Here is a 69146-nt window from a genome sequence, read left to right as displayed (position 1 = left end):
TAAGGAATATGTGAAGGAGATTAAGAGGTAAAAATTTCCAGTTATAAAATAAATAAGTCATGGGAATGCATACTATAGAGAATATGTTCAATAATATTGTAATTATTTCATATACTCACAGGTAGTGACTAGATTTATCATGGGGATCCTTTCATAATGTATAAAAATATCAAATCAGGGGTGCCTGACTGGCTTAGTCAGAAGAGCCTGTGACTCTTGATCTCAGGGTCAGGAGTTCCAGCCCCACACTGGGTGTAGAGATTACTTAAAATAAATAAAAAACTTTTTAAAATTTTTATTTATTTATTTATCTTAGAGACAGAGTGTGCAAGCAGGAGGGAGAGAGAATCTGAAGCAGCGCCCCAATAAATACAATTCAAATAAATAAATAAGCAAATCACTATGATGCACACCTGAAGTTTCATGTTAATTATACTTCTTTTTTTTAAAGATTTTATTTATTTATTTGATAGAGATCACAAGTAGTCAGAGAGACAGGCAGAGAGAGAGGAGGAAGCAGGCTCCCCGCTGAGCAGAGAGCCCTATGTGGGGCTCAATCCCAGGACTCTGAGACCATGACCTGAGCCGAAGGCAGAGGCTTTAACCCACTGAGCCACCAAGGCACCCCTGTTAATTATACTTCAGTAAAAAAGAAAAGAAAAATGCAGTGAAGAATTTAAATCCGCAGTAATCATCATTCCATATAGTACTGTGCTCTGCTTTTCTTTTTATTTCACTAGATTAAAAGAATTACTATTTAGGGGCACCTGGGCGGCTCAACCCATTAAGCATCTGCCTTTGGCTCAGGTCATGATCCCAGGGTCCTGGGATTGAGCCCCACATAGGACCTCCCACTAGGCGGAGTGTCTGCTTGTCCCTCTCCCTCTGCCCCTCCCCCTGCTTGTGCTCCCTCTGTCTGTCTCTCTCAAATAAATAAAATCTTAAAAGGGGAAAAAAAAGAATTAGTATTTATATTGCCCCCGACTTTATCATTAGGCTATCCTTAGATATTTTAGGGGAGACAGGAAGGCAGCTTCTCTTGTGCAGGAAATTCATGTTTGCACCATTTATTTACATGGGTGTGTGTTTTTTTTTTTTTTTTTTTTTTTTTATTTGTCATAGAGAGAGAAGCGAGAGCAAGCACAGGCAGACAGAGTGGCAGGCAGAGGCAGAGGGAGAAGCAGGCTCCCCGCCAAGCAAGGAGCCCGATATGGGACTCGATCCCAGGACGCCGGGATTATGACCTGAGCCGAAGGCAGCCGCCCAACCAACTGAGCCACCCAGGCGTCCCTACATGGGTGTTTTGCTGGTGTTCACAGAATATACCTGCTCATTCTGGTGATTCTTCAATTACTTGTTTTGTGCAGAAAGGAATGTGAGGATGTGCTCAGTCCAGGTCACAGGAGAGGGTCCCAAGACCTCTTTCTCCTGAAACCCTGAGAAACATTTGGGCTTCTGAGACTCTTTAAGCTCTGCCCACTGCTGGGGGTGGCGCTGTGAAATGTGACGGGAGTCTCCAGTCCGGACCCAGGAGAAGGAAAGCTTCAGTGCAGTCAATCAATGTTACGTTCTTCAATGCAGTTTTGTATTCTGCAATTTTAGCTTGTTTTTCCAAATTAATAGTCTACAACAAATACCATTTTATCCAAATTTCAAAAAGTAATTTTGAGGTCAGTATAATTATCCATCATATTTGGGGCATTTATACCCAAATTTATTTAAGAATTCCCCTAATTCTGTTTATTTCAACCCTGACGTCTAATCTGGCAGCCGCTAGTCCCATGTTGCTGCTGAGCACTGGAAATGTAGCCAATCCGAATTGAGATATGCTGGGCACTTGAAATACACACTAGACTTTGAAGGTTTAGTTTGAAAAAAAAAAAAAACTGTTAAATGTTCAATTTTATATTTACCTTAAATAAATATTTAATTGTTTAAATTTAATATTTTTACAGGGATTAGATGTTTAAATTATACTATGCTGGATATACAGGGTTAAATAAAATGTAAAAATTACTTTTACCTGTTTCTTTATAGCTCTTTTTTTTTTTTTTAAAGATTTATTTATTTATTTATTTGACAGAGAGAAATCACAAGTAGACAGAGAGGCAGCCAGAGAGAGAGAGAGAGGGGGAAGCAGGCTCCCTGCTGAGCAGAGAGCCTGATGCAGGACTCGATCCCAGGACCTTGAGATCATGACCTGAGCCGAAGGCAGCGGCTTAATCCACTGAGCCACCCAGGCGCCCCTATAGCTCTTTTTAAAAAAGATTTTATTTATTAATTTGAGAGAGAAAAGAGAGTGACGGAGAGAGCATGAGGGGGTTAGGGTAGGCAGTGGGAGAGGGAGAGGAAGAAGCCGGCTCCTCACTCAGGAGCCTGATGCAGGGCTCAATCCCAGGCCTGGGGTTTGATCCCAGGACCCAGGGATCATGACCTGAGCTGAAGGCAGAGGTTTAACCAACTGAGCCACCCATACACCCCTATAGCTCTTTTAATGTAGGTAAAATTATAGATGTGGCTCTCATTTGCGGCTCACATTCTATTTCTATTGGACAGCACTGATTTAAACCATTTCCAGCTTTAATAAACCATAACCAACCAAGATTCATCCTTGCTGTCATTTCTGATCTTTAAAATGTATTTTCCCCTCCATAATGAGCTTATGGGTTTTCTCCTTTGAGCTACTAATGTGGAATTAATTATAAATTCCTAACACTGAACTCCTTTTCAATTTGTGGAATGAAACTCACTTGTTGGTGATGGGTTGTTCTTTTCTTCTTTCTTTCTTTCCTTTTTTTTTTTAGATTTTATTTTTAAGTAATCTCTACACCTAACATGGGGCTCAAACTTACAACCCTGAGATCAAGAGTTGGATGCTCTACTAATAGAGCCAGCCGGTGCCCTTGGGTTGCTGCTGTCTTCTTTTCTCATTATGTTTAGGACTGATAATGAAAGGGTTCTTTTCCTTTTCTCCTCTTTTATTTATTTGTATGTTAGACTACAGTGAGGGCTTGGGGTGTCTGAGTGGTGCAGTCGGTTAACCACTGAACTCTTGATTTCAGTGGAGGTCATGATCTCAGGGTCATGAGATTGAGCCCCAAATTGGGCTCCGTGCTCAGCATGGAGTGTGCTTGTCCCTCTCACTCTGCTCCTTCCCTGCTCTTTCACTCTCTCTCTCTCATAAATAAACAATAAATAAATAATTAAAAGAACACAGTGAAGCCCTGTGAGCCCACCGTCTAACCCGAGAACTGGAATTGCTTACGTCTTCTTCTGTGTCCCCCCCTATTCCAGACCCCTACCCATCCCGCCACATTTCTGAATTTTATGTTTATCATTTTCTTCTTTATCACAAATAATATAACAGATATGTATCTTCATCTGTTCAGGCTGCTATAACAAAATGCCAGAGGCTGGGTAGCTTTTAACAACAGAAATGTATTGCTCACAGTTCTGGAGGCTGGGAAGTCCAAGATCAAGGCACCAGCAGGGTCATGTTTCACGATGTCTCTTCCTGGTTCATAGCTCACAGCTTCTTACTGTGTCCTCACGTGGTGGAAGGGGATAGGGATATATAAGACACTAATTCCCTTTGTGAGGACTCTACCCTTACAACCCAGACATCTCCCAAAGGCTCACCTCCTAATATCATCATCTCTGGAGTTTAGAATGTCAACATAGGGAATGAGCAGGGAGGAGGGGAGGCACAAACCTCCAGAGAACAGCAGTGTGTTTACCTAAACAGCATAATTTACTGTGTAGTTTTAATTGTATCTGAACTTATACAAAAAGGATATCAGGCTGTATTAATGTTCTTAGAGTGTGTGTGTGTGTGTGTGTGTGTGTGTGTGTGTGTGTGTGTGTGTTTAAAAGATTTTGCTTATTTATTAGAGAGAGAGAGAGAAATACACAAAGAAAGCATGAGCAGGGGGAGGAGCAGAGGGAGAAGCAGACTCCCCAGTGACCAGGGAGCCCGATGTGGGGCTCCATCCTAGGACCTGCAAGATCATGACCCAAGCCAAAAGCAGACACTTAGCCATCTGAGCCACCCAGAAGCCCCTGGAGTGTGCTTTTTCATTCAACATTGTATGACTAAAATTTATCTCTGTTCTTGCTTGTACATCATTCAGTTTCATTGCTATGTAACATTCATCATGGGAATCATTCATTCAGTCTCACCTATGTGCCTTTGAGTTGTTTCTAGGTTTTGGCTATTTCTTGCATCTGCTAAAGAAATAGAATCTCTTAACTTAAAATTTTCCCACAAAGAAAATCTATGTCTAGATGGCTTTGCTACTGAATTTTTCTAAGCATTTAAAGACCTAATACTAATCCCACCTATGAGGCCCCACAGCTGGAGATGAGTAGCCTCCAGTCTCTCCTATCACCCCAGTGAGACAGGGAGGTTCTCTTTGTGCAAATCAGCTCCCCTCCTCCGTGCTGTGCCTGCCCTCCCTGCATTCTGCCTGGGAGATGGTCCTGTGAAGGATGGCCTAGGGAGGGGCTGGAAGACAGCTCTGGACCCCTGGGAGCACAGAGCTTCCAAGGAGCCTGGAGTTGGTGTCTTGTTGCCAACGCCCTAAGCATCTATCAGGGATATACCCACAGCACCTCCTGCTGCTTTCAAGAAGAAATTACAGGTGCTGCTTCCTGTGTGGAGCCTGAATCCACACTAAACACACATGTAGACACACCCATACACACACACACACACACACACAGAGCACAGGGCAAATTCAACCCCTAGCAGCAGAGTATGAGGGCAGGTGCTAAGAGCGCCTTCTGGAGTGTTGGAAATTTTGTGTCCTCATCTGGAAGGTGGTAACACAGGTGTTTAAAGATTTTATTTATTTATTGACAGAGAGAGACCACAAGTAGGCAGAGGCAGGCAGAGAGAGAGGAAGGGAAGCAGGTTGCCCAGTGAGCAGAGCCCCATGTGGAGCTTGATCCCAGGAGCCTGGGATCATGACCCAAGCCGAAGGCAGAGGCTTTAACCCACTGAGCCATCCAGGCGGCCCAACATAGGTGTTTGTATGTGAATGGAGTCATCAGGGATGCCTGGGTAGCTCAGTTAAGCATCTGCCTTTGGCTCAGGTCATGATTCCAGGATTGTGGGATCAAGTCCTGCATCCAGCTTCTTGCTTGGCAGTGAGCCTGCTTCCCCCTCTGCCTTTCCCCCATGCTTATGTGTGCTCTCTCTCTCTCTCTCTGACAAATAAATAAATAAATATCTTTTATAAAAAAATGCATGGAGGGGCACCTGGGTGGCTCAGTGGGTTAAAGCCTCTGTCTTTGGCTCAGGTCATGATCTCAGGGTCCTGGGATAGAGCCCCGTATCTGGCTCTCTGCTCAGTGGGGAGCCTGCTTCCTCCCCCCACCTCTCTGCCTACTTATGATCTGTCAAATAAGTAAATAAAATCTTTTAAAAAATTAATGGAATCATCATGTGTACATTTATGATGACTGCCCTTTGCTGTCTATCCATTTTACATTAACTTTTTTTAGTCTCTGGGAGTTGAAGTTTGTTTCAAGCACCACTTATGGAAAAGAGTTTGCTTTCTCTTATTAATTGCTCTGGTGCTTTTGTGAAAAATGAATTGATATTATATATGTTTGTCCTTGACTGGAAGCTCTATTACATTTCTTTGATCTGTCTTTCTCCTTACACCAGCACCTTGATGTTTGATGACTGCCGTGTAGGAAGTGTTGAGAACAGGTCATGTAAGTCTCCCACCTGTATTCTTGTCTCTCAAGTATATAAAATAGACTAACAAAACACATTTGAGAAAAAAGTTACAAGTTTAGAAGATAGGCGCGCGCGCGCGCACACACACACACACACACACACACACATATTAAAAGGATCCAACACCTGTATAATAGGAGACCCTTAAAAGGAAAACCAAGACAACAGAATAGGACAAAGTCAAGTACAAAAAGTACAGATTCAAGAAAACTTGTCTTAAATTTGAAAAAAAAAATCTTTGAAACCATATATTCCAAGGGAAACAGTGAATGTGAGAAAACATCCCAGTTACAAACACGAAGATGTATTCTGATAAAATCAATAAACGTAAAAGAAAAAGAAATAGACTTGGGGCATCGAGGCAAAAAAAAAAAAAACACACAAGAGAAAGAAAAATCAGATGATTAGACTTATTGAGAGCAACATTTGATACCAGAAGAAACTAGAATGACATATTTAAGATATTCAAGGAAGGAAAACATGAGTGAAGGAGTTTAGGTCCAGCCAAACTGACTTGCAAGTATAAAGGCCACAGTTATCAATATGCCACCATCCCCCATGAAGACAGAGATGTACGTGGAGCGGGCATACATATGGTATAAATACTAAAAACACAAAAATGCCAGAATTGACTTACAAACCATCTCAGTGACAAGAAAGTAAAATTTACCCAGCAGATGTCATGATGTGCTATAAGAGCCAAAAGTTTTGTGTCCCACTTACTTTAGGGTCTGGAGCTCTGAGCCATGCAGGCTTAAATGTGATATTATAGGAGTGACGGTAATAACTAGCTTTGTCGGGGCACCTGGGTGGCTTAGTCAGTTAAGCGTCTCCCTTCACATCAGGTCATGATCCTGGGGTCCTGGGATCCAGTCCCGCATAGGGATCCTTGCTCCGTGGGAAGCCTGCTTCTCCCTCTGTCTCTGCTTGCTTGCTTGCTCCCCCTGCTTGTGCTCTCTCTGTGTCAAATAAAGAAATAAAATCTTTAAAAAACAAACAAACAAACAAACAAACAAAACTATGGTACGCCTGGGTGGCTCAGTGGGTTAAAGCCTCTGCCTTCAGCTCAGGTCATCATCCCAGAGTCCTGGGAACAAGCCCCTTATCGGACTCCCTGATCAGCAGGGAACCTGCTTCCTTCTCTCTCTCTGCCTGCTTCTCTGCCTACTTGTGATCTTTGTCTGTCAAATAAATAAATAAAATCTTTAAAAAACCAAAATTAAATTTAAAAAATTAAAAAAAAAAACTAGCTTTGTCCTCAGCTTGGAGTCCAGTGATAGGAGGGCCATGATGCCAAACTTGGAACCAGAGAACCAGTCCAGACTCCTAAGGGCTGATTGTTGTTCTTGTAGGTGAGGACTTTGGAGACCTGGAAGTTGCTGGTACAGTTTAAGGTACATCCCACAATGTTGCTGCTGTTTCCTGTGCAGGATATGGTTACCATGTCTCTCAGAGACCCCGACATTGAGGCAGCTGACTTAGCACAGACTGAGCCCTGAAGCCTGAAAAGATAAAGAGAATGAAAGCAGTGAGAAGCCCCGCAGCCAGTGGTTGAGAACTTGGCTTTTGGAATCTGGCCACCTCACCTTGAAGGCCTGGCTCTGCCATTTATAAGGATATTAATCATTGTTGTAATGAGATTTAAGTGCACTAATATTAGAAAATTGCCTAGAGCGAGTAAGTACTGGGTGGATGTTAACTGTTAACAGTATGATCAGGGGGTGCCTGGGTGGCTCAGTGGGTTAAAGCCTCTGCCTTCAGCTCAGGTCATGTTCCCAGGATCCTGGATCGAGCCCTGCATCGGGCTCTCTGCTCAGCGGGGAGCTTACTTCCCCCATCTCTCTCTGCCTGCCTCTCTGCCTACTTGTGATCTCTGTCAAATTAAAAACAAAAAAAAGCAAAACAAACAAACAAAAAAAAAACCAGTATGATCAGGACCATGGCCCAGCCTACACCCAACAAGAGGAGAGACCCAGAAACGCTCACGTTTCCCACCCACCACTACAGGTTACTACAGGTACCCGTGTAGTAACTAAGGAAGGTCGGTGGGTTCCTTTGAATCTGGGTCATTTGTCAACCTAAGGGTCTACAGGAAGTCCTGACCCACAGTTCCCTGGGAGGTCTGAGCAGAGGATTTTCCAGGCAGAGCTTGCAGAGCTTTCCAAGCAGAGAGCAGAGGGCAGGGGCAGTTTCTCAGCTCTGACCAAAACACACTTGAGAGCCCCCAGAGCTGACCACTCAGTGGCCCTGCTGGGTCCAGGCTGCAGGTGCTATCTCCCAGTGGGCAGAATGAACCCAAACTGGATTAGAAGAGCAGAGGGGCTCTGGTGTTGCCTCTCTGCCGACTGGTCGCACCCCTTAGATCCAACCTTAGACCTCAGTGCTAGCAGGGTGGGAAAACAAACTGTAGGGCGCAGGGTGGAGTCCAGGAGACCAGGAGGGAGACGGGGCTTGGATCAGGATGGTGGCAGTGGAAATAGGGAGGACTGATTGGATCTCAAACATATTTTGAAGACAGGGATGGTAGGATTTTCAGATGGGCCACAATCGAGAAAAAGAGAGGAATCCAGGGTGTTTTAAAGGCACTGGGCGTGGGCAACCAGAAACATGAACCTGCCATTTTGGAGCAGACCTTGCTGAGGAGTGGGTGTGGAACCAGGAGTTCTGTTTTTGTTTTTGTTTTTGTTTTTTATTTTTATTTATTTATTTGACACAGAGAGAGATCACAAGTAGGCAGAGAGAGAGAGAGGAGGAAGCAGGCTTCCTGCTGAGCAGAGAGCCCGATGCGGGACTCGATCCCAGGACCCTGAGATCATGACCTGAGCCGAAGGCAGAGGCTCAACCCACTGAGCCACCCAGGTGCCCCAGGAGTTCTGTTTTTAAAATGAATCTCACTGTGACTTTTGATTTTTGGCATTTTCCAATCTTAATTTGACCATAAAACATTTCTTTTTCCAGAGCATCTATAGGGGCTCCTATTCCAAAAAAGGCAGGTTGGGGAAAGTGTCTACAGGGAGCAAGGAAAATGTGCGTATACTATTATTTAAGAAATATTTAACTAGGGTCATGAAAATTATTTTAAGCTTTCCATAACCCTAATGCTTTAACACACACACACAAAATTGCTTTTATTGCCCAATTTGTTTTCCAGATATATTTTACACAGTTCATTCATTCATTCCACAAACGTTCGTAGCATTGAAAGAAGCCTGATATACACATTCATATACACATGCGCAGTTTCATGTTAATTATTGACAGCATATATATATTTTTTTTTCCTATCATTCAGTTTTTATAATCATTATAAAATGTCATTCTTACTTCCGCGGTGGCAGAGAAGAATAAGGCGGAGAATTGGGGGAGGCCGCGGAGAGGGGTCAGGATGGAGGTTTGGGACCCCCGCCTCCCCCACCCCAGGGCCGCTGCGAGGAGGGATCTGGGTGGAGGGTTGGGGATCCCAGACAACCGCGCGAGCAAGGGCCGTCTGGAGGCTGTGCCCCGGGTACGCACCAGCCACGGAACCCGCGGACGCGGACGAGCACGCGTCGGAGGGCAGATGGGGGGACACCAGCCGCGGCCGGACCCGGAAGTAGAGGTTGCCGAGTTCCTCGCCCCCACCCCCGCCACGCCCCGAGCGAAAGCTGAAGCGGGAGTCCAGGCGGGAGCCGCGGTGGGGCTGCGGGTGAGAGGCGAGTGGCGGGCGCCAGGCGACCCCGGGAAGTGGGAAGCGCCGGCCTTTTAGGGGCACGTTGTCCGAATGCTGGCCGGGCGCCGGGTGGGGGGTTTGGTAGCCCTGGGGCATGAGAAAAGATCTGGTCTTCTTGCATATTCTCGCCGCCTCTTTCCTGGCAGGGTGGACCCCCACCCCAGGGTTTGCAGTGGGGGTTCAGGAGGTGATGGGCCAGCGCTTTGTCCGGTGCCTGGAAGGAATAGGCACTAGAGTTAGTAACTCTCCTTCATGGAACCGCCCTGTAGTTCTTTGAGGTGCGGTCTGTTGTTTGAATCTGTTGTGACAGGTAGGGAAACTGAGGTTCGGGGAGGTGGTGCAGCTGTCGCGGCCACTGGACGCCTCCTGGGCCCTGCCTCAGTCTTGAGGGCACCCTGGTGTGTTTCTCTGACTTGTTCTTGACGGAGAGGAAGGAGGGTCCTTTGTGAACAAATTAGCTGGAATCCAGGGGTAGTAATTTCTCCGCAGGTGAAAAGAAAAGGAAGACGTGGGCGGGGGGGGGGGGCTTCTCTTGCCTTTCTATTACTCAGCCTTTGGGAACAGGACGTGGGGAAGTCAGCCCAACGTGGGCTTGATGGCCTTTAGCCCTGGGGTCCCTAGAGCTTTGGCAAAGGTCACTTGACACCAGTCGGAATTGTTCTGAACCTCGGTTACTCGGTTACTCGTAGTTCAAAAACAAAAATTACAAATCCAGCCTTGTAGAGTGGTTGGCAGGATCAAACAAAGTAGCAGTTTATAGAGATTGCTTGCCTGCAGAGGAGGAGCTTTTGTTCCCTCTTTTCCTGACTCCATGGGGTTTGGGTTAAGTTCCTAAGGTAGGAAATCCTAGGGCTCTAAATGCTCTTTGAACCACTGCTAGGCCTCCACTCCCACTTTAAGTTCCGTCGTTCCTAAGACTGACAGGAAAGGACCTTATCGACTATGTCTCCCAAAGGCCACATACTATTGGTGGTACTGCTGGTGAGAGTTGACTAGGTAGTTAGTAACAGGCCAAACTGCTACTCTCTTTCACTTTGGGCCCTCCTAACTACAGTTCCAGTTTGCGGTGCTAACTCCATAGCACTTGCCAATCTTCCCTTTTGAAGTAAGAAGACAAACTTCAGACCCAGCCATAAGATCAAATGTGATTAACCATGCAGGTTACAGAAAGAAGCTGGTTCTGCCATTGACTACAGGATTTCAGGTCCTACAAAGCTATAAAATTTCTTTTTTAAAAGAATATACATTGAAGCATTTGTTAAGAAGCAAAAACTTAAGTGAATAATAACGTTGGTAGAGCAAAAGGGTTTTGAGATGGTATGTGGTATGATCAGAGTTTGCAAACCATTGCTTTCAGCTTTTATTCTCCTCATTGACTTCCCTTTTGAAATTGGAGTGTGCCTTCATGGAAAAATGGAGAGGCCCAAGATAATCACAGAAAATTAGCCACAGTAAAGACTGCAGAATTCTTTTAAGAGGTAGAACCTGATGCAGTTTAAAAAATATATATACCTGGTAAGCAAGCAGGAGTTTCAAAAGCAACTTAGCTAACTTCCCAGGTAACTTTTGGAATATCTCTTTCTGAGTCTTAGTTTTTCCTTGAGATGGCTGTATCAGACCATCACCAGCGTTCCCTTCCTGGGATTCCGTGATTCTGAATCCTTAAAGGAAGTCCTATCTCGTTCCTAGTAAATCAGTGATACTGAGATCATTACAAAGTACTCATGCAGAACTGAAATATAAACTGTTGGACCAAGCCAGAGCTGCGAAAGACCTACACGTATTGGGGTGGAAATGGCAACTAGTCTGATGTGTGGACAGGTGATGTGAACTCAGGAGGGATGCTGGTGTGCTTTTGTCCAGTTGTATCCCTAGCCCAGGATAAATTAGGTACTCCCTTTGAAGATGAGTTAGGGGAAAACATTTTTCTCTAAAGGGATCTTTAGAAAAGACTGTTAATTTTTACTGAAAAGGTGTTTAGAATCCTTAGGTATAAAGAAGAGTACTAGAAATATAAAACTTCTAGAAACTTTGACACCATAGGAAAAAAGGACATTGAGAAATGTTGGCAGTACTCAGATGTAAAGTCCATTTTTAAAATTTAGATATCTAGGGTGCCTGGGTGGCTCAGTGGGTTAAGCCGCTGCCTTCGGCTCAGGTCATGATCTCAGGGTCCTGGGATCGAGTCCCGCATCGGGCTCTCTGCTCAGCAGGGAGCCTGTTTCCTCCTCTCTCTCTCTCTGCCTGCCTCTCTGCCTACTTGTGATCTCTCTCTGTCAAATAAATAAATAAAATCTTAAAAAAAAATTTAGATATCTAAAAGTATTATTTTCAGGTAAAATTATTATTATTTGAGAGAGAGAGAAAGAGAGAACGCACACACTTGGAAGCAGGGGGAGGAACAGAGGAAGGGGGAGAGAATCTCAAGTGGACTCCCTGCTGAGCACAGAGCCCAATGTAGGCCTCCCTCTCACTGTCCTGAGATCACGACCTGAGCCAAAGTCAGACACTTAACTAACCAGGCGCCCCTTGTCTGTACTTTTAAATCTTAGTTCTCTTTGACCAGTCATTGACCACTAAATGTAACAGGTACATAAGGGAGTTTGGTTACCAGAAGCTGCCCCCAGCCCCAGCTTCCAGATCCTAACCCCAGGCCTGTCCCCCGGTAGTTCATTGCCATTTCTTGAGCGTGTGTATGTGTACACATGCACCCACAGAGGGCAGTGCTTTGTACAGTCATACACCAGACTTTCTTCATGTAATTTCTCTGAAACCTGATGCATGTTAGTATTTGCCGAGCAGATGCACTCCTTTCTAATTGCTGCTTGGTGTTCCATGGTACACCATACTTGGATTTAATGATTCCCTGTTGACATCTGCTACATTGTTTCTAATCTTTGATTATGAATGGTAATACTGCAGGGAATTTCCCAGGGGTGTGTCTCATCACAGGTGCCCCTGTATCCTCCCTCTTGAGAACCCAGTGTCCACGTCCACTGCTTGCTTCGCAGCCTCCTCTCCCTCTGTGGCCTCATCCCCCACCCCGTTCAGGCCCCACACCACTGCCCCTTGCCCTCTGACCTCTATTTTCTTTGACTACTGCTCCCTACTCTAGCACTTAGAGTTTTTAGGGCCTCCCATGGCCTCCCTTCCTCCTTACCCATCTTAAAGAATCATTCCCCTCAACCCCGGCCCCTCTCTCTCCCTCATACTGACCGGGCAGATCCCCTCCTTGCTAAATTTAGCTCTCCTGCAGCTGTCTGCCTGCCCCAAGCACCGCCTCCTGTCCTTACTGGTGACACTTGCCCTAAGAGAAGAGTGGCCCTCCTTCTGGCCAGGGACAGCCACGGCTTCCCACCCCTCACCCACCTGGAGACATCACTCCAGCAGGTCCCTCCTTGCCTCCTGCATCTTCTCTTTTCCCTCCTTACTCGAGCTTTTCTATCAAAAACCTGGTCGATATTGATTTTTCTATTGAAAAAACTGGTTGGGAACTCGATGAGTTCTAGTCTCAGACAAACATGCCAGCATGTTTGCCAGCATTTTTTCCATCTTAAAATGAAAAAGCCCACTGTGCCCTCTCCCCTCCTTCCAGGCCTTCTTGAGCTCCCCCACTCGGGCTTTTACCTCTGGCACTCACTGCAAGAAACAGCACCCAGCAGGGTCACCTGGCACCCACAAGTTTCCAGACTCCAAGGTCAGGTCTCTGCTGTCCCTTCACCTGCAGGTATCTATAGCCTTCTACATGGTGGGGGCTCCCCCTCTGAAGGGCCTTTTCTCTGGGCTTCCAGGATCCCACCTTTCCTGAGTCAGCTCATCTCCCTGGCTCACAGCCTGGGCTCCTTTGCCCGCTCCACACCTGCCACGTGCCACTGCCTCCTCCATAGTCCAGCTGGCTGGCCGGCAGGCAGCTTGCATTGAAGACACCTGCACCTTCGTCCCGAGAGCTGCTGCTTCTTCCTAGTTCCCATCTCAACAAATGGGGAATCCCATCCTGTAGCTGCTGAAGCCAAAGGCCCTGGAGTCTCTTCTCCATTCGCCTCACTTCCCATTCCCAGTCTTGCTGGCTCTGCCTTTGGAATCTGCCCAGACCCCAAGTTTCACTCAGCACCCCCACCCCGCTGCTTCCCAGGGACCTAGATGCTCCCTTCTTGGAGCAGCCAGAGAGGTCCTTTGAATGCTTGAAGTCAGGTTATCCTGCCCCTGCACTACCTCCCAGTTCCCTCAGAGCAAACCCAGAGTCTGAAGGCACCCTCCCTGCTGTCCCCCAACCCTCCCTGGACCTCCCTCCCCAGATGCTACAGGACTCCCCCCTGCCAATCCCTCCCCTCCCTGGCTCTGCTTTGCCCCATGTGGCCATGGCGACACGTATCAGGCACGTAGTAATAAATTGCTCAGTAAATAATTGTGGGACGATTGAATTCATTCCCAGCGGTGGGATTGCTGGGGATATGCACCTGGAGTTTTGAGAGACCTCTTCAGTTGCTCTAGGTAGAGGTCGTTCCAGCTGAACTTCCACCACCTACTAACGAGTTTGTCACCAGCCCCTCACCTACGTATGTGCTTACCCTGTGATCATTGCTGGTGAGACAAGCACAAGCTCTTTTTATTTCTGATATTCTGTGCTAGGTGTTATTGGCTATTCTATCACAAAGGGCTGGTTTCCTCATTACATAAACAACTGCTAAAAATAAGAAAACAGCAGTCCAGCTGGGGAGAAAAAGCTTTAATAAAATTTTTTTATTCACATAAAAAATGTGAATAGACCATTTACAGAAAAGGAAGGCAAATGCTTTTAAACACAAAGAAGTGTATTTCTGCACTTCTGAAATCCTTAGGTGTCTTCTTTTCATACCAAAGTTTATGTTTTCTTCTAGTATTTTCCTAGTTTGGGCTTTTGGCTTAAACTTCTGCTAGATCTGGAATCTGTTTTGGTGGAAATTATAAAGTAGGAGTCTAGCTTTACCCCCCACCCCACCCCGCCCCACCGCCGAAGTTTGCCCAGTTGTCCCAGTAGAAGTTGTGTGGTTGTTGTTGTTTGGTAATACAGTGTCATATTTGTCAACATCCAGGCCATATGTATAATGATCAAAAAGACAGACAGGGCTCGTGTTTCTTTTATTTAGCCAGCAGGAACTCATTGTCCGAAAGCAGTCTTGGAACCAGCTGTCACCATCACCAGCAGTGATGTAGACCTCAGGCTGCTCCTGCGCTGCTGGGAATATGAAACAGTAACTAACCACGGGGTTGGGGGGGCGGTCTGTTGTAAAGGGCTGGGGGCCAGCAGGAGGCATGGAGAGCTTTTTAAACAACAGTTAGCACTTGAACTGGACCTTTGAACAGTTGAGCTGCATTCTCTGGGCTTGGCAGTATGTTCCAAGCAAGGGAACGCAGGCCTGAGAATATGTTTTTCTTTAGACAGTTGTGTCCAGTTTCACTGGCCAAAACATGGTCTGCAATGTGAGAGGTTGCTTGGGGCAGGCAGGAAGGTAGATCAGAGTCCATTGGAAAAGGGTTGTCAAGTTCTGCTGGGATCCGGATTCCCTGGCCAGTGGGTCTCAGGTCTAGTTTTGGATCAGAAGGATCTGGAGAACATGGCCTGGCATCTGCATTTTATAAAACATCCCAGGGCCAGGTGCTTGAGTGGCCCATTCAGTTGAGCATCTGACGACTCTTCATTTTGGCTCTGGTCCTGATCTCAGGGTCCTGAGATTATGAGCCCCAAGTTGGGATCTCTCAGCAGGGAGTCTGCTTCTCCTTCTTCCTCTGCCCCTCCCCTGCTTGTGTGTGCATGCTCTATCTCTCTCTCTCTCTCTCTCTCTCAAATAAAACTAAATCTTAAAAACAAAAAAAGTCCCAGGGCATCCCGATTCTCACCTGAGGTGGAGGTGAGCCTCCACCCTGGGGAGCAAACGGAACTCTGCCCTGGGAGGAGGGCCAGCCATCTGCCTACCCCAGCCTATCAGTCCAGATCCAAAGGCCCCAAAGTCTTCCCGGCATGGATTTGATGACAAGACTGACCTGAGGTCATGGAGCCACATCTGCTTCTCCCAAAGGAACCCAGTCCCCCAGGTGTCCATCTCTAAGCGAGTTCCGTTGCTCTGGTTTGTCCAATGTCTTCAAGTTTCCCTAACTTCTTTTTCTCACCTCAGGTTTGGTGTTTGCTTGTTTGTTTTTTAAGTAAAGTCTACATCCAGTCTGGTGGGGCTTGAACTCACAACCCTCAGATCAAGAGTTGCATGCTTTACAGACTGAGCCAGCCAGGCACCCCTATTTTGGGGGTTTGGTTTTGTTTGTTTTACTTTGTTTTGTTTTGTTTTGTTTTAAAAATTTTATTTATTTATTTGAGAGAGATAGAAAGAGCACAAGCAGGGGTGGGGCAAAGGGAGAGGGAGAAGCAGACTCCCCACTGAGCAGGGAGCCGGACATGGGGCTTGACCCTGTGACCTCCAGATCATGACCTGAGCCAAAGGCAGCTGCTCAACTGACTGAGCCACCCAGGTGCCCCCTTTTTTTGTTTTGTTTTGTTTTGTTTTGTTTCGAAGTAAGCTCCATGCCCACCCTAGAGCCCAACACAGGACTTGAACTCAGGACCCTGAGATCAAGACCTCAGCTAAGATCAAGAGCTGGACACTTAACTGACTGGGCCACCCAGACACCCTAAAGAAATTGTGTTTGCTTGTTTTCTTTTTGTTTTTTTTTCTTAAATATTTGTTTATTTATTCTATAGAGAGAGAGCACGTGCACATGTGAGGCAGGGCGGAGAGAGGAAGAAACCCAAGCTGACTCCTCAAGCGTGGAGACCAACGAGGGGCTTGATCTCACGGCCCTCAGATCAGACCCAAGCTGAAACCAAAAGTCTGACGCTAAAGAACTGCATTACACCCAGGTGCCCCCTTTTTTCCTTTTTTTAAAGTGAGTTTCCTTCTTAGTAGTAGAGGTTCCATTAGAAGCATTTCTGTTTTCAGGGTCTTGTCTTCTCATCAGGAGTCAGCATTGACAGTAGCGTTGAGTCACAGAAGAGCGGTTTCTGAACCTCATTGCCATCACTCTGAAACCGGCGTGTGAAGGGCCGAAGCCCCCAGCTGCCTTAATACAAGATGAGGACCGTGCTCATGGTTGCAGAAAAGCCATCCTTGGCCCAGTCCATTGCTAAAATCCTCTCTCGAGGTAGGGAGGACAGCCCTTCGGGTGGGGGTGGGGCATGGTCCTTTCCTTCTTTTCCCCAAGTGTACCCAGCTCCCTGGAGCTGATGTGCTGCAGGACAGCAGGCGTCAATGCAGCATCTCAGTATTATCACTGTAGGATGCGTTTATGGCCACAGCCAGTGTGGGCCAGGACTGGGACTCCCAAAACCTACGTGCCCAGGTCACAGCCTGGTCACAGCTTGGCACCAGGTAAGCCACTGTAAGAGGAGTGCGCTTGTCCAGTTGTTGGTCATAAGCAGCAAGCAGCCCTGGTGACTTACACAGAGAGAGAATTCACTAGAAGGAAGAAAACAGAGCCAGGCGCCCACCCTGGTCTAAGTCTGACACCGATCTTAGACCCTAGTCTAATTCTGTGGCCATGCCACACACACTGCCCTTACCCCAGGACCCTTGTCCCTTCCCTCAAGTGCTGCAGCTGCAACCTCTGTGCCTCATGTCACTCAAGAGGAGCCACCAGACTGACCCTCGTCTAGGCCCTCCTGGGACACCAGGGCACTAGCCCTGCTCTGGCCACTGGGGCAGTGGGTGGGGTGCTGCTTCCCTTCCTATCTCTGGATTCTGTCCAGGTAGGAAGGGTGCCCGGGTGCTGGGTACCTAGAAGTGGTACCCACATACCATGACCATGGTAGGACAGTGCGTTGGCATCTCTCTGAAGGGAAGGGGAGAGCTGAGAAGTGCCAGGTCCCCAGATGCCGAGGGGCTTTCAATAGGGAGCATGAAAAGACACCGTGGGACTTGATAATGAGGAGGCCCCCCAGAGGCCCTCAAGTTGGAAAGAAGTGAGGCAGAAATGCAGGGAAGGTCCCAAGAGTGTCAATCTCGAGAGCATTCAGAGAGGGTGCTCCTTGCCTTCAGCCTGCCCAGAGCTCGGCAGGGGAGCACACTGTGTTGGTTGGTTAGCTGCAAACTGCGTTTCCCTTGAGAAGCCATGACCTCACCCAGCACTCAGTTACGTGCAGTGGCTGGGGACCATAATCACTAACTGCCCTGGGGAAGGGCATGGGGCCGCCTCAGTGGCTGTGGCTTGTCGGAGTGGCCGTCACCGTGCTCCTCCCCTGCAGGAAACATGTCCTCACACAAAGGCCTGAACGGAACGTGCTCGGTGCATGAGTACAGCGGGACCTTCGCTGGCCAGCCCGTCCGCTTCAAGATGACGTCTGTCTGTGGTCACGTGATGACTTTGGACTTCCTAGGTGAGCCCCCAAGGCCGTGCTCATCTCCTGTCCTGCGGAGGGAGGCCCTGCAGAGTGCCTAGTTGGAGCCAGGGGAGGGCTCCAGGCAGAGGGGTTTGTGCAGAACCCATGAGTCCTGAGGCCAGAAGATCATGGAGAGATGACCCAGGGTCCCTGGGTGAGGTGCCCAGAACCCACATTTTGGAGCTCAGCACCCCCTGGATCCCCATCCCAGAGAGAGTCCTTAGTCACTGCATGCCCTGTGCTCCTTCCTGTGCTTCCTGGAGACAGTGAGTGCCCACCTCGGGGGCGCCTGGCGCACACAGGCTTTTGGAACATGGTTCCTGCTGAGTGTGACTGTTGTCCAGTGGCCAGTCGGTGGCCGTCACTGTCATCCTTCTATCTTTGCTATCTGTCACCTTGGAAGAGCCCGCTTCAGTGACCCAACAGGCAGGTGCAGTGTCCTATGCTTGACAAGAGTCCAGCCAGGCTCTGACCCTTGCTCCAGAGGCTCATGGGCTGGGACCAGGGCCCCTAGGAGTTTCTGTCCCACACGGGTAAAGTGAGTCTTCTGAAGGTGCCATCTACTTCCTGGGATTGTTTGAGGACTCAGTGTTACAGTGAAGATAGAGAGCCTAGCACACAGCAAAGTCTCAACACTTCTTGCTGCTCAGTAACAACAATGACATTGATTCAGCTGTGTGGCCAAGCATTTGGATTCCTGAGTTTTATCACCAACCAGGAGGCGGGGAGCTGGGATTTGAACTTGATTCTGTCTGACCCGGTTCTCCCAGGCTGTACGAAATGGGGATGCTCAGCATGCAGGCATGAGTCCTGCATGGAGAAGTGGTTGGAGGTCCCAGTCATGAGGCTCCAAAGATTGATCCCTGACAGGGATCCCCTGAGCACCTGTCCTGTGTGCCGTCACGTGCTGGGTGGGGGGAGACTTGCAGAAATCCAGGCTGGGAGAGAAGGCCGAAGTATGAGTGGTATGGTTCAGTGCTCTGGCAAAGTGAGCCAGCCCAGGAATGGTGCTGCCAGCCACAGGGCATGTCCTGAAGTGAGGCTGGGGCAGCAGTGGCCCTGCCCAGGGGTGGCTCCTGTGGGTGGCGACAGTGTGGTTTCCCCTCTGCGGCCTGGGGGAACAAAGGCCCAGGTCTGCCCCTAGTTGTTTTCCAAACCTCGCTCTCCTGGGGTTATGACCATTGCAGAGGTCAAGCTCTGTGAGCCAGGAAGTGTGATTCAGATGTCACCATGGCTATGTTTGTAGGAAAGTACAACAAGTGGGACAAGGTGGACCCTGCAGAGCTGTTCAGCCAAGCCCCGACAGAGAAGAAGGAAGCTAACCCCAAGCTGAACATGGTGAAGTTCCTGCAGGTGTGTGCGGCGCACTGGGGCAGTGGGGCCTGGGAAGTCTCCGTCCTGGCCTCCCAGCAGTGCAGGCAGGCACCTGAGTCCTTCCCCCTTTCAGGAACCGGGAGGCCTTTGCTGGATACCGGCCTCCCAGCGATTTCTATCAGCGCCCCCTGCTGGCCCACGAGGCACCTTTCAGGCCTGTTCCTGGCCTTAGAACCACCCACAGGCCCACCTGGGCAGGCCTCTCACTGGGCCCTGGAAAGCAGAAATTCTGTTTTTTAAATTGTTTGGTGGTGCTGGTGATTTTCCTAGTTTTAAAACAAATGCATACATATTGTGGAAAATATTAGAAAGTAGAGGAAAGAAAAATTTATCTAGAATCACACTGCCTAAGACAACCCCCATTAACCTTTAGGCTTATTTCATTTCACCCCTCTCCCCGAGTACTTTTTGGGGTTAAGATCATATTGCATTTATAACCTTTTTGTGTCTAAAACACTAAGTTCTGAGCGAAGTTCTCTGAGTGGCAAAGGCAGCCTAACCATGGCTAGTACATCTGCTCAGCCCAGGCCTTGTTCTGGGCACCTGTCCTGCTCCACAGGGCTCACGTGCCAGGAAGGAGCACATGGACAGTGTGGGCCAGGCCATGGAGGTGCCAGTGGCTGTGTGCTCTGTGGCAGGTGGAGGGCAAAGGCTGCGACTACATCGTGCTGTGGCTGGACTGTGACAAGGAAGGGGAGAACATCTGCTTTGAGGTGAGAGGGGGACCCACTGTGGTCCTCACTTCTGTCTTCCCACTGACTGTATTTGCAGTCACCCCATTCCGGGGGCTGTGGCCAGGAATCCATGATGTTGCCTTCAAAATGCCTTTTTCCCCTCTCCTTTATTTTGGAAATTGCACAGACACTTCCAAATTTACAGACTCTACCAAGGGCAAAGGTGTGTTACTTCCCCTGCTGGGACCACTGTGTGAACAGACAGAAAGGGCAGAATTTTCTAGGTGGATGGGAGGAGGGTCGCTTTCAGAATCGCAGCCTACTGGGCACCTCTCAGGGACCTTCGGCCGAGGCTGGTTGCCACTTGGCTACGTTCCTCACTCCTTTTCTCACCTCTTGCCTTCACCGTCCACTCCCCACCCAAGATGCCCTCCAGCCTTCTGTCTCCAACCTCCCTGTATGCCTTGGCTGCATGTGTGGCGCCCTCACACGGGTCCTAACTTGACTGCAGGTGTCCTCTGATGCCACTCACCCTCCTGCCTCTGCACCCCAGCTCTCACCTGGGGCCTGGCACACCTTGGGGCTCAGGAAACGCTTCCTGTGTGACAGAGGGAGCTCAGGGCACCCCGTGTTCCAGCACAGCATCCTCAATAAACATGATCATGCTTTGTCCCTTCCCAGACACTCCACTCCCAGCGCCTCCCCTACAGGGCTGCTCCTCCCTGGGGGGGGCCTTTGCTTCTGGAGATGGAAACTCATGGGGCTTTCTCCACCTCAGAAACGAAGGCACCTCTTTCTTGTAATGAAGCAGCGTGGCCAGGCTCCCTCACTGCACAGCTTTCTTGGTGAATCAGGCTCCAGGTCTTATGCTATACTTCAGCCCTGAGGCCCCCCCAACAAGCTCCCACCTTGGGAGTCCCCTGTGCCCTCCCCAATCCTGCCCTCTGCCTTTTCCTCCTCATTCTATTTTCCTTCCCTGGCTTTTCTTCAGTCTCTTAAAAGTTCCATCTACCCCTCCTAGCCCTCTGCCCTCTAAAAGGAAGGGAAATGGGTCAAGCGGGAGGATTTTGTGACTGAGCTCCCTTGCATTTCCTGGTTTGGCGGGGATGAAAGAAGGTGAGAGAGAGGATGGTAGTAAGGGGCGGGTGTTTGAACAGGTTTGTCAGTGGAAGAAGAAGAAGCCATGTAGCAGGAATGCTGGGGAGAGACTGAAACTTCTGGATGGGGAAGGGGATGGTGGAGGGGCTGGCAGGAGGGAGAGGAAGTCCCACGCGGTGAGGTTCGGCTGGGAGAAGAATCGTGCCTCGCAGGTGGGATGCAGAGCCGAAGGCAGAGACCTCCGAGGTAGGTGACCACTGGGCCGCCTCCCCCAGGTCCTAGACGCCGTGCTCCCCGTCATGAATCCAGCCCACGGTGGCGAAAAGACGGTGTTCCGGGCCAGGTTCAGCTCCATCACGGACACGGACATCTGCGCCGCCATGGCCCGCCTGGGGGAGCCTGACCACAATGAGGCGCTGTCGGTGGACGCCAGGCAAGAGCTGGACCTGCGTATCGGCTGTGCATTCACCAGGTGCCGGCTGCCCATCCCATGGCCAGAGCCCCTGCCTCACCGTTCCCCCTGGTCACCCTGCACTTGGTTAGCACTAGGCCAGTGCCAGTATTCTACAAACCCTGAAGGAAGCCATTTGTCTGGCTGATTTAGACCACACAGGGCACCATGTGACAAGCAGGGTGTAGGTCTTGAGAAGAGGGTGGAGGGAATGGAATAGACTAGAAGGGTTTCCCAGCCCCAGGATCGGTGCAGCGTCTGCTCTTCTCTCTTGCCTTCCACGCCATGTGTGACACACACACGTGATTCCTCTCAGCCCACACACAGCCTCCTCAGGTCCGCTGCTGAGTATGTCCTCACCTTGTCCCCTGTCTTCTGAGCAGGGCGCCGCGACCAGCTGGCCCCAGGCTGGACTCACATGGCTGGTTAATGATGGTGTCTTGAGCGAATCCATGACCAGAATATCTTTCTCTGTCCCATGCCTCCCTGTAGGTTTCAAACTAAGTACTTCCAGGGAAAATATGGCAATCTGGACAGCTCCCTCATCTCTTTTGGGCCATGTCAGACCCCTACCCTGGGCTTCTGTGTGGAGAGACATGATAAAATCCAGTCGTTCAAACCGGAGACCTACTGGGTGCTGCAGGCCAAGGTTTGCTTTCCCTTTCTTCTGCATGCTGGGTCTTTCCAGGTTCAGGCTGTGGACTCTGAGGGTTTTCCATCATCATCCTAGCCCTGCAAGCCCTGAAGGCCAAGGGCACAGAGGAAGGAGGCCAGAGTGTTCTTCAGGGTACTCAGAGAAGGGACCCTAGCCTTCATTGGCTTGGATGCATTGAACTTACAGAAGCAGGAATGAAGTCAGCTTTGGCAGCGTGGAGGGGAGAGGTCATACCTCGGGGCCATCAGCTGTGATGGTCAGATCCAAGATCTGAACTGAGGGCCATAGGCCCCTGACTTCAAATGTTTTGAAGTCTTAGAATCCTCTTTTCAAATAAAATCTTCCATGTAAGCTGCCTGTAACATTTAAAACATAATACAGAGCTGGTCTGGTTGACATAGGGCAGGGGGGCACCCCAAAGGGCCACACCTAGTGTTGGCCAGGCATTAGATGGTAGGCGGGGATGGCCTTAATGTGTAGGTTCCCATGTTCCTTAAAGACACAGCAGCCTCAGCTTTGGGCTCGCATCATTAGACCACCAGCCTAATCTCAAGGGAGAGGCCTGAATCAGAGCAGCCCTCCCTCGGTACCGGGCTGGGTCTCAGCCTGCCTGTCTATGCACCTAGGCACACTTGTACAGGTATGGCCGTGAGACTCAGAGATGGGACCGCTGCCCTCCCAGACAAGGAGCAGCTTCATCTGCCTCAATTCCCTTCCCTGGCAGTGCGCTCAGCTGGATATTTCTTTCCCGTCTTCTTTTTTTATCCTTTTTCCTACAGGTTAATGTGGATAAAGACAGATCTCTTCTTTTGGACTGGGACCGAGTGCGAGTATTCGACCGGGAGATCGCTCAGATGTTCTTAAACATGACAAAGTTGGAGAAGGAAGCCCAGGTGGGCCTTCCCTGCCCACATCTGTCATGTTTGCTCTGGGTGGGAGGAGGTCTTTAGACGCCTCTGGCTGGAAAAGCAGCTTGTGACCTAGGGTGCCATCTTGGTCTCCTTTTCAGAAACAGACATGTTTTGGAAAGAAAAATGGTTCCTGATGCTCGCAGTCACTGTGGTGTGCCCCTGCTCTGTACTGGGCACTGCCCCACGTCCACCGACTGCCAGCCCCTTTCCACAGGAGCCCAGGGGCATTCTCTCCTTTTGGCAGGACTCCCATTTCACACAAATGTCCCTTTTCTGTGATGCTGAACGCTAACAACTCCACCGAGACCTGTGTGACCTGCCCAGGGTCACACAGCTAGCGTGGGGTAGCCCAACCTCGGTCAGCTTTCATGGCCTCTGTGGTGCTGTGGTTCTTTCTCAGGGTTTTATTGAATTTGAGGGTCACGTGCTTGGCTGTTAGGAAGAGGATGATGCCACCTGGCAAGGGGCTGGCTGCCTGGGGTGGAGACAGGTCCACCATCATCACGGCAGCCCGCAGCCTTACCAGCTACTGGAGTCGTGAAGGTGCGGCCTGGCCTCCTTCAGCAGCCTTCTCTTGTCCTTTTCAAGCTTTCCTTGGGTGCGCTCTACTCAGCCTATCGCGGTTGACTCAGGTTTTCAGAGCTTTCTCCAAAGCTGCTTCATTCTTTATCCACAATCACGTTCCTCAGGAGACCCTTGCCACCTTCTCCAGATCTCACCCATAGTGGTCCCAGCCTCCCCTGATGCATATACCCATTTTGGCCTAAATTTGCCTCCACTTTTGTTGGTCTAGAATTCAGAAGGCACAGTCCTGACCTGTGGCTGGGTCTCCATGGGATTGGGAGGGGCAGGGCACTGGACTTGAGTTGTTTGGATTGTTTTTGCCTCAGGCAAGACAGAGCCCTCTCTTCTGACAGCAGCTCAGCCCAGACTTTGAAGCTGACCAGTATTTTCTTTAAACTGCTTGGTGTTTACAAGTATTTCAAAATAGTTACCAAAATTGGAAAATTACAAGATTTCACATAAAAGTCCTGATTTGCAGCTTTTGTTGACGAACTGGAAGATGAGGCAATGCCAGTAGGCCCTTGTGGGATGTTCAGGGGCAGCGAGGGGTGAGCGGCTGCCCCTGGGGTGGGCCGGAGCTCCGTGGCCTGGCCCAGGCCTCACCTGCCATCCCCATGGCCGGGCCGCCTGGCTGCCACTAGCTCCTGGAGGATTTTGATTTTGCAACCCCTTCTCTTGGCTCTTTGCCATTCTTCTAAGTTTTCTCTTTCCCTAGAAATTCTCTAGAAAAGAGTTTTTTTTTCTTTTTCCCTTTCTGGGCCTAAATAAATATTCAAGTCTTGAGACCACTGTAAAGAGTGAAATTGAGAGGCAGAAAGACCAAGTGAATGAAACCAGACCTTCGGCCACACAGCCGGATTCTCTATTACGGCATCCTTCCCCCGCCACCAGAATCCCTGACTGTGCTGTCTTCTAGGTGGAGGCCACAAGCAGGAAAGAGAAGGCCAAGCAGCGGCCCCTCGCCCTAAACACTGTGGAGATGCTGCGAGTAGCAAGCTCTTCTCTGGGTATGTAGGGGTGTTCCTCAAAGTGCACAAAAGACTTCTTGGGACGGGTCCGTGGCTCACCGTTCAGCCCTGGTGCAGTGCCTGGGGATGGGGGCCAGTGCTGATGCTCTCGCCACTACTAGCGGCACTCTCCCTCCACGCTCACCTGTGCTGCATGCCCCCCCAGTCCCCCACTGTCCTTACCCCTGCAGAGGCCCCTCACTCTGCTCACCTGTGCTGAGTAGCCCCCTCCATGCTCACCTGTGCCAAGTGCCCCCCCGAACCCCTCTCTGTGTGCTCACCTATACTGAGGCCCCTCGCTCTGTGCTGTCCTGTGCCAAGTAGCCCCCTCCATGCTCACCTATGCCAACTGCCTTCCAGTCCCCGCTCTGTATGCTCACCCATGCTGAGGCCCCTTGCTCTGTGCTCACCCATGCCAAGTGCCTCCCCCACCCCCCGCTCTGCTCCCCCATGCTGAGGCCCCTCACTCTGTGCTCACCTGTGCTGAGGCCCCTCGCTCCGTGTTCACCTGTGCTGAATGCCCCCCCGCTCCATGCTCACTTGGTGTCAAGGAGCAGCCCACCTGCAGTATCCTGTGAGGCTTAGTGGGAATCTGAGCTTCGTGCAGAATTCATTTTTCTTAAATTGCAGAGTGAAAATAACTAATAACAAACTAACATGCAAGAGGATCCCTTCTCAGAGGATTGTTGGTTAATATTCAACAGCTTCTTTGAATTTATGTGAGGAAAATGCGACCATTTTGTATGACTAAACATCTCCTCAGCTGCTGCCTGGGTTGAATGCATGGAAGCCCATGGTTAGGGATCCCCTGCAGGGCAAGCCCTCATGTGTCAGTAGCTCAGTGGAGTCCTCTCAGAGGCGTTAGACGATGGAGTTCCAGCTCTGGACCCAAACTCTGGTACCATCTCAGCTTGGCTACTTTGTTTCTTGTCCCAGAGCCTCGATTTCCTCACAGGAACCCAGGGCGGCCGTCATGGCCATCACAGGGTCTTGCTTGTTCTGAGGATGACATGACTGAGATGGTGCACCCTCACAAGAGTGGAGGCAGTGAGTGCCACCACCCAACAGGGGGCATCCTGGCATTAGCAACCCAGAGCAGCTTCTCTGGTATAGGGGGAGAGGCCACGAGTGGGAGGCTAGCGCTCTGGACCCACCTCCTGCATGGACAAATGCGACCAGTGTTGACGTAATCTCTCTGGGCCTCGTTTCCATGGCAGTGAGAAGGGGTTGGGACTGGAGAGTCAGCCTTCTCTGACAGCTTTTGGCCTCAAGGCATTGGTAGCCGCTGCAGCCTGGGGAACTTGGACAGTGTCCTTGGAGAGTGGCACCTTCAGGGATCCTCAGGGCAGTGATGACACCAAGTGACCAACAGCTGAGGGCCAGCATCTGCTGGTCAGGGAGAAGCAGGAGGATAAGCCATCCCTCGGTGGTCCTGGAGTGCCATGAGGACAGAAATACCCAGGTGGCTCAGAATGGGGGGCGACTGCTAATTCTGCTGTCATAGTGGGACATCAGCCAACCCCGAAGCAGACCCCAGGTGCTCCATGGAGTGTGCGAGATCAACATGCTGGAGCCCACATTGAATCGGCATAACCCATGTCATGAGGGTGGGACTGTGGAGCGTTCCTATCCTAGGTCCACTTCACAAGTTCAGGACTTGGCCTTGGAGAATGCTGCCCAGGCACAGATGCCTGGCCAGTAGCTCCATGTGCTTGCGGTGCCCATTCGGAGCTATCCTGATCTACCAGGAGGCCCTGGCCACCTTCGGTGGGGAGCCCGAGTGCCCAGACCCATAGGCAGGGACCTGGCCATCCCCGGCACTTTGGTCCAGCTGAGCCTACCCTCTCTTGCAGGCATGGGGCCTCAACATGCCATGCAGACCGCCGAGCGGCTCTACACACAAGGCTACATCAGCTACCCGCGGACCGAGACCACCCACTATCCCGAGAACTTCGACCTGAAGGGCCCTCTGCGACAGCAGGCCAACCACCCCTACTGGGCTGACACAGTGAGCAGAGCCACTGGACACGCTTGTTGCCAGGGTCTGGGGACCCAGCCCAGGCGCTTTGGCCAAACCTGGGACTGGTGCTGGCTCCCTCCCTGTGGGAATATGGCTATGTCCAGACTCACACACCACCTTGTCTTCTCTACCTCAGGTAAAGCGCTTGTTAGCAGAAGGTATCAACCGGCCACGGAAGGGCCACGACGCTGGTGACCATCCCCCCATTACCCCCATGAGGTCTGCCACTGAGGCCGAATTAGGTATTGGACACTCCCCCAACACACACGCACACATACCCACTCCAGGCTTCTGGGTGGGAAGTACTGTCACATGGCACCTTTGGACAGTGTCAGGCCCCATTGGCAATGTAGGGACTCCCTCCCTTCCCCACCTGCTCCTGGCTATGGCAGAGGAGGTCCCCTGAGAGTTGTGTTCTGTGGCTGTGAGACAGGACAGAACTGCAGTGGCCACTGGCAAGAGGCAGGAGCAGGAGGAGCATACAGATGGGCCAGGACAGAACAGGCCAGGACCAAGACGGAGTGCTAGGGCCCCACCTACCAAGGCGGTGCTGGTGGCCTGTGTCCTGGGAGGAGGCAGGGAAGGGGAGAACTGTACCTGTAGAGACTGGCCACTGTGCACAGCCCGAGTTTGAAGTGATGGTTGCAAGTCCCTTGCTGCGGACCGGCCAGGCCCTGAAGAGCAGTCCCACGTCAGTGCGGGGGTAGAATGTGGGAGCCCGAGCTGTGAAGAAACCGCCTCAGCAAGGGAGAGTCACTTTCTCTTCCTGTGTTTCCTCCTCCTCTCTTGAGCGTCAGTGCAGGCCAGCCCTGCCATCCTGTGCCAACAGCCAAGGCTCTGCAGCCTAAGGGAGAGCTGTGGGGGGGAGGGGTCCTAGAACCAGTCCCTGGCCAGTGACAAGCTTCTGTGCATGTTGCAGGGGGCGAGGCATGGCGGCTGTATGAGTACATCACCAGACACTTCATCGCCACGGTGAGCTACGACTGCAAGTACCTCCAGAGCACCATCGCCTTCAGAATTGGGTCTGAGCACTTCACCTGCACGGGCAAAACCGTCATCTCTCCAGGTACAGCTGGGCATCCCACTGTGGCTCCTCCCACACCTCCACAGACTAACAGAATGTTCTCCATCGTTCCGGGAGAGGGAGGCCCAGTGTCTCAGGCCTGAACTGCCCTGAGTGGTCGCATCTTGTGTCCCCAGGCTTCACGGAGATCATGCCCTGGCAGAGCGTGCCTCTGGAGGAGAGCCTGCCCACCTGCCAGAGGGGCGACACCTTTCCTGTGAGCGAGATAAAGATGCTGGAGAAGCAGACGAGCCCGCCCGACTACCTGACTGAGGCTGAGCTCATCACACTCATGGAGAAGCATGGCATTGGTGGGTGCACCTGTCTGCCCAGGCCCTGGGCCCGAGGGTCCCCATCCTGGGACCATGGGCCAGGAGATGGTGCTTCCAGAGCTGCTCCGTGACCCCTCCGTGCCCAGCACCTGGTAATTGGGGCCCAGGGTGTGGCCAGCTCCTCAGGCAGTGTTCACTCCAATGGGAGCTGCCTGGTCCCTGATGTGCCCTGATGTGCCCCACAGCTGACCAGGCTCTGGAGGGCCTCGAGCATCCCAGTTGTTGTACCTGGCTTCTGCTCTGTCACCAACAATTATGACAGGTGATGTCCCACCTGAGGCTGGGGCTCTGGGGACAATGGAGGCCTCAGCTGGAGAGCTGCACCTGCTTCTTCCCAGGGGCCTGGTGCCTGCCATGGGTCCTGCCCTGGGTCCTCAGGTACAGAGGCTGTGGGGTGTGGGTGCTGCTCCCCCAGCATCCTCTGTGCTTCTCCATGGACAAATCCATGGATCCTTAGACCCCATGACCAAAAGTGAGTTTGTGTCCACAGAGAGGGCTCTTGTGACCTTCTGAAGGGCTCTTGTGACCTTCTGGCCAAAAGCAGCCCTGTTGACGTGGGGCCCCCAGGGCTGTTTGAAGAGGCTCTCCCCTCTAGCAGTGGCAACAATGCAAGGGATTCAGACTCCAGTCCCAGCATTATCCTTTAAGTGTGATCCCGTTAGCCTCTGAGCACCATCGAAGGAGATTCCTCAGCAAGGTGGAGCCATAAGGGCAGCATCTGACAGTGCCAGGTGACTTTGAAGTCTCCAGGGGAGGTCCCACCCTGGAAACTGATCACGAGGCACCTGGGAGCCAGAAAGTGGGTGATCCTGAGCAGGTTTCAGAGGGTACAATCTGGCAGCAAGCCTGGGAGTTCCTCTGTGTTCAGGGGTCTTGAGCCCTGGTTCCAGAAGGCTCAGGTATCTTAGAATCAAGGCAGGAGAGCCCGAGGTGGTCACCTTTTCCAGATGTGAGGGGCAGGTGGAATGAGCTCCCGTGACATTGGCAGAGTTCCTTAACCTCTGTGAGCCTCTGTTGTCTGTAGACAGGGATTAAGCCCCCAGCACTGGCACTGGGAGAACCATCTTTGGATTCACGAGACCATTCTTGAAACACACGCTTGGTGTCCCACACAGTGCTGGCCGGAAATAGGGGAAGGGGCTGAGAACCGGGGGCCCCGTGGGAGGTGGGTGCAGATGTGGAGCCTACAGCGTGATGGGGGCAAGCTGAGGAACCCCAGAGCCTTGCTGTGTATTTCAGGGACAGACGCCAGCATCCCTGTGCACATCAACAACATCTGTCAACGCAACTATGTCACTGTGGAGAGTGGGCGCCGGCTCAAGCCCACCAACCTGGGCATCGTCCTGGTGCATGGCTACTACAAGATTGGTGAGTCTGGCCGGCTGTGGCTTCCTGGCTGCCGCCTGGGCTGTGGCACTGCATTTTTTGGCCCGTGGTCTCTGATGGGCAATGGCCCTGTGGGAGGGCCCTACCTCCCACTGCAAGGGTACTATACCAGCACCCCCCAGAGGATGTTTCCCAGCAGGGTGCTCCATGTTGTTGATGGATGGATGGACAAGTGCAAAGGTTCCAAAAGAGGAGGTGCAAGGGGTGCTTCCCCACAGATCAGCTAGGCCCTGGGTCCTCCTTGCAGAGCTGTCGGCTCTGTCCGCAAGAGATTCCAAGGAGATCAGGGGAGATGGTGGGGCATAGGCCTGGTCCCAGGACTCCCAGAAACTGTGACACTGTCCCAGGGACAGGATGCCCCCGGCCACTCCACACGGGATTTTCTGGGTAGGAAATGAGGAAGGGCCTGGGGTCATGGGACTCCAGGCTGAACTGTTGGGGGCTGGCCACAACCCCTTGATGTGAGTGCTCCCAGTGGCACCTGACCCCTCCCCACCGCCACACCTTGCAGACGCAGAGCTGGTGCTCCCCACCATCCGCAGTGCAGTCGAGAAGCAGCTAAACCTGATCGCCCAGGGCAAGGCTGACTACCGCCAGGTCCTGGGCCACACACTGGATGTCTTCAAGAGGAAGTTCCACTACTTCGTGGACTCTATTGCTGGTGAGGCCCCCCTCTTCCCTACCCCTGGGTCAGGGCCACCATGGCTGTGTGCGACTGGTATCCAGATCTGGAGTCCAGACTCTGGGGCTCCGTTGGGAGGACAAGGCAGTGGCACCTCACTGCCAGGCCGTCGTCGTCATCGGGGTTAAAGCACGGGCGTCTCACCACCGCACACAAGCCACCGGCTCAGGTGACCAGTGAGGTGGCAGCTCTGCCCTTCTGTGACCCCACACCCTCGGGGATTGAGAGGCACGCACTCAGGTCCTGGTCCACTCATGGGGACCTCCCCTCTGCCTGTCCATCTGAGGTGAAGGTGGGCTGCCGGGCCCAGAGGATGTGACTCTTCTCTGCACTGCTTGCCCCCAGGAATGGATGAGCTGATGGAGGTGTCTTTTTCGCCCCTGGCGGCCACGGGCAAGCCCCTGTCCCGCTGTGGGAAGTGCCACCGGTTTATGAAGTACATCCAGGTAAGCAGGGTGAAGGGCTATAGCCTCCCCTCTAACCTCCGGTCCTGGCGGGCATAGACTCAGTCAAGTCTTGCCACCTGTGGAAGCCTCTGCTTTATCTTCAGTCCTGCAGGAATAACGGTCTTGGTCCTGGTTGTCACACAAGCATGAGAGGCCTACCCGGCCTTGCCCACAGACACCCATAGTGTCCCCTGACTCCAGGGACATGTACACTGTGAGGCCACTTAAACACATTTTGTCTGGTTTTTCCTAACAAAACATTATTTGCTGTGCTGGGTACTTGTGTACACACAGGGGATTTAGAACTGCCTTTCTTCATGCGTGCAGCAAGTGTGCTGAGACTCGTGGCCAGGGGTCCTTGCCTGAGAGGTTGTTGCCTGGCAACACATTCCACGTTTTGTGTTATGTGTGACCTATTACCTATTACATATGACACGTATTGTGTGTCTGCATTCTGTTACGTACAGAGGTATACTATCGTGTTACACGTTACATGTTGGTGCTATGTACTACACAGTACCTACATATTCTCTACACAACGTATGTATGATATATATATGACATATATATGACACAGCGTATGCATGATACATATCATATATATGACATATCATGTATTATGTATTGCATGTTATATTTTCTGTATCACATATTACATTGTGCATGACTTGTTACATATTGCATATTCTGTGTTGTGTGTCCTATGTTATAGATTACATGTTACATGCATTGTGGATTACATGTTACCAGCTACTTCAGTACCATGAGAATGAGGGTAGGCAGGAAAGTTGGGTGGCCTCAGTGACCCTGAACCCCCTCACTGGTGTTACCTCAGGCCAAGCCGAGCCGCCTGCATTGCTCACACTGTGATGAGACCTACACGCTCCCGCAGAACGGCACCATCAAGCTCTACAAGGAGCTCCGGTGCCCGCTGGATGACTTCGAGCTGGTCCTGTGGTCATCGGGCTCTCGGGGCAAGAGCTATCCACTGTGCCCCTATTGCTCAAACCACCCGCCCTTCCGAGACATGAAGAAAGGTGAGTGCCATGTCTCTGGGCCTAGGCCGCTCCCTCCGGAGACAGGCTGGCCTGTCCCCCTGGGTGTCCATAGTGCCTCTTTGGGCCCCGCCCCGGCCCCACACCATGCTGGTCTCTGAGGGGCTCTGCCCCAGACCCAGCCCCGACACCAGTGTGGGAGTGGGAGTCCTGGGGTGGATTTGGGCCGTGCTGAGGTGGCCCAGCTGTCTGCCTTTCTCCATGCCGATCAGAGTTGACTGGGCAACTATAGTCAGCTCATTCAGGATCTGGGCAGCAGGCGTGCTGTGCCCTCTCCCAAGTGAGAGGATGCAGCCGGCTGGGGGACCCCTCCTGGCAAGGGGGTCTGCTCTCAGTCAGTGTCTACCACTGTTCTGTCTCCTCATGGTGATTACTGGAGAAAGGAAAGCATGTGACCAGGTGGGACCGAGAGTCTAGAGGGGGCCCAGGGCCTAGCATGCTCGCCCTTGGCTATGCTGTCCTTTACACCACACCCAGCCCCTTGTGTCATCACCCCATGCCATGGACAGGAATGAGGCACAGTGAGAGGCATCTACCCGCCTTCACCTGGAGGCCTGGGGAGTCCTCAGGAGTCTCAATTCACCCCTCCTGACTTGGGCCTCACCTGTGTGACAGGGACAGTCTGCATTTAAGCTGCTGGCATCCCTGAGGCCCTGCCTGCCCTCCAGCAGCTTCCAGGGAGGCCAATGGCCCTGTGTAATCTGATGGCATAAGAGCCACTTGGCTGGAGCTTGGAATGAGCTATGGAAGCAAAACAAAGGGGGGCGATGAACCTGGCTGGAGGCCACCAGGAAGACCTAGAAATGATGGGGGGTTGGCTCTCGAAGGTTGAGGAGGTTTTAGAGAAGCAGGGGCAGTGGCAGCAGGGGTACCGAGACCCAGCATAAACAAGGCCAAGAGGAACGCTTCTTGCTGGGATGAGGGTTCCAGACCTTGAGACCCTGGGAGGAGGCCCCTGGGAGGGAAGGGGGAGGAGCTGGGGGTGTGCATCATGGGCTGCCCTCCCCCCACCAGGCATGGGCTGCAACGAGTGCACACACCCCACGTGTCAGCACTCGCTGAGCATGCTTGGCATCGGCCAGTGCGTGGGCTGTGAGGGTGGCGTGCTGGTGCTGGACCCTACCTCGGGCCCCAAGTGGAAGGTGGCATGCAACAAGTGCAACGTGGTGGCACACTGCTTCGAGAACGCCTACCGCGTGCGTGTGTCCGCCGATACCTGCAGTACCTGCGAGGCCGCCCTGCTCGCCGTGGACTTCAACAAGGCCAAGTCCCCACTCCCAGGCGACGAGACACAGCACACAGGCTGTGTCTTCTGCGACCCCATCTTCCAGGAGCTCGTGGAACTGAAGCATGCGGCCTCCTGCCACCCCATGCACCGCGGCGGCCCAGGGAGGAGGCAGGGCCGAGGGCGGGCTCGGGGCCGGCGGCCGCCTGGCAAGCCCAATGCCAGGCGGCCCAAGGACAAGATGTCAGCCCTGGCCGCCTACTTTGTGTGATGGTCTTGCCATTCCTCACCAGGCCCCACATGGGTGTCCTGTGGGCTGCAGAAATCATTAAAATGCATTTTGTTCTTCTCCAGAGCAAGCAGCTCAGGACCTTTCACTAGCGCCCAAGGATTATGGGGTCCTCCCTGCCCATCTTCTCCTTGCCCTTCCCAGCATCCTTGCCCCAGCTCTCCCTCCATTCTGCACACACCTCCTGAGTACCCTTGCTCTGCCCACAGCCCGGTGCTGCCCATAGGGAGGCCATCGAGTGTGGAAAGGGGGATCGAGCCCAGTTCAAGGCTCACATCTTACTTCAGTACCTGTGGGAATGCATGGTAGCTTTGTGCACAAGTAGGAGGTGTCCCCTCCTTGCAGGAGGCATTCCCTGCAAGGCAAGGAAGAAAGAAGGGCCTCAACTGCCTGTCTTCCCAGGCGGATGTCATAGGAGGGCCACCTGTGGAAGGAGGCAAGGCTGAAAGAAGTCCTCACCAGACCTTCGCCGTCTCCACAGCCTACTGTTTGGGGTCAGAGGGTGGCTCTGAGCAGGCTTGTGTGTGATGCATGCAACCCTTGTGGCCTCCCAGGGCCTGTCCTAATTCCTGCTCTCCCATGAGCCCTTATTGTCCCAGACAGAGGCAGGCCAGCCACTTCTTAGGAGGAGCTGGGTGTTGGTGCTGTGCTGAACCAGAGGGACCCTGCAGAAGCTATCTACGATTTGTCGGACAGAAGCCATCTGTCCGATTTAGGAAAGAACCCATCAGCCAAACCACCCTGTGAGCTGTGCTCCACCTGCCATCCTTCCCACGCCCCTTTACTGCTCCAGCCCCGAGGTGGTAGATAGAACAGCTTTCCAAGCAGTACAGTACTACACCTCTGTGAGGGACAGGTCAGGGACATTTTGCATGTGGACTCCCTATCTGGGCAGCAAGCTCACAGTCCACACTGGAACGTACAAGGCTCTGGGAAGAGCTTCCATTCCAAGCCAGTGCTGCACCCTCCAGGCTCCCTCTTTTGGGAGGCCCCAGCAAATAACCCAGGTGTCCCAGGAACACCGTGAAAGAACTCCAGAAGCTCAAAGAAAATATGCAGTGAGCCGGGGAGATGACGACATGACCTGAGGGCAGACTCCCCAGAAGCTGCTGAGTGGGATGGTATCCCAGAGGAAGCGGGGGCACTCGGAATGCTTGTGTTCCTCCCCACCTCCCCTCTTGCTAGGAGCAGACTCGGGGGGCACTGGCAAGGTGCTCAGTCGAGTGCGGCACACCTTCCAGGGCTGCTAGACGGAGAAGCCACCACAGATCTGCCGTTAGAGCGGCCAAGATGCTCCGCGGGCCCCTTTGGAGAAAGCGGCACTGCTGGCAATGGGAAGCTGAGCGGGAGTCCCGAAAGTCAGGGGTGAGAGTTTGTCCCTTCTTTCCAAGGTCACAGCATGGCTGATGGTTCGAAAACCCAAGAGCAATGTCACCACCCCATGTAGACCTGTGTAGACCCATGTCTACAATGGGTCTGGCAAAGTGAGAAGGGGCGGGGCAGGAAGATTGGAGGAGGTAGGTGTGACCACCCACAGACGCCTGAGGTCGTGTCAGGGAGAGTAGAGGGTTTGGGATGGGGTTTCAGAATAACGGACATGTGGGGACAAGGAAGGGGTTGTCAAAGGGGGCAGAGACAGTAGCAAAACCCAGGCTGAACACTTTGGGAGCTCCGTGTGGTCTGCTCACCTCCGCCAGGGGCGCAGCCCAGTAAGAGAGGCAGAGCTCAGAGCTCAAAGGCAGTAGCTGGGTGGGGTGGGAGACATGGAAAGATTCCTTTCACAAAGGTGAAAGCCAAGAACCAGAAGCTGAGGTGTGATGGAATTCATAAGGGGAGGGATTGCCAGAAGCCACAGGGTACAAGTCATTTCACAGGCAACGCCTTGGCCTAGTTCCCCTAAAGGGCCAGCTCCAGGCCAAGTGGCAGTGCCTCACTTTGCTGTTATCTCTAAGCCACCAACATTGAATGCAATCAGTGCTTCAAAGAATCTAATGTAGGCCCTCGGAAAGGAGGCCCGCAGGGACCCCAGCTTTCACAGGCACCCCATTTCACCGTGCAGGAGGGCCTGTGCCAAGCACGACTTCCCCTGTGCCCTGGTTCTCAAACTTCACCCCATGGTAGGACAAGTCATAAGAAGTAACCTCAAGGGGCACCTGGGTGGCTCAGTGGGTTAAAGCCTCTGCCTTTGACTCAGGTCATGGTCCCAGGGTCCTGGGATCGAGCCCCGCATCGGGCTCTCTGCTTGGTGGGGAGCCTGCTTCCCCCTCTCTCTCTGCCTGCCTCTCTGCCTACTTGTGATCTCTGTCTGTGAAATAAATAAATAAATCTTAAAAAAAAAAAAAAAAAGGTAACCTCAAGCCTTGCTTGGGGTCATCACACTGACAGGGGTTATGGGATCTAAGAAGGTGTAAGTAGGAGAATGACATGAGCCAGCGCCTCTCTCCCACCCTGCTTTCTCTGCCTAAATACTCCCTGCCTTCCAGCTTGCCTCTACCCGAAATGGTTTCCTTTCACATCAGCCAACTGCTAGTTCTCTAAGGTTCCTTGCTTCCCTAAACCCCTCCTGTTAGTGAAGCATCCCAGAGACTGAGATTCCTGGGAAGGACAGAGCCCCATATGTGGGCCTGAAAGTCAAGGAGGTGGGGCTGCAGTACGGTTTTAGAGGGCCCTCCTTCCATAAAAATGTTTTTAATTTTTTTAATTATACCATACAACTGCATTAATATAAAAATAACTATATTAATACTGTATGTTAAAACATGTCCTTTGATCTCAAAATTCATTTATTTCTTCTAGCTCGAAGACAAAATGTTTTCATGAGCATCTATGATGGCAGAAATATGCCCCCTCCAAAGATGTCCAGGTCTTCATACCTGGAATGTGTGTTAGATGGCAAAGGAGAACCAGGGTTGCAGACAGAATGTAGGTGTCACATCTACACATCTAACTTTTTTTTAAAGATTGATTTATCTATCTTATTTATCTATCTTATTTTATTTATCTATCTATGGGGCACCTGGGTGGCTCATTCGTTAAGCGGCTGCCTTCAGCTCAGATCATGATCCCAGGGTCCTGGGACAGAGCTCCACATCGGGCTCCCTGCTCAGCAGGAAGCCTGGTTCTCCCTCTCCCACTCTCCCTGCTTGTGCTCCCTCTCTCGCTGTGTCTCTCTCTGTCAAATAATAAATAAAATCTTAAAAAAAAAAAAAAGATTTATCCATCAGAGAGAGAGTGCCCATGGGCAGAAGGAGAGGCAAGAATCTCCAACAGACTCCCAGCAGGGCTAGATCCCAGGACCCCTGGATCACGACCTGAGCCAAAACCAAGGATTCTCCGGCTCAACCCACTCCAGCACCCCATCATCTAACTTTACAATACTGAGATTATCCTATCTCATCTGGGCAGCCCAGTGGCATCATAAGGGTCTTTAAAAATGGAACAGGGAATCCAAAGAGAAGACTAGAGAGGCGGCAGCAGGGGGATTTGTCCAGATGTTCCTGGCTTTGAACATGGAAGAGGCTGCAAGCCAAGGAATGGGCAGTCTATAGGAACCAGTAAAGCAAGGGAACAATTCCTGGCTAGAGGCTCCAGAAAGGAACGTATCCTACCAACACTTCAAACTTAACAGCCCATCATCTCTTGCAGGCTTCTGACCTTCAGAATTGTAAATAATTTGTGTAAGTTTGTGGTAATTGTCATAGCAGCAATAAGAAACGAACACAACGCCAACGAACACAATGCTGGGCCCCCAGGGACTGTGCCTCCTCGCCTGGTGGCCCACCTGCCCTGGGGCAGTCTGGGTGTGTATGTGCCTGCTCTGCCGTTCACCAGCTGCCCACAGCACATGTTGCTTAATATCTGGGCGCTGGGGTCACCTGGGTGGTTCAGTGGGTTAAAGCCTCTGCCTTCAGCTCCGGTCCTGATCCCTGGGATCGAGCCCCGCATCGGGCTCTCTGCTCAGCGGGGAGTCGGCTTCCTCCTCTCTCTTTCTCTGCCTACTTGTGATCTCTGCCTGTCAAATAAATAAATAAAATCTTAAAAAAAAAAAAAAAAACCTGGGCGCTGTGAGATAGGGATTGCTTTCCCCATCTACCCAACCACCCGAGGCTTGAGAAGGGAAGCAGTTCGCCAGTGATCACACATTTTGCTCCAGAACCCAGGATGGGGACCGTGTCGCCGCGCGACCCTTTTTGGGTGGAGCGCAGCTCTTCTCCACCGGTAACGAAAGGGCTGCGAGGCCGCCAGGGGGCAGCAGAGGCCCGACCCCGCCCGTCCTCGGCCAGACTGCGCCTGCGCGGAGCCCGAGGCGGCGGGGGACGGGAAGTGGGCGGGGCCGGCCAGGAGAGGCTCGCGGGGCAGGGAGCGGCGGAGTAGCAGGTGAGGCCATGGGGGTCCCCAGAGTGAGGAGGCCCGGGGCTTGGGACGGGGGGCTGACCTCGCAGGAGTGAGGCTCAGGTGGGGAAACGGGGCGCTGAGAAACCGGAGGGTGCGGAATAGGGGGACTGGAGAGGCAGGGAGGCCGAGACGGGGAGACCCAAGGGGTTCAGGGGCAGAGTGGGGGACTGAAGAACGGAGGGAGTAACCAAAGACCTGAGGAACCCGAGTCAGAGGATTGGAGGTCCAGGGAGGCAAGGGTGCAGACCTGGGGGGCCAGGGGCCGGCGGGGGTGTGGCCAAGCCGAAGACCAGGTGGGAACCGAAGGCGGTGTTGCAGAATGGATGTTGAGGGGTGACGTGTCCCCCTTTGCCCGTGTCCGATCCCCTGTTCTTAGGAGCATCTGGGTTGGGCCCACTGCCCTGACCCCTACCCCACCAGCCCCTGCACCTTTGCGGGTCCACATCTCTGCCCACGTGCCCTCACCCCGCGGCCTGCCCCCGCCTGTGGCCCCCGTCCAAGTGATTTAAAGCGAGTGTTTTAGTGAAAGCGAATGCTTGAGCTGCTGCCCTTTCAGCCCTAGGTGTGTGAGATAGGAATATCAGGCAGGGAGGTGATAGACTTCACCACTGGTTGCTCTGTGACCTCATGCAATCCTCTTAACGTCTATACAGTAGGGAGAAATGACACCCCGTTTTAGAGATTTTAATGCAGGGCTTAACACATAGCCAGGGCTAGTTGATAGTGATGGACTCCTCCCGCACAGCCTTCCACCCAGCAGGACACATGGCCTGACTGACACATGTCCTCATGGTATTTCCTGGGGCAAGGCCTGTGGGCAGGGCTATCCTCCCACCATGGGAGATGGACTGTAAGGCCAGCTCTGTGAGGTCATCTTTAGCACACTTCTGGCCTTTTTTCTTCTTCTTCTTCTTCTTCTTCTTCTTTTTTAAGATTTATTTATTTCAGAGAGAGAGAGAAAGCCGGAGTGAGAAGCAGGGGAGAGGGAGAGAGAAACCCCAGCAGACTCCTGGGTGAGCACGGAGCCCAGTGCCTGGCTCCACACGAGGCTCGATCTCACAACCCTGAGATCACAACCCCAGCTGAAGCCAAGAGCCGGTCGTTCAACCGACTGCACCACCGAGGTGCCCCTTACTTCTGGCTTTCATGGCCATACATGTCCTATTATCAGATCTCACTCTTTCCCTCCTGTAACCAAGCCCAAAGCGACAAAAGGTATCAGGAGACCTTCTGTGAGTCCGGCTTTGCCATTTCCTACCTGTGTGACCTTAGGCAGACAGCTTACCCTTCCGGAGACTATTTCTTCATCTGCAGTGTGGCCTAACAGCTTATTCTCAGGAGAATTGTGCAAGAGGTAACAAAACAAATACCACTCCAAATACCACTTTGAAAGCTGTAAACCTCCTTACCAGTCAGTCCATTTGTAGAATTCCTTTGAGATACTGCCGGAGGCCATCCCTGCCTTTAAAACCTTTCTCCTCTGATCACGGTCATGGTCGGGGTTCTCCCCAGAATATCCTAACTTCCTCTTTGAAGGTGTTAGGCCTCAGGGTGCTTATCTCAGCCCACACCACCCACTAGCAGTGGCAGAAGGCAGCCTGCGTCTTCCCTCTGCCGTCACACTTGCCAGCTGCCATGCACAGAGGGCCGGGCTCATGCCTCGGAGGGCAGGGGTGGGCTTCCTGACTCAGGAAGCAGAGCATCTAGTTGAGAAAGTCAAGCCTCTAAGAAAGTGGTGGGTCCCCAAAAATGTGAGTGGACTGGAGAGGGGAAAACGGGCAGAACAATGAATTATATGTCACGTGTATTTTACTGTACATTTTTTAAGAAAAAAAAAGATACATGTGTAGGAAAAGATCTAGAAAATTGACAAAATATTCTTCGCAGTGGTTACTTAGGAATAAACAAGATTCTCCATTTACAGAAAAGCTTTTAATAAAGAAGGCAATACTGTTATAACGATGACACAGTTTCCTTTCTTAAGGATTGCTGTTTTTTGCTTTACTCCTGGGTTCTGAAGTTGTGCAGGACTCTCAACAAGTATTTTGTCTGTACCATCTAGAAAAAAGTAGTTGAGGCGACTGGGTGCCTCGGTTAAGCGGCCAACTCTGGATTTCAGCTCAGGTCATGAGCTCAGACCTGGGATCGAGCCCTGGGTTGGACTCTGCCCTTAGCTGGGAGGCTGCTTGAGGATTCTCTCCCTCTGCCCTTCTACCTGCTTATGCTCCCTCTCTCTCTTAAATAAATAAATTTTTTTTTAATCAAGAAAAAGCCAGGGCGTCTGGGTGGCTCAGTGGGTTAAGCCGCTGCCTTCGGCTGGGGTCATGATCTCAGGGTCCTGGGATCGAGGCCCGCATCGGGCTCTCTGCTTGGCGGGGAGCCTGCTTCCCTCTCTCTCTCTCTGCCTGCCTCTCTGTCTACTTGTGATCTCTCTCTGTCAAATAAATAAATAAAATCTTAAAAAAAAAAAAAAAGAAAAAGCCAGTTGTACAAATATGCGTTAGTTGAGTTTATGAGTCAAAACCGATAAACTAGAGGAAAATAAATATTTTTTTCTTTGGGATTGAGCACATGGAACGCACTTTGGACCCCAAAGGTGTTGCAGTTCAGCAGAGCTTGGCTCAAAGAGGTCTGGGGTAGGGGTGGGGCTAAAGTGGGATTGGACAAGGCAAATCACAGAAGCAGGGAGATGAGGGGCTGGAACAGAGTGATGGGCACAGAGATGGAAGAAGAGGCCATGAGTGACTGAATTCCCAGGCTGGTGACCCAGTGGGGGGAGGGGGCGGGTGAGCCCCCAGGGTGAACCCCATCGAGGGACTTTGAACAAGTCACTTGATTCTTTTGCTCTCTCCCCCCACTGGCAGCCCCCACCTGTCATGACCCCTACCTGGGGAGAATGACAGCAGGTTGCTGGGAGTGGGGAAGAGGAGCAGCAGGGAGAGTGCCATGGGCGCAGGCAGCTGGGGGCTGCTGGTGGGTGTTAGCTGGGATGGCCGTTATTCCCGCTGCTGTGGCTGCCAACTGATGGGCTGTGCAGGGCAGCAGCATTCCGGGAGCCAGAAGGCCATGGGCCATGTTTGGCCAGTCTGGTGGAGGCAAGTGACAAGGGGTTGGCAGCCCAGTGTACCTCCCTTGGCCCCTTCTTGTCTTGATGACTAACCCGGACTCACAGGCAAGTCCCCCTCCCCAGCCCTATTCAGCACTGCATCCAGCTGGACAGCCTGGAGCCCCAGCTATTGCTTGGGACCAGGCCTGCATTATTCACATTTCTCCCTTAAGCAATAGGCCAGAGCTGTTCGCAAGCAGAGGAGGTAGGTGGCTTGGCCTCTCTCTCTGCTGGAGGGTATGGGAGCCTGCTGGGAAATTCTCACCATCTTCTTGTTTTTCCCTGGCTTGGTTCTCCCTCAGCAGCTCGGCCCGCTCGCTCCCCAGGCGACCCTCACCACCACCCCATGAGGCTCCCTGCCTTTTCTGATCTCCCCATTTTACAAAGTCTTCCCCTCATTGTCTAACCTGCTCTTGTCCTGACTCCTGTTTGCCTTTTGTGACCCAGGTCTGCATTGTGTTTAATTCTACTGATAAGTAAAGTGGGGGTGAGAGCGATGATTTTAAATCCGTCCCCATAACCTTCCATCATAAGTGCCCTAATTTCTGTATTATTTCTGTGTCTGCTTTTAAAAGTCAACTTTGACAAGTCTCTGAAGGAGAGAGGTTTCGTGGGTTTGGGTTAGTTTTGTTTTGTTTTGTTTTGTTTTGTTTCACTTACTCCCCCCTCCCTTGTCCTTGCAAGTCCTTTCCAGATTAGGCACTTAACTAACTACCTTTCCCGTTCACCCCATGCTCTTCTTGTGGGTTTTTTTTTTTTCCTCTTTATTCTGCCACAGACTTGTGCTGAGTTAGTGGCTCTAAACAAGGGCAGCTGTGCCCACGGGTGTGGGTCCTGAGCGGGCTCTCACCGCTCCTCTCGGTGGCAGGCCCCTCCAGCCTCCAATTTCCAACCCCTGTCACCACTGCCCTCTGGTAACGTTTGTAAGCATGAGGAATTCCAGAAGAGTCTGCCATGCCTTCTCCCTGCTTGTACTCGTCAGAACCCGGAAGGCCTCAGGGAGGGGATGGGCCGTGAAATTGCTCCCCGAATTCTCTGCCTGCAACTTGGGATTGGACCCTCGAGTTCAATCTGGTTCTGCTCCCAAAGCAAGCTTCCCACCTGGGTGTTGTGGAGGCGCTGGGGGTGCCCCAGCCCTGGGAAGGCTCAGAGGGAACAGGCTGGAGGGGAATGGGCTAGGCAAGGGCCTGTGCTTGGCGTTGGTGGCCCGGGCGTTGCACACGTGGGTGTGGGGTAGGAAGTAGGGCCTACAGAGCAAATGGGGGAGGGTGTATGCCAGAAGAGGGATGCTCTGGGACCATTTGGGTCTGGAGGGTTGAACATAAGAGGCGGTAGTGCAGGTGGGCCATGTAGGAGTCTGACACACAGGCCTTCACTGGCCCCTGAACCCTGGGAGGCAGGGTGAAGGAGGAGGGTACATGGAGGCCCTGAGCTGGGGAGAGGAGCTGGAGGCCCACCTTGGGGAGGTGGATGTGGCGAGAGCCCGCCGTGAGTAAGGCCCTTGTGGGAGAAGAGCTGGGTGGGATGGTGATGAGTATGGGCTCCAGAATCCCTCCTGGACCCCATCATCTCCCAGCCTCAGTGTTTCTGTCTGTGAAATGGGGACTCACCCTGGCTCCCAGGGATGTCAATGGGCAGTGCACAGGTCCTAGCAGCTAGTAAGCACTTGGCCTTCCTGAGGACAGGGCATGAAGAGCCTGAGAGGGGGAAGCCAGTGCCCACAGCAGTGGGGTCAGTGGCCTGGGCTGTCCCTGATGCCTCTCCTTCAGCTGGGTTTCAGGAGGCCCAGGGCTCTTTCTGTTAGAGAGGACACATCACAGGTGTCCCCCTTTCCTCGCTTCTCTCCTGCTCACACGCCGAGGTGCCCTGCAGCCTCTGTGGCCTCTTCCTACTCCCCCTCTGGTCCACATCCAAAACATCCCAGGACCAGCCCCAGCACCATCCAGGCCCTTCTTTTTCTTCCCTTGACAGGCATTCCTTCTCTCCACTAGGCTCACAGACGTGATGGCATCACCTCCTCACCTTCCGTCTGTCGAGCTCGCAGGGTCAAGTTGAATCCATTTACCTGCTGTGTTTTCCTGCCTCAATGGGCTGGCCCCGGTGTCCCTCTCCTGCCTGCCTTTGTCCATGCCAGCCATCTCCTACCAGGAACATCCTTGCCTTCTCTGTCACTTGCCACTTGCACTCTGTCACAAGGCATCCATGTGGCTTCTTATCCCAGCTCTGTCTCCTGAAGCCACTTCTCTTGGGCTTCCGAGTGCCCCTCTTGGAACTGTGTCAGGACACCAACTAGGCTTGTTGCTCCCCCTTACTTGGGTCCCCTGAACTCTCTGTGAGGCCAGTAGCCCTGCCCTTCCGCTTTGAGGCCCCAGGCTTGGTGTGACACTTGCTGCGTGATGCCTCCAGGTGAAGGAGAAAAAGCAAGGCACCACGCACTCCGCACTGTGGGGTGAGGGCACTGATCCCCCCTGTGTCTTCTGACCCTCACATCTCTCCTCAGAGCGAAGACCATCGGGATCCCAGCAGAGACACAACCCCCCCCCCCCCGCCCCGGGATGCTCTGGGCATGGCCTCTGAAGCCCTCCAGCAGAGCAGCCAGCCGGCAGAGGAGATCCCAGGCTTCCTGGACGCCTTCCTCTGCGACTTCCCAGCTCCACTGAGCCCAGAGAACCCTGCACCATGGAAGCTCCCGGGGACCGTGCTGAGCCAGGAGGAGGTGGAGGGCGAGCTGGCTGACCTGGCGCTGGGCTTCCTGAGCAGCAGGTAGGTGACAGGCCTGCCAGGTGGGGACAGCATGGGGGCCGGAAGCAAGGGTCTTGGCATGGGCCACCTGCCAAACTGGACTACAGCTGCCTCTCACCCCGCACGCCCTGCCCTGTGCCAGTTGTGCTGCCTAATGACACCCCCGTGATGGGGCTGCATTGCTTCCCCAGGGCTGCTGTCACAAAGTAGCCCGGTCTGGGTGGCTTGGAACAATAGACACGTACTGTCTCATAGTTCTGGAGGCCAGAAGTCAGGGATTAGGGTGTCGGCAGGGTCATGCTCTCTCAAAGGCTGTGGGGCATTGGTTCCAGGCCTTTCTCTCAGCTGCTGGTGCTGCCAGCAGTCCTTCCTTGGGGTTCCTTGGCCTTTAGCGGCATCACTGCAGCCCGGCCTTCACTGTCACATGGTGTCCACCCTGTGCATCTGTGTCTTCCCTTGGCGTTTCCTCCCTGTCTGTGTCTCTTCTCATCTTGTAAGGACATCCTGCTCCAGTGGGGACCTCCTCTTATACCTGCAAAGACCCTAATTCCACGTAAGGTCATATTCTGAGCAGGTTAGGACTTCAGTATCTCTTTTGGGGGAACACAGTCCAACCCATGACAGGTGCAGTCAGTCCTATTTCTCATTTCAGAGATGGGGAGCCAGAGACTGGGGGGTTAAGAGCCCGGCCGAGGCCTCAGGGTGGGGCAGGGCCAGGCCATGTGCCCCTAGTCACAATGACCCAAGAGGTGATGGTGCTGTCCGCTGTTCACAGGCCAGGCAGCCAGGGCACGGAGATGAGACACAACAGGCTGAGCAGATTAGAAGGGAAAAACAAATAGACAGTAAAGGCTAGCAGCCCTTACCAAGTCTACATGAGCCTCATCCCTCCCTAGGGGCCAGGCCCACACCCCTGAGTCAGACCACGCCCCCAGCCTCAGCATCCTGGCATTTGAGTGTCCCCAAGCATGCTGGGGACTGGTCAGCTCAACCCTGGAGCACCATCCCCCTCCACACCCCTCAAGGGTCTGCTTGCTAGAGTCAAGCAGAATTAGTGACTCTTACTCACCCCTGCAGTGTGGGGACCCGGGTCCCTGAGCATGAAGGTCAGAGTAAGCTGGCTTGGTCTTTCCTGATAGCCCCACGCCCCACTGAGCTCAGACGTACATGCCCAGTGACCGTACCCCTTTAGGGTGTGGCATGTGTGGAGAGTGTCACTGGCCTGTTTTGTTCTGCTTTGAAGAAATATTTTGGAGGGGACATAAGGCAAGTAGATGCAACAGAATAGGCCTGGGTTGCTGCATGCGGGGGAGGAGAGGGCTCCCAGGGCTCTGCCTTCCTCAGCGCCCTGGGTCCCACAGGGTCTGTCCCACCAGCAGCCACCAGGCCCCCTGTGGGGTCTCTAGGGGTTGTGGGAAGAAACGCAGGCCCAGCAGGATTGGTGCTCGTGCTAGCTCTGCATGCATGCGAACCCAGAGACAGGAGAGCCACAGGCTGCTGGCTCAGAGTCAGAAGAGGGACAAGCTATAGGGCCGGGCCTGGGAGGGGCACCGGGGTGAGCCATCAGTCCGCTGGTGGGGGGAAGAGAGGGCACAGAGGAGGGATGGGGCCAGAGGGGCAGGATCCCAGAAGGCTGGGCTTGTTTTGCTTCACGGCAGTGGAGATGGAAGCTGGTGAAAAAGAGGAGGGTAGCTGGTGACCAGCTCTCCTGCCCAGGGAGGGGCCTGAGCTGGAGAAGTCAGGGGTCTGTCTGTTGGGGTTCGCAGGGTGCAGGGCGTTGGGGGCAAGCAGGTTTCAGATATGTTGGAGGGCAGCTATCTCAGGCTACAGGTAGGAGAAAAGCAGGATTTGCCTGACATGACTTGGGGCCCGTTGAGGCCCTGTGGCAGGCCCAGGCTCAGGTGTCGAGCAGGTACCCCATTAATTAGCAGGATGCCAGAGCAGGCCTCAGACCATTACCCATGAGGGCAAGAGAGGCCAGGGTCATAGCCCCCATCAGCCTCCTAATGAATCCATTTTATTTATTTATTTATTTATTTAAAAGATTTTATTTATTTATTTGACAGGGAGAGATCACAAGTAGACAGAGAGGCAGGCAGAGAGAGAGGGAAGCAGGCTCCCTGCTGAGCAGAGAGCCCGATGCGGGACTCGATCCCAGGACCCTGAGATCATAACCTGAGCCGAAGGCAGCGGCTTAACCCACTGAGCCACCCAGGTTCCCCTAATGAATCCATTTTAAAACACCTTTAAAACATTATATTTTAAAGTCATGTATATCCTACTCACCTAAATGGATTTATTTTTGGTTCCTCTTGTTCTTTTCTAGTATTTCTTCCCCATGTAGACACAGTGTTCATGTGTGCGAGCGCACGTTGTCTGCTGAGTCTGCCTGTCAGGAGCACCCCCACGGATGTTCCTGGCAGCTTCCTGGGGGCTCCTGTCCCTCTCCTTCCCCTCCCTGTGGCTGACGTGGAGGCCTCTGGGTGTCGGGGGCCCCAGGCAGAGTGGTGCCTGGTGTTTTTTCAGATTGTAGATCGTGTCCTTCATGAGACTGTTGGGAAGTCAGATCACCAAGTTCAAGGGTGCAGTGATTTACGTCCTATCTTCCCCCTCATTGTCAGCGTTTCTGTGTCCCATCTCAGGTCCCTGATCAGTGCACACCTCAGGCTGTAAATTATTCCTCTCCATTTTCTTTCTTTTTTTTTTTTTTTTTTAAGATTTTATTTATTTATTTATTTGACAGACAGAGATCACAAGTAGGAAGAGAGGCAGGCAGAGAGAGAGGAGGAAGCAGGCTCCCCGCTCAGCAGAGAACCCGATGCGGGACTCAATCCCAGGACCCTGGGACCATGACCCGAGCCGAAGGCAGAGGCTTAACCCACTGAGCCACCCAGGTGCCCCTCCTCTCCATTTTCAACTCAGCTGCTAGGCTGCAAACTTGAAAACCCCAAAGCAGGTGGAACTGGAATGTTTCTTGGGTACCTGGCCTTGCATACACCTTCTGTTTACCGGGCATCATCTGGAGTCTTTAGGAGCCCTGACCCCGGGAGGATGTTGCGGGGCGGGAGGGCAGGCTAGTGGGGAACCCCTGGGCGGGCACATCCAGGAAACAAGGCCTATGGCCTGAGGCCAGGCATTGTCTTTGTCCTCAGGCCGGAAGCTGCTTCCCTGCCCTGGTGGCCTTTCAGGCCTGCAGGAAGCCATGGCACCACCCCCCAGAAGCAAAGAAAACAGCACCGCTTCTCCCCGCTGGGAGAAAGGAAAACCCAGTCGTTAGCAGGAAATCCCCAAAGGGCAGGGGAACTCATTTCTCATGTCTTGGCTGGTTGTTTCTCAAAGGTAGTCCCAGGCCTCTCCCCTGAGTCACCCTCTCATTTTAAAAAAAACATAGATTCATCCCTGTAGGTTCCTAAGGCTATCTATAGACACACTGTGGACGCCCAGCCCCCAAAGAGAAGTGACCCATTTGCGTGGCTGTTGGGAGGTCCTTGTACTCAGGGAAAAACCAGGTGTATCTGCCCCTCAGAGAGGCACTGGCTGCCCTGGGTGTGGACCCCCAGCCCTCGAGGACAGACACACAAAGGCGAACACACATTGTCGGGCCTGTGACGGGTTCCCACTGGTGGGGAGGCAGATTCCGAGGTCAGGATGCATCTAGCGGTACGGGGGCAGCAGAGGAATGGACCCCTTCTGCGCAGGGGAGCCAGGAAAGGCTTTCTGGGCTGCGGTGTGGGAAGCACTGCAGGCCGAACAGTTCAAACACAAAAATGTATCATGTCAGTGCTTGGGAGTCTGGAAGGCCAAGATCAGGGTGTTGGTAGGACTGGTTCCTTCTGGTACTTTCTGGCTCATCACCTCAGCGCTGCCTTCGTCTTCACACACAGTTCTCCCTGTATGCATCTGTGTCTGGGGGATGTCAGCTCTGTGGTCAGCTCAACCCTGGTGCACCATTCCCCTCCGCCCCCTCCCCAAGGGCCTGCTTGCTAGAGTCAAGCAGAATTAGTGACTCTTACCCCTGCAGTGTGGAGACCCGGGTCCGGGAACATGAAGGTCAGAGTGAGCTGGCTTGGTCCATCCTGACAGCCCCACGGTCCCACTGAGCTCAGGCTTTTTTCATAAAGACACCAGGGTTCCTGGATTAGGGACCCACCCTTCTATATGACCTCACCATAACTGATTGCATCTATTTCCAAATCAGGTCACATTCTGAGGCCCTGACAGCTAGAACTTCAACATAAGAACTTTGAGGGACATAATTCAACCCCTAAGACTCCTGAAGTGCTAGAGGGCCCCAACTGGGGTTGGTGGCCGGGAGCCGTCATCAGCCTGAACACCAGGCAGTTTGTGCAGCCCCCCACAGCCCCAACCCGTGCTTGCTGTAGCCCAGGACCTGGTAAACGGCATCGAGCTAGTGTCCCATCCAGCTCCCTGAGGCCCAGAGGCCAACCTGCCGCTTGTCGCCGCACGTTGTGGCACAGGCGGTCATCACTCCCTCCAGACGGGTGTCCCTGAGTGGGAAGGTCTCCATCCGGAGCATTCGGGGAAGCACTGGGGTCTTAGCTTCTGCCAAGGTGCCAGCCCGTCTTCACTCCTTGTTCCGGTCTGCAGGGGCGCCTCACCACCACTTGGTTCATCTCTGGCCCACGAGGCCGTTTCCCAGCTGCTACAGACAGACCTTTCTGAATTCAGGAAGTTGCCGGGGCAGGAGGAGGAGGAAGATGACGATGAGGAAGAGAAGGCCCCTGTGACCCGTGAGTTCTCTTTCCTCTCTGGCTGGGATGCTTAGCAGACGACAGACTCAGGCACCAGAAAAAGGATGGGATGGGGTGAGATGTGGGGGAATGCCAGTTCCGGAGCTGTCAAGGCTCACCTGGCTGCCACCGCCCTTCCCATTTTGCTGGAGGAAGGGCAGTCATAGGCAGCACATGGCTGAGGGCAGCGTCTACTCGTGCTTGTGACGGCCATCTGGATGCGGAGAGAGCGCTCGCTCCAGCCTCAGGTCGGCAGGAGGAGTGCAGCTGCTGTCTCCCTGAGCTTTGGAACCGCCCAGGAGATGAATAATGCTTTTCCCGTTCTACGTGGGAGGAAGCTGAGGTGGCAGCTCGGTCGCCCACTTGCTCTTCTGCTTCAGCTGACACTGCCCCAGGTAGCATAGGAGCCGGAGGGTGACATGTGCGTGGCTCCTGGGGGCGGCCTCAGGGTCCAGCTGGCAGAAAATGCCTGTTTTTGGGCCGGTTGCCCGACCTGATCCAACTCAGGACCCTGACAGGTGGAGACTCCATGGCATCTGGAGAGCTAGCTTGGGGAGGGGCCGTCGGTCTGCCTCCTCCTGGGGTACTGGTTAGTGCGGCATGCCCCCAGCCACGCCGCACCGCCTGGGGAACCCAGAAATGGGCAGGGAACCTCATGATAAAAAAATCGGAGCTCGCTCTTTGCATGTCTTCGTTTCACTTTCCTGATACAGTGAAGGAATTAATGAAATTGGGAATTAATACGGTGAAAACTCGCCCATCACCTCATCCAAGGGGGATACACTTTAAGACCCCCAGGGGATGCCTGAAACTGCGGATCGCACCAGACCCTCTGTATATGCTGCATTTTTTTCCTATACACGCACACGTCTGATAAATTTTAATTTATAGACTAAGCACAGTAAGAGAGTAGCAACTGATACTAAAATAGAAGAGTGATAATAATACACTGTAGTAAAAGTTACAAGAAGGTCGTCCTCTCTCTTGGTCTGTACTCACCCTTCTTCTGGTGATGACGTGAGATGCCTGCGTGGTAGGATGGAGTGAGGTGAGTGATGTAGGCATCACAGTGTAGCACTGGGCTACTGTTGACCTTCTCCTTTTTTTTTTTTTTTAAGATTTTTTTATTTATTTGAGAGAGAGAGAGATTGAAAGATAGAGAACATGAGAAGGGAGGGTAAGAGGGAGAAGCAGACTCCCCACTGAGCAGGGAGCCTGCTTCGTGACTCCATCCCTGGACTCCAGGATCATGACCTGAGCCAAAGGCGGTTGCTTAACTGACTGAGCCACCCAGGTGCCCTTGCTGTTAACCTTCTGACGGTACCCTCTGATGACCCCGTTTCCAGAGCGCAGTTGACTGCCGGTGCCTGAAACCTCGGAAGGCAAAATCGTGGCTAGGGGGACCTCCTGTATAATTTGTTGATTTGCTCCTTTATATATTGCTTATGATTACTTCAGTCTTTATCAATTTAGTCTCTTTATATATTGCATATGGTTACTTCTGTCTTGTCCCGTATTTGTTATCTGTGTTACTTGAACTTGAGCCTGAATGTGAGTGTTTAGGGCAAAACAAGGGACAGGCTGGGGGAGAAAGAAGACAAATGCACGTGGCCCCTTGCTTCAGCACATGCCGAATTCTCATCTGCCCCCCCTTCCGTTGGCTCCCTGCCCACATTCCATCCCAGCATGGCCTCACATTCCTGCCTGGGAGGTGCAGGAGACCGCAGCTGACAGTGACAGGCAGCCTTTGTTCTCCGCAAAGCCCCACAGAGGGAGTGCCCCACCCCAGAGTCCCAGCGGGAAACCAGCACCACCTGCTGGCAGGAAGGCCCTACACGGGGCTCCTGCAGGCCAGGGTAGCGGGGGATGGCCCCTTGGGGTGGGAACTCACAGCCTGCCCTGGCCCTCCATTCAGGCCTGGGCTCACGGCCCTGATCAGCTCTCCCTGTCACTGGGGCAGAACCTAGGAAAATCTATCATCTTGAAGCCCTTTCCTGCAAAATGGGCTTCCAGGCAGGTATTATGAGCACCACTGCTCAACGCCAGAGTTACGACTAATCCCCCAAGGCCGGGTCATGTGGAAACACCAGCCAGCCCCTCTCCAGTGAGCTGGTCCTGTGGGCGCCAGGATGAGGCCCTCAGCGGGGAAAGCAGGTGTGTCCTGCCAGTGGCGTCAGGAGTCAGTGAGCCAGCCAGTTGGTCCACGGCTTACCGTTGCTTATCATTGTTAGTGGCAATTGCCTTTGCTGATGCTGAAATTCAAGTTCAAATGTGTTGATGGAAATGGTAGCACAACCTAAGGCAGGAGAGTACGTGGTGCCCTGTGCCTCGCTGGGTGTCTCAGGCCTAATAAAATCAGAGCCCAGGGGCACCTGGGTGGCTCAGTTGATTAAGCGTCTGCCTTTGGCTCGGGTCATGATCCCGGGGTCCTGGGATGGAGCCCCACATTGGGCTTCCTGCTCAGTGGGGAGTCTGCTTTTCCCTCTGCCTGCCATTCCCCTGACAAATAAAATAAATAAAATCTTAAAAAAAAGAAGCAGATCCCAGAGGGAGAGGGAAGGAGCCCAGGAGCCCAGATGGTCATCTGAACTTAACTGTCTACAGAGAGGAGGAGGCTAGGGAGACAGCGCTGGGCAGTCCCGCTGAACGAGGGGTCTCTGACTTTTTGGCAGGGGGCTGAGCACGTGTGGGCATGTCTTCCCAGAGCTGAGCCTTCCTGTTCCCACAGCCCCTCAGGCCAGCCTGGCTGGTCTCCCACTTCTTGCCAAACACCTGAATGGTGCCTGTGTCCTGGGTGTGCCCACAATGGCTAGTACTAGACACACCTACCCCCCACCCCCCACTTTCACGTGTGGATTCCCTCAGACATGTCTTCCGTGGCCTCTTGTGCCTTCCCTGGCCTCTCCCCATTTTTCTTTTTTGCCTTTTTTTTTTTTTAAGATTTTATTTATTTATTTGACAAGAGAGTGAGACAGCAAGAGAGGGTGCACAAGCAGGAGGAATAGGAGAGGGAGATACAGGCTCCCTGCTGAGCAGGGAGTGAGATACAGGGCTCGATCCCAAGACCCCTGGGATCATGACCTGAGCAAAAGGCAGATGCTTAACCAGCTGAGCCACCCAGGCGCCCCCCTACCTTTTTCTTCTGCAGCCTCTGCCTTTGGGCAGGAGCTCTTCCTTCTCTGACACCTCCCCCCTCTGAGGTGACCGGCTCCAATTCACCTGTGCCTGCTGCATGCACCTGGGCCAGCAAGAGTCCCAGGAGCATTTTGTGTGTGGAAATGACCTGAGCCTCTGAGGCTTACCACCCAAGGATTCCTTGGGACCTGTTCCTTGTTAAGCTTTTCTTTAAAAGGCAGGTTTAGGTAGGATTTGGGGTGTTTGTGTTTGTGTGTATGTGTGTGTGTGTGTGTGTGTGTGTTGTAGGGGCTGTTATCTGTTGTGTAATGAATTCCCCCCAAAATTTAGTGGCTTAAAACCAACATTTATTATCCCATAGTTTGGGAGCCGCTGAGCTGGTGGTTCTGGCCCAGTGTCTCTCATGAGATTGTGGCCCTGGGCTTGTGGCCAGTGGAGCAGAGGTTCCATTTCGAAGGGGTTTGGCCACTTAGCTGTTGGCAGGAGGCCTCAGCCCCTCCCCACATGGACCCTCCACAAGGCTGCTTAAGTATCCTCCCGCCATGACGGCTGCTCTCCTCAGGGCCAGTGATTCACCAGGGAGATGGAGAAAGAGAGACAGAGAGGGAGAGAGAATAGGCCAGGTGGGAGCCACAGCACCTCTCAGGAAGCAGTTCATGGTCATTTCCGGTTGATTCTGTTCATTAGGAGCAGGTCCCTAAGGTCCACGGCCACCGGGAGGAACCAGGCTCCCAATCAAGCATTACAGAATTTATGGATGTATTCTGAAACCATCACCTGGGGCTAACACTTGTCCTGGAAAATTAAGAAAACACCAAAAAAGTCTTAAGAAAAAAACATCCGCTGTCAAACCACCACCTGCAGACACCCACTGCTGCCATTTTGATTGTATGCTTTTCCTGCCTTTAGTTTTCTGGTCCAAGCCGTTGAAGGCTTTTTTGGGTCCTCATGATCAAACTGTGTGTGGGATTTTCTGTTCTCCTTCTTTGCTGTGACATTTTTTTCCTTGATAATTGTGACATAAGCATTCTATACCATCACGCACTCTTTAGAAGTCCATTTTAGTTTTACCCTTTAATTTTTTCCCATTAAACTTGGCAGCAACCGTAGGCTCACATGCTGTCGTAAGAAATAACAGGGGTTCCATGTGTCTTTTACCCAGTTTCCCCCAATGGTAAGGTCTTAAAAAACTATAGTAAACCATCACAACCAGGATCTTGACATCGTCAAGATATGGAACGGTTCAATTCTACAAGGATCCCTCATATTGTCCTTTGTGGCTACCCTAATGCCCCATGCTCCTGTCCCTAACCCTGACAACCATTAATCTTCTCTGCTTCCATAATTTCATCATTTCAAGAATGCCTAGAAATGGAATCCTAGAGTATATAACTTTTGGGGATAGGCTTTTTTCTCTCTGCACCATTCTCTGGAAATTGATCTGAGTTTCTATAACATGCCAGGAGTTCACTCCTCCCTCCCTCCCTTCCTTCCTTCCGTGAGTAGTATGCCGTGGCATGATGTACCAAAGTTTACCTGCTCTCGGGTTGAAAGTCATCTGGGCCATTTCCAGTTTTTGCCCATTGCAGGTGAGGCTGCTGTGAACACTGGGGCACCCAGGGTTTTGTGCGCGCGGTGTCTTAATTTCTCTGGGCTAAATCCCCAGGGGTGCAGTTGCTGGTCCATGTGTCCATTACGTGTTTCGTTGTGAAAATCTTGTTTAATAGCAGCTTAATTCTTCATCAAGAGACTGGGCCGTCATTTACTCTGTCGCTGGATATGTATTGCTTCTAATTAATGTGCCATTATAAATTATTTTAAGCTTTGTCCTGAAATTACCTTTGCGTTTCTGGCTGTTTCCTTGGGGAGGGGTCCCGTCAGTGGAGCTGCTCACTCTGGGTCGGGAGGCTCCTTCCTGAGCATGTTGTCCATGCAGACATTGCCCAGTACTGATGACACAGGCTGTCATATACAGGCTAGGGTGCTTGGAATGCCCCTGGGGCTGATGGGCTGGGGGAGGGGGGTGGGCGTGCAGGCCTGTGGTGGGCACTGTCTGGAGACCTCCAGGGGCCATGGGGAAAGGGGAGGCAGGCAGAGTGATTGGAGCCCAGCTGCCTGCATCCGTGCCTCCCTAACAGTCCTCCTTTGTGCCCAGCAGTGCTGGATGCCAAGGGCCTGGCACACACCTTCTTTAACCGGCTCTGGGAAGTGTGCAGCCAGTGGCAGAAGCAGGTGCCCTCGACTGCGCGGGGCCCTCCAGGGCCGTGGCTGGTCTCCATGCATGCCATCCGGAATACCCGCCGCAAGATGGAGGACCGGCACGTGTGCCTTCCCGCCTTCAACCAGCTCTTTGGCCTGTCCGTGAGTGCTTCACCTCCAGTGCTCCTCCTCCTGGGCCTCAGTCAGAACAGCTGAGGACGCCTTGCATCAGGGGTGAGGGCCAGCCAGGGTTCTGAGCAGAGCTGCCAGCCAGAGCCAAGGCAGGAGTGATGCCTGTAGCTGTGCCCCCCAAGCACACCACTGGGGGGAGCAGAGGACTGATTCGTCGGCCCAGCATTTTTGGGCTGGAGCAACCACTAGCCACCTTGCTTTCCTAGCTGATGGACTGAGGAAAGGGAATGACCTGCCCAAGCCTGTTAGAACGGGGGAGCAGGGAGCCCAGGATTCACACCCACCCCAGACTCAACAGTTGCTGAGCCCTGCCTGGTCTCAGGCACTGGGAGCCACCTGGCACCCCTTCCCTCATTTTATGCTACAGCAGCTCATTACAGAAAGTGAACCAAGGCTCCAGAGGCTTGTCCTTTTCCAGTGCTGATGGCCAAGGCCGTGCTGATTCTTCCAGTCCCACCCCAGTCAGTGCCTGGTCTCCACCCCCCAGACCAGAGCATCCAGCTAGGTGATAGCCTGGGTCAGGGCGAGGGCGGTGTAACTCCCACGGCACTCCCCACCAGGACCCCACGGACCGAGCCTACTTTGCCGTGTTTGATGGTCACGGAGGGGTGGATGCCGCCCGCTATGCCGCTGTCCACGTGCACACCAATGTCGCCCGCCAGCCCGAGCTGCCCATGGACCCCGCCAGAGCCCTCAGAGAAGCCTTCCGGCGCACTGACGAGATGTTTCTCGGGAAAGCTAAGAGAGAGGTGAGAACCAGTGAACGGGCCTCACACACAGCATGCAGTCCGCAGCCGTTCACATCAGAGAGGCCCCGCCCCAGGGTTGATCTGGAGGCAGGGGGAGGGAGCACCCCGGGGCAGATTCTTCCCAGTGGCCTCACACGGAGGCCTGGGCGAAGCAGGGCAAGGCAGGTCACAGCAAGTGATGGGTTGAATAGTTTGAATAACCTTCTGGGCTCTGGGCTCTAATCGGGGCCACCTGCCACCATCCGGGCCAGGAGAAAGGGACTGGCCTGAGACACAGGATGTGACTGAGGACACGGGTTCAGGCCAACTGTCTTGTGCATGAAGTTTGTGCACTCAGGGAGGGGGGCCTTTGCTATCTCTAGGACCAGCCTGTCCTGGGAGAGGAACTCAGTCCACGATTAGCAAGTACCCCAGTTTGTCAGAACATCAGAATAGAGGGGCACCTGGCTGGCTGTCGGAAGTGCGGGGGACACTTGATCTCAGAGTTGTGAGTTCGAGCCCCAGGTTGTATGTAGAAATTACTTAAAAGTTTTGAAAATTAAAAAAAAAAATTTATTTTTAAAAGAAGATACAGAAAATAAAACCCATGATTAATACACACAACCCCCTGGGGCGCCTGGGTGGCTCAGTGGATTAAGCCTCTGCCTTCGGCTCAGGTCATGATCTCAGAGTCCTGGGATCGAGCCCTGCATCAGGCTCTCCGCTCAGCAAGGAGTGTGCTTCCCCCTCTCTCTCTGCCTGCTGCTATGCCTACTTGTGATCTCTGTCTGTCAAATAAATAAATAAAATCTTAAAAAAAAAAATACACACAAACCCCCACCCTGCCCCCACTCACCTGGGCAGGGTCTTGGCAGGCTGCTGGTGCCCACTGTGTGTGTTCTTTTTTTTTTTTTTAAGATTTTATTTATTTGACAGACAGAGATCACAATTAGGCAGAGAGGCAGGCAGAGAGGAAGGGAAGCAGGCTCCCTGCCGAACAGAGAGCCCGATGCGGGGCTCGATGCCAGGACCCTGGGAACATGACCTGAGCCAAAGGCAGAGGCTTTAACCCACTGAGCCACCCAGGCGCCCCTTACTGTGTGTATTCTTTCCTCAGGAACTGTAGCCACGTAGGGATGCGGCCCTTGTTTCTGAAAGAACACATCCAACACCTCCTCTGTGAACTTGCCACCCACTGGACCTTACCCACAGAACCTCATGGGGCCCTCCCAGCAGCCCTGCCAGGGAGCTACTAAAATGGTATCCATTTTAGACATCGGGAAACTGAGGCCCAGAGCGCTTAAAGGACCCGCCCCAGTTGACGTGGCTCATCAGGAGACTTGGGAGGGGATTCGCTGTCATCAGGCGCTCCAAGCACAGACTCCAGTGGAAATCAGCAAAGGCAGACTTTGCATCTTACCAGAAAACCATATAACATCTAGACCTAAGTGGCAACCCCATGAAAAAGGGACAGGCCTCAGCCCCCATGGCCTCTGTCACCCTGGGCCACCTCCCAGGGTAATGATTCTCTGAAGCAGGCTCTCAGATCAGGTTGCTGTTATTTTAAGGTAGCTTTGTGGAGATGTAATCCACACAACAGATTACACATATTGCCAGCATACAACATACCGTCAGTTCAGTAACAAGTAAAGTGTGAAGTTGGATAGGTTTTGGCATTTGTCTACAGCTGTGTAACCCTCCCCCCAGTTACAGACCCAGCCACCACCCCTGAAGAGTTTTCTTCTGTCCTTTGTTACCCCACCCTCCTGCCCACATGCTCCCCAGAAGAGCACTCATCTGCTTTCAGACATTACAGATGCTAGAGCTCCTGTTTTGTAGAGTTGTGTGCAGACGAGACCACACAGGCTCTGTTCTCCTGTCGTGCAGCGGAGACACCTCATGTCCTTATGTGCTTCAGCAGTCCGTTCCTTCTTCCTGGCTGAGCACTGTTCCAGGAGTCGGTCTGGCTGGCTGGGTGTGAGCCCTCCGAGCCGGCAGCCGGCCCACCATGCTCCTCTCTCCTGGCAGCGGCTCCAGAGTGGCACCACGGGGGTGTGTGCACTCATCGCAGGAAAGACCCTGCACATCGCCTGGCTCGGGGACTCCCAAGTCATCCTAGTGCAGCAGGGACAGGTGGTGAAGCTGATGGAGCCGCACAGACCTGAGCGACAGGTAAGGGCCCCCTCCCTCTGGGCCTGAGACATCCCCAGCCCCCATCACACCGCACTGCGCAGGACGGCAGATGGTCATCGAAGTAAGAGGGCCCTGGACCACCTTCAAAGGGAACTCCTGGTGTTCCCCCGGAGGGAGGGCTCTTGTTGACTTGAGTGACCGGAGTTTGGGGGTGGTCCCTGAAAGCTCACAGCCAAGAGTCCCAAGTAAGTCCTTCTCACCACAGTGACATGGAGCCTAGAGCTGTGGGGGAGAGCTGGGCCCTCTGCCCAGCAGGCAGCCCAGGAAGTGGGGTGAGAGGGCGGGATCCTACACTTCATGCATATGGCAAGGGGGTCAGCTGGCCACCTGGGCTATGGGGGGAGAAGGTTCAAGGGAGGAGGTATTGCTGAGCCAGGGTCAGAAGGAACCAGACTTGGGTCTTGGTTGGGTAGAGGCTGCTCTAAGATCCTGAGGTCACCAACTGTCTGAACCTCGGGGTCCTCACCCAGATATGAGGATGGTCTTCCTCCACGGACCCCCATCTCCCAGGCGTCTAGTCTGTCTCCTTATATAGGGAAGCAGGGAATTGGCTACTGGGGAACGCCCGTATGCCCTGTCCCCGCTCGGCTTTCCCCACGTGTATGGGTGTTACAGGGCATTCCACATTAGCATGGGAAGCGCCCCCACCCTCCGGTAGGGCTCCACGGAGCTCCAGTCTTCCCCAGCCCTGTCCGTGGATGTGGAGGCTTCCTCAGTGTCTTCATGCTAACAGCAACACAGTGGCAGATGACTCAGTACTGTATTTCATGGCTCAGGGTCCAGCACGTTAATAGAGCAGCGTCCTAGAAGTGGGATGGAGGGGTTGGAATGTTCTCAATGGTGGTCCTGGCATGGTTGCCACACTGCTCCCCCCAGGCTGTGTGTCCATGGGAGTCCCTTTGCCCACAGTCGCACTGAACCGCTGGCTCCTGCCAATCTGAGAGGAAGGAAAGCGGCTGTTGGGTTTATGTTTGTCTTAACGGACTGAGCCCGAGCATCTTCTGCAACACCGGAGGTCATTTACACTGCCTTTCTGGAGAGCCCTTCCTTCTTGTCCTTGGCTCACAGGTCTCCTGGGCTGTTGCTGTTGTTCTTATCAATTTGTAGGTCAGCTCCTTGTCTGCAGGGTGATTTCCAAATAGCCCCCTGCTTTGTCTATGTTTAGGGGCTTTTTGCCTTGTAGACGCTTTGGTTTTTATGTAACTGAACGGAGCTGTCCTTTTGTGGTTTCTAGATTTGGAAAGCACTGTAGGGAGTGTCAGGCAGCGATCACCAAAGCAGCCAGGAATGACAGCATTCCTGGGCCTCGCCTCCTACATATGCTCTTCTCATCATAGGGAGGAGAGGACTGAGGCTCAGAGAGGTTAAGTAACTTGTCCAGAGCACACAGCTGAGAAATGGCAGCTATCCTATGGCCCTCCACCATCACCACATTTGGTGTCTGCTCCCCGTTGGACCATCCTACCCCGAGACGGGCAGTGAGGTGAAATGCAGTCTAAGTCAGGACTAGATGCAAGCCTCTGGGTTCCTGCCTGCCTACATCCCCGCAAGTTCACTGTCAAGCTACACTACCTCTGCGGCCCAGCGGGGACTTTTCCAGGCAGCATTTCCCGAGCCCCGCTGAGCCCCACTGTGTGGCACCGTGGCAAAGAGCACAGCCCCCCAGCCAGCCTGCATATCCACCTACCTCTCCTCAGACCCTTCTGAGTCTCTCTTCCCCCTCCACCTGCTTATTCCTTCCTCCTCCTTCCCTGCCTGTGTTCAGGCTCCTTTTTGCCTTTTTCTGGAACTGCTCACACCACAGCGGGTTCTCAGGCCCAGACGGAGCCATGCAGGCAGGTCAGGGCTCCTGCAAACCTTCCAGGTCCCACTGCTGCCCTCATCTACAGGGAATCACATGGGAGGCTCAGCCTTTGCTATTGGTGTTCCCCCACCCTCCGGCCCTGCAGTAGGTCTGTATCTGCACAGAGACCTAGAGGAGGGGCCCACTAATGTGGTCCCAGAGAGAGGGGACTGGGATCTCCAGTAGACACTGTCCCATGGGGCATGGGAAGCTCCCAGCTGAGGAAGCTGGTACCCCAGTGTCTGGCATAGTGGTACTGCTTTCATTTCCGGGGGAGTGGGAAGGGGCATGATAGAGGCAGAGAGACTTCAAGAAAGGACAGGGCCTAGTTCAGGTTTCATCCAGGCCTGCCAGGTGGCCACACATAGCACAGGCTTGCTGTTGCCAGTGGCTAGCAAGGAGGAGACAGTATCCCAGAGTGAAACGTGAGGCAACGAGGATCTGTGGCCGTGGCTGCACTGGGACTGAGGTGGCCCTTGCTGAAGCTGGAGGAGGACCTGCAGGTTATTTGTGGTCCATCACCATTCTCCTAATGCCTCCTCCGTGCGTCATTCCTGGGCCACAGCTCCCAGCACTGTCTCGGGAACCAGGGCATCTTGGCTGATGCAGCCTTGCCAGGGACCATGCCCCAGCGCCTACTCTGGCTGTCCCCCACAGGACGAGAAGGAGCGCATCGAGGCACTGGGTGGCTTCGTGTCTCACATGGACTGCTGGAGAGTCAACGGGACCCTGGCTGTGTCCAGAGCCATCGGTAAGGAGGCAGGAGGGTGGGAGACCAAGGCCTCTCGTCTGCGGCCCGAGGGTCACCCAGCTCTCAAGAACAGCAGCATCTTCTGCTGAGAAATACAGCACCTGTGGTCTGTGGGCCCGTGGAATCAGACTGAGAGACCCCTGGTGAATTTGGTGCATGAGCAAACACCTCAAGGTCTTCCATCTCGCACACGTAATCCCAGTTTAAGTGGTATGCGAGTCTCTTCTTGTTAAAACATTTCCCCAGAAAAACCTACTAGGAGACCCTTGGATAGCTACTGTATGTGCTGGAAGGTTGTTTTCAAATATTCCATCAATGAGGATTATCGATTGTCCTCTCCCCATTCATGCTGATTCTTTTCTCCATCTTAAAAAAAATAAAGGGAGAATCCTCTTCCATAGTCCTGTTTTGTCAGCATCCTGCTGCTGCTGGGCCTCAGACTAGGGCTTGGCCGCCACACCCCATACCTCTCCCCTTGGGTACTTCGATGCTGCTCTGTTCCTGCTGAGCCCCACAATGTGACACCCGTCCCTCCCGGCCGCCTGGCACGTGCCAGCTCAGAGCCCTTCTCCCTGCTGCTGCCACCAGTGGGCATCTGGACACACCACAGTGAGGAGGTAGCCGGGTGGGTCTCTCCAAGCAGAGGCTTCTTCTACAGAGCAGAACACCTCAGGCATTCAATGGCAGAAAGTGGTGGGGGCTGGTGTGCCCTTGGAGGGCAGGTGTGGAAGGAGGGGACCTGAAGGCCTGGGCAAGGTGTAAGGAGGAGGCCGTGGCTTCCAGTAGCACTTTGAAAGTAAAGCCACCAGAACTTGCTAGAGGACTGGATGTGGGGTCCCAGGGAGAGGGTCCTGAGGGGAAGGGAAGCTACAGACCTGAGTATAAGGAAGGAAAGCTAAGGTCTTCTCCCTCAGCCACCCCAACTCTCCGACTCCGGGCCCGGCTCCACTGGAAGGGTAGAGGCTGTTGGTCAAGTTGACCTCTGGCCCGGCTGGGATCTGACTCTGCCCACTGGGACACCTGGATAAGTCTGCCACATCGCCCTCTTGTTTTTTTCATAGCCTTTAGCACTGCGTGAGTGTTGAATTTCACCAGTGAGCATGGGTGTCAGAGGAGGGTGGCAGGGGCCTGGCGGGATGGCACTCGGCAGTGGGCAGCCTGGCCCTCTGACATGAGGCCTTTCTCTCCCGTGCCCAGGGGATGTCTTCCAGAAGCCCTATGTGTCAGGCGAGGCGGACTCGGCCTCTCGGGAGCTGACCGGCTCCGAGGACTACCTGCTGCTGGCCTGTGATGGCTTCTTCGATGTCGTCCCCCACCAGGAAGTCGCCGGCCTCGTCCAGAGCCACCTGGTCAGGCAGCAGGGTGGCGGGCTGCAGGTGGCTGAGGAGCTAGTGGCCGCAGCCCGGGAACGGGGCTCCCATGACAACATCACAGTCATGGTGGTCTTCCTCAGGGACCCCCGAGACCTACTGAAGGGTGGGGCCCAGGGGGCAGGGGATGTGCCCTCTGGCCTCTCAGAGCCAGAGACCAGCACTCCACAGAGAAGCTAGGAGCTGCAGGCCATCGGGTCCCACCCCCCGCCCCATCCCATGCCCTTCCCCCTCAGATGCCTTAGGACCTGACCAGTGGCGATGGGGTGGGCAGATGCCCCCCTCACAGTGCTTTCCCAGGGCCCCGAGTCCCCCGTGCTGCTTGCAATCAGTCCGTCCTGGAGGCTGTGGGACTGTGCTGGGGGGTATGGATGGGTTATTTATGTCCTGCTCGCACAGGCAGTGGGATGGCCTGGATCTCTGTAGGAGGCCTAGGGAAGAGACCTCACTAAAGAGAAGAGGACCTGGGAAGTGGGGCAGCTCTTATCCGGGCCGCATTGGGTGGGGGCAGGACCAGAGGCCACAGGTGTGAGCCACAGCCAGACCAAAGATGCCAGGCGGGCGCCTGGGGCAGCAGGGCGCTGCACGTGAGACCCTGGGTGGACCCAGGGCATTGGCCACCTCCAAGTGTGTCCTGGGTGAACGGCGCAGGTTTCTCATTGGCTCCTCCCTGGTCACAACTGGGAGGACTTCTCTTTCCAGATGCGCCTGGCTGCTCCTGGCCTGCCAAGCCAGGTTCCCAGAGTGGGGAGTGCAGCCCCACCGGGAAGGAGGGAGCACCAGGGATCTGGTCTGTGGTGGGCGCTTGTGGCCCCCTCCCCCAGCCTCCCTGGTTCCCTCCCAGCCCTGCACACACCAAGGGAGGGGAAGGTCAGAATGATGACGCGTGGGTCTTTTGTTTGTGGTCTTCGCCCCCCGCCCCAGGGAAGTCTTAACTCAGAAGCAGTATTTCAGGTTTTTGTCTGTTTTGTCAGTGCCAAGTGGACATGTTGTGTCATATAACTTAAACAGAGCTGAGCGTTTATTTTATTCTTAGAAAACTTAAGTATTGATTTTTTTTTTTATTTGAAGAAACTTCTTTTGCAGTATTACTGACTTTTTTTTCCTTAATCAGGATTGAAACAAAAACTTTTCCAGGTGGCGTTAATAAGCCATTCAAGTGCCTTAAACAGCTTTAGGTAAAGGCTAGGACCGCCGGGCCTGGGACGGATTCTAATACGCATGTTTCCGTTTTTACAAAAGCAGGATTTATTTTGTTACAGTGGCATGATCTGGGCTAGAATTCTTCCCGGACGTGTTCTTTCCACCTCTTGTGATTCCATTCGCTGCTGACAGCAGAGCAGCCCTGAAAAGCATAGGCTATGCTGTGCGACTGGGCCAGACCGCGGGGCTCCGGGAGATCAGGGTGACCGTGGCCCTGCCAGCCTCCCTCATTTGACTGGAATGTCTTGTGTTGGTAATCAAATGGGTTTCATTGGGAAGCACCGCTTAGAGGCCCCAGCAAGTCCAGAGGCAGCCCCGGGGGCCTCGGGCTCTGTTCGGAGCCCATCCTACACAACTGCTCCATAGCCCCCAAAACCTCTCCTCCTGTCTGTCACTGGCCACAGCGGGCATCCTCTGTCACCTTGCTCTGCCCACAGCCTGACCACCTGGGGGAGAGCTCTACATTCCCTAGCATGCTCTGGGCAGGCGGGGCTCAGGAGCTGCAAAACTGGGGTGACTCCAGCGGGGTGGCTGTGGTGTGGGTGTCCAGTGGGAAGTGACAGGGCTGTTTGCAGAGTCCAGGCAGAGGTCAAGGGCCCAGAGAGAGAGCTCTCTGGTGGGAGGACCCAGGCCTCCAGGTCTGGGAATGGCCGTGGCTGGCCAGGAGAGTGCAGGGAGGACCCTGATCCTAGTGTACCGAGGGGCGCCTTCTGAAGAGGCAGCAGGGCAGTGGGAAAGGCCCCCCGCAGACTCAGCGTCTACCCCACACTCCCGCAGCAGGGATGAAGGAGCCCAGATGACGCGATCAATGCCGTGACCCCCAAGTCTCCTGATGGACGGCATCTTAAACACAATCGCTGCAATTCAGAGACAGTTTGATGGGAGCCAACAAGGACCTAGTATTGCTCTCACTGAATCTGAAGGCCCCACTGTTTTCTGGGGGTCCAAAGCCCCCTGTTTGGCCCTTCCTGGCACAGGGCTGGCAACAGCATGTGGCCCTGCCCTTCACTGCTGGCCTGGCTGCCCCCGGGTGTGATCTTAGCAGAGGGAGGAAGCGGGGACTTCTGTTGTTCTCCCTTCTTTGCTGGTCTCTGATTCCATGATTGCCACCAAGAGCGGAGCTTCACCCGTGGAACCCAGATCTCACTGTGTGCCAGTCTGATTCGTGCCCCGGCCTCAGGCTTGTTGTAGCGACACACCCCTCTGGCAGAAGCTTCTGCTGTCTGGGGCTGCTCGTCCTTGCCTTGGGGCTGAGGGAGCCCTTGTTCCTTCTGCACAGATGCCAGCTCTGGGCCAGCACCTAGGCATAGAGGTCTCTTCCCTCTTGACCAGACCTAGACTGGGAGCCATGGGCATCTTCACCCTCTGAAAGCCCTGGCCCCCCTCCTCTTCGGGCCACAGTCCCAAGAGGGCCCCTAGCCAGGACCCCAGGTCTGGAAGCCTCAGTCTCCATCTCAAATCCTAGCTTTGCCACTAGCTCATTGTCTGAGCTAAGCAAGTCACGGAGCCCTCCTGGGCCTCAGTTTCTCCTCTCTAGGGCCCAGGGTTGCACGGAAGCTGTGGTTCTGGAAGGTCCAGGGCTGTCCTGGGGAGCTGCTGCCAGTTCCAGGGGAGCCCTCCCCTGTTGCCAGCGGGAAGGAGTGATGAAGTATTATTAGGGTCTATTCTTACAGTTAAGTGGGCTGGAAGGGAATGGAGCTGCTGATGCTTGCACCCAATCTGGAACACAAAAGCTTGAGAGAGCCCTACTAGAGAGCTCTGCTTTTACAGGTAGAACAGATTCTGAGCCAGCAGGGGTGGGAGAAGCAGCCTGGGCCCAGCTCCCCCCCTCGCCCTGTAGCTGTGAGGTGGAAGGACATGGAGCTGGGCTGGGCACAGCCAGGCTCTCCCTGACCTCGCTTGTCCTTGGCACCCAGGCCAAGGAAGGAGGTGTGCTTTAAGGGGGCAGTTGTGGGGACAGGCCCCACTGGAGACATGCAGGCTCTCTGAGGTCCCGAGCCAGCCTCTGGCCACAGCCCACTCTCTCCCTACCCTCCCCAGCCAGCATGCTGCCCTCGCCTGTTCCCGTGCCCTACTGGCTCAGGGTTCCGGGTTCCCTGCACAGGTGGGGTATAGTCCCGGGGCCAGGGGTACAGCCACGCCAGTTCCCAGGCCTAGCCCTGACAAGGGCTCAACGGAAACCTGCTGGGCCTGTGCAGAGTAAGCTGGTTTGCCTTGGGATCCTGCCGGTCGCCCCCAGGAGGCAGCCCCAGGAGACCAGCACTTTCTGCCGAGGCTCCACAGCTTTGCCAAACATGCCAAGCTTTGCCATTCATGCGCCATGCAGCCTTGCCAAGGGTTTATCTGTGCATATCTCAGCAGGGCTCCTGGGAGAGGTGTTTTCTGCGAGGGGCATCTTGTCCCAAGACAGGATGGCTGTTCCCTCTGTCTGTAGGGATGAGTCCTGGGCTGAAGGGGCCAGAAACTTGGTTTCCTCCCAGGGGTCACTGTGCTCAAGTGTCAATAAACCATGAGTTCTGAAACCCTGTCACCTGAGTCCTGCCTTCTCTTGCCTCTGAGCCCCCGGTGCCCCTGAGTGTCCAGGGCTTGTTTAGAAAGTGCTGGGGCATGGAGTGGGGGGCTGGGGACCATCTGGCAAGCTCCCCACAAAGGCAGCACACGAATTTGGAACATTACTAGTCTGGCCCGGTTCTCTTCCCTGGGCTCCAAGCCCACCCTGTACCAGCAGCATGAGGGCATGGCCACTGTGGGCCTGCACAGAGGCTGACAGGAGAGGGGTGAGGCCCCTGGGCGAGGGGGCATATTACAACACAGGGGCACCCACGGGAGCCTGGAGTGGCCCAGAACCACTGAGGATGGGGACCCTCCCAGCAAAAGACTCAGGAGGGACAGAGCAGGCCAGCAGCGGCCAGGACCACTCTTGAGCTCCCAGATGAGCTCAGACTCCAGGAAACAGGAAAACATCCAGAATGCCTCCATACAGATGCCGCTTAGCCAAGGGCCCAAAATGCTGCCTGGACTTCCCAGAATGGAAGGGAGGCCCTTCCATTTGTGTTTTGGGCTTAGTTGGGGTCAGCTAGCCAGACGGCTACGTCCCTTCCAACCCCCACCCCCCAAGCCCTGCCCTGGATACCAAGACTTTGCCCACGTTTGGGCCTTGCCAGAGCAGCTTCTAGTCCCTTCCCAATTCACCCTCAGAGCTTTCCGTGCCCCTCCCGCTCCAGGCCTCATTGCAAGGGAGGCAGCTTTATCTGTCTCCATCTTGTCACCGAGAGGGGGCTGGGGCTCCCAACCAGGCCCTGAGCACCACCCCCCAGCCCCGCCTACTCACCCATCTGTCTTCCCCCTGCCTGATCCCCTCCGCCTCCTTGGAAGCTCCCTGCAGAATCTGCCCAGCAGAACCTCGTTCTTAAGTATATGCTGTCTTGATTGTTCACAAACGAATTGCCTCATGTGTCTGACTCTCATTGCTAGAGCCAGATGGTGGCTCCACATTCCCCCCAACCCACTGTCACTGAGTCCTGAGCCCCAGGAGAGCATCCTCTCTGGGGCCATTGGGGTGAGAGAGCGGGGAGGGGGGTATGAGGGACCAGGCACCAGGCAGGGACCGAGTGGCTTCTGGGGCAGCAGGGTGTCCCTCACCTGCCAGAGCAGCCCATCCTGATGGCCCCTGGGGACTGGGGATATCAGCCAGGCTGTCTGCCAGCAGGGAGACAAACCTGTACCCAGAGGCCAAGTCTGGCACAGAGAACTGTCTGCCTCCAAGAAGGGTGAGAGCAGGGTAGTCAGAACTGGGTCTTATGCCCTGGGGGGAGAGGGGGCAGGGGGATGCACTCAGCCTGGGGAAGCAAGCCCAACAGTGAGCAGAGCCAGGAAGACGGAGCCAGCTGGGAGGGGATGATGACCACGTTGCCCCCAGAGTTCCCCTCAGAGGGTCCCAGAATGCCTAGCTACCTCCTTCTGGTCATGTGTGGCGCTCCCATTCTGGTCAGACTGGCCTGGGGCAGAACAAGGTTCTGAACCAGTCAAGGACAGGGCTTCCGCGAGGTCCGCACAAAGCCGCATTTCATCTGGGGTCTGCTTCTGGGGACCCGGGCCAGTGGAGCCCCAGACATCTGCGTGCCCAAGGCCAAGCCATGGCACAACCTCCTCAGAGCGGCCCTGGGATTTCTCTGACCCGGTAGAGGGTCCTGGGCAGGTGCCAGCTCTGGCCACAGCACAGGCAGCCTCAGCGGCCCCGCTGCCCATTGCAGACAGGCCCTCAGTCATTATGGCTGCGCTGGGGGAGACCACCATCCCTCCTCCTCCCTCTTTTTCTCCCCCTTCCCGAAATTATAGAAGTAATAGGATGACATAATAAAACTTGGAAAAAAGAGAAGAGGAAGAACAAGATTTGATTTCAGGTGGAGAACAGAATAACCAAGGTAAGCAAACAGTTCGAGACTCAATGTCCTCGACACAACACAGAATAATTACAGCCCCCCCCACCAAACTCAACAGGATCTGGCCAACAGTATCAAAGCTCTATGTGTGCCTTTGAGGGCCTACCTCTCTGCATCATCTTTATAAAGATTTTTTTAAAGATTTTATCTTTTTTTATTATTATTTAAAGATTTTATTTATTTGACAGAGATCACAGGCAGAAAGGCGGGGGGGGGGGGGCAGGCTCCCCGCTGAGCAGAGAGCCCAATGCGGGGCTCGATCCCAGGACCCTGAGATCATGACCTGAGCCAAAAGCAGAGGCTTTAACCCACTGAGCCACCCAGGCGCCCCAAGGTTTTATCTTTTTTTTAAAGATTCATTTACTTATTTGAGAGAGAGCACATAAGCAGAGGGAGGAGCAGAGGGAGGGAATCTCAGGCAGACTTCCTGCTGAGCGTAGAGCCTCATGCAGGACCTGATCTTACAATCCTGAGACCCCTACCTGAGCTGGCCACCTAACCAAGCAAGCCAGCTGGGCACCCCAGGATTTTATTTTGAAGTAATCTCTACACCCAATGTGGGGCTCAAACTCACAACCCTGAGCTCAAGAGTCCTGCATGCTGCTGACAGAGGCAGCCAGGCACCCATCATGACACGTTTCTTTTTTCTTGCCTTTTGTATGAAAATGGTACTCTGTTGCATGTGTTCTTCCCATTTTTGGCACTCAGCATTCTGTTCTCCCATTCGTCCGTACTGTGTGGGTCTCCGGCCTTTTGCAGAAACAGAGCTGCTCTGAACATCCTCGATGGGTCTCCTAGTACTCGCATGTGAGAGTTTCTCTAGGGCCCATACCCAGGAATGAAATCACCGGGCAGGACTGGCTGCCAAACTTGCAGGGCAGGGCTCAAATCAAACGTGTACCCCTTGATAAATTATTAGGAATTTCAGTGCAGCAGCAGCAGAACGTTAAGCCATGTGTGGGCCCATGGGACTGCTCGGTTCCATCAGACTTTTTCATTCTTGTCAGTGGAACATGAAACGGCATCTCCTTGTGGTTTCAGATTGCGTTTCCTTGGTTACCCAAGAGGGCGGGCAACTTACACGTATATTGACTGTTGGGTGACTCTCTTTTTAAGGAACAGGGGACAGGGTTGTTGCCTTATTCTGCTCTTGCCCCTAAATGACCATGTGGGTTTAGGCAGGTCACTTCCCTCCTGGGGACTTATTTTTCTCATCTGAGCCTAGAGATAGGCTGCTTTGCAGTTCTGCCCTTAGATTCAAATCTCTTAGGGCAGGAACCATGTTCTCTCCATCCTTGTGTCTCCAGCTCAAGGCCCGGCCCCAGGATGGTGCTGCTGAATGTCACATCTACAGAATGAAGGCCGTAATTCACCAGGTCTGTCTCTAAGTGTCAGCAACAGCAAAGGCAGACTGGTGGGGTTGTTTCCCCTGGAAGCAGATGGGGCGGCAGGCCGAGGGGCAGAAGGCAGAGACCTGGTTCAAAGGCCACCTCTGCCAAATTTCTGCAACCAGGGGACATCACTTCTCTGAGCTCCTGCTTTCTCATTTGTAAACGGGGTGGGGGGGGCGGGTGATGACAGCCCCCTCCGAGGGTTGCAGCGAGGAATAATTTAGAGGTGGAGTGGTGGTTACTCTTTTCACCCTGCCTCTGGAATTCTAGGATGCATCCCCCAGACAAGACCTTGAGGGGTCGCTCTTCTCTCTGGGCATCAGATCTTTCCTCTGTCAGTGAGGGGAATGGGCCACCGTTGATTCCCCACTGGTGGGCCACTGAGTGGGCATAGGTTCCAAGTTGGAAAGTAAAGCCAGCCAAGCTAGAGCTGTATTTCAGTGTTGACCCTCTGAGACCTGTGTGTGATAAGCTTAGGGGAAGGTCAAGATAAATTGCTGGAAACTTCGGGGGCTGGTCTCCTCCTTCTCCTCTGCCACTCACCAATGCCCTAACACAGGTGTTGTTGGTGAAGTGCTGGGGATGGCTTCTTCCTTCCACTGAGCAGCTGAGCAATCCCTGGAAAGCAAAGTACACCCCCACCCACACTGAGCGACCACTGGTGGGCGAAAAATTGGTCTCCAGCTGCTCCTAGAGAATGTTCTGGAAAGTCTCCTGGACACTTCTGACTCAACATATCCCAAACGCATCACACTCCCCGCAAACTCCACCTCATTTCAGGGATTGGCATCTGCAGCCTCCACCCAGGTGCCCACAGGAAAACCCAGGGACCACCTCCATCCGCCTCCCCCGATCCTGTGGTAACCTCTGAGTCCTCTCAGGGAGGGCCGTGTAATCTAGTCTCCACAAGGTGACACCTTGTGAGAGCAAGCGAGGGCCCCATTAGTGACTGAACTGGGACAAGAGGCAAACACTCCGATGTCTGAGTGCATAGCTGTATATTACAGGAGGCAAGGACAATGAGTAACAACATAACTACCGGGGCTGTTACTGTAGCCAGTGATGGAACACAGCCTAGATCTCCACCAGCTGGAGTTGCTCCTAGGGCGGACTCTTACTCAGCCTTTGAAATGCTGTTCCCGAATTTTAGGAGGCTTACATAAGAAAATGGGAAATTTAAATAATCAGAAAAATATAAAAATTAGGAGAAAAACTCAAGAAAAATGATGTTAAATGACAAAAGCAAAAGCATATGAAAGCATGGGCTAACTATATATGTAAATGTACCAATATACAAAGTGTAAGGACCTGTTTAGAAACTGTCCCTGCTCCCTTTCCCCCAGGGGATTTACTTGGAGTCAAGTCCTGGAAACCAGCTTCAGGTAACAAAGCCCAGATACAAAGGTGGGTCAGGGCAGGTGGAGATGTCTGATCAATGGCAGGGGTGGGGGGGGATGCATACTGTCTCCCTGGTTACCAGGGAGTATGGGCCCCGTCCTTTGGGCGCCAATCCCAATCAAGGCGTAATAGGCTGGTTCAAATGTCTACTAGGGTAAATTGTAACTGAGTTGGTCACCTAGCATCACTGTGGAGTTTCCTGTGTGTGTTACAATC

General features: G+C 53.3%; 2 protein-coding genes across 8 annotated transcripts; both read left to right on the top strand.

Moving 5' to 3' along the window:
- Positions 1 to 9240: 9240 nt before the first annotated feature.
- TOP3B (DNA topoisomerase III beta) lies at positions 9241 to 33157 on the top strand. Of its 7 annotated transcripts, none has more exons than XM_082697669.1 (20): positions 9346 to 9431; positions 14582 to 14686; positions 16186 to 16344; positions 16424 to 16625; positions 17725 to 17856; positions 19106 to 19212; positions 19872 to 19946; positions 21281 to 21477; positions 21949 to 22105; positions 22891 to 23004; positions 24503 to 24593; positions 26447 to 26601; positions 26750 to 26855; positions 27533 to 27679; positions 27814 to 27987; positions 29248 to 29376; positions 29906 to 30055; positions 30422 to 30522; positions 31358 to 31559; positions 32592 to 33157. In XM_082697669.1, exons 4-20 carry the CDS (start codon positions 16556 to 16558, stop codon positions 33071 to 33073), a joined length of 2589 nt encoding a protein of 862 aa, XP_082553795.1. In that variant the 5' UTR covers positions 9346 to 9431; positions 14582 to 14686; positions 16186 to 16344; positions 16424 to 16555; the 3' UTR covers positions 33074 to 33157. The 7 variants fall into 7 exon arrangements, with proteins under 7 accessions (XP_082553794.1, XP_082553793.1, XP_082553797.1 ...); XM_082697670.1 differs by having other exon boundaries at positions 9347 to 9438; XM_082697668.1 differs by lacking the exon at positions 14582 to 14686 and having other exon boundaries at positions 9241 to 9438.
- Positions 33158 to 37372: 4215 nt separating this feature from the next.
- On the top strand, positions 37373 to 64226 carry PPM1F (protein phosphatase, Mg2+/Mn2+ dependent 1F). Its single transcript, XM_082697722.1, has 8 exons — positions 37373 to 37468; positions 43093 to 43355; positions 47943 to 48085; positions 53379 to 53581; positions 54172 to 54360; positions 56368 to 56511; positions 59033 to 59126; positions 60324 to 64226. The coding sequence occupies exons 2-8, from the start codon at positions 43159 to 43161 to the stop codon at positions 60674 to 60676; spliced, it is 1323 nt and encodes a 440-aa protein (XP_082553848.1). The 5' UTR covers positions 37373 to 37468; positions 43093 to 43158; the 3' UTR covers positions 60677 to 64226.
- Positions 64227 to 69146: the final 4920 nt, after the last annotated feature.

This window comes from Mustela nivalis, assembly GCF_964662115.1.
Source record: "Mustela nivalis genome assembly, chromosome: 14".
Taxonomy (NCBI): Eukaryota; Metazoa; Chordata; class Mammalia; order Carnivora; family Mustelidae; genus Mustela; species Mustela nivalis.
Note: the sequence above shows the minus strand (reverse complement) of the source record. Positions and strands in the feature narration are given on the sequence as shown.

What these genes read in the sequence shown, in the direction of transcription:
- TOP3B (XM_082697668.1), top strand. Translation starts at nt 16,556, where the DNA reads ATGAGGACCGTGCTCATGGTTGCAGAAAAGCCATCCTTGGCCCAGTCC. An exon ending in ATCGGCTGTGCATTCACCAG is followed by an intron (nt 21,478 to 21,948) that starts GTGCCGGCTGCC and finishes GCCTCCCTGTAG; the next exon opens with GTTTCAAACTAAGTACTTCC. An exon ending in CTTCCGAGACATGAAGAAAG is followed by an intron (nt 31,560 to 32,591) that starts GTGAGTGCCATG and finishes TCCCCCCACCAG; the next exon opens with GCATGGGCTGCAACGAGTGC.
- PPM1F (XM_082697722.1), top strand. Translation starts at nt 43,159, where the DNA reads ATGGCCTCTGAAGCCCTCCAGCAGAGCAGCCAGCCGGCAGAGGAGATC. An exon ending in TCGGGAAAGCTAAGAGAGAG is followed by an intron (nt 54,361 to 56,367) that starts GTGAGAACCAGT and finishes CTCTCCTGGCAG; the next exon opens with CGGCTCCAGAGTGGCACCAC. An exon ending in CGCACAGACCTGAGCGACAG is followed by an intron (nt 56,512 to 59,032) that starts GTAAGGGCCCCC and finishes TGTCCCCCACAG; the next exon opens with GACGAGAAGGAGCGCATCGA.